This window comes from Globicephala melas, chromosome 4 (genome assembly GCF_963455315.2).
Source record: "Globicephala melas chromosome 4, mGloMel1.2, whole genome shotgun sequence".
Taxonomy (NCBI): Eukaryota; Metazoa; Chordata; class Mammalia; order Artiodactyla; family Delphinidae; genus Globicephala; species Globicephala melas.
In genome coordinates, this window is record NC_083317.1 from 67,508,950 (window position 1) to 67,581,038 (window position 72,089).

The 72,089-nt window shown below is 42.3% G+C and overlaps 1 protein-coding gene and 1 non-coding gene across 3 annotated transcripts; one reads left to right on the forward strand and one right to left on the reverse strand.

Annotated features, from left to right (window-relative positions):
• The first annotated feature begins 19,377 nt into the window (after nucleotides 1–19,377).
• CASR (calcium sensing receptor) lies at nucleotides 19,378–47,988 on the forward strand. Of its 2 annotated transcripts, none has more exons than XM_030858123.2 (6): nucleotides 19,378–19,665; nucleotides 21,998–22,304; nucleotides 26,321–27,205; nucleotides 40,379–40,609; nucleotides 45,010–45,163; nucleotides 46,475–47,988. In XM_030858123.2, exons 1-6 carry the CDS (start codon nucleotides 19,481–19,483, stop codon nucleotides 47,986–47,988), a joined length of 3,276 nt encoding a protein of 1,091 aa, XP_030713983.1. In that variant the 5' UTR covers nucleotides 19,378–19,480. The 2 variants fall into 2 exon arrangements, with proteins under 2 accessions (XP_030713983.1, XP_030713993.1); XM_030858133.2 differs by having other exon boundaries at nucleotides 45,040–45,163.
• Nucleotides 47,989–55,170: 7,182 nt separating this feature from the next.
• TRNAR-UCU (transfer RNA arginine (anticodon UCU)) lies at nucleotides 55,171–55,242 on the reverse strand. Its single transcript has one exon. It is a non-coding gene; the product is annotated as a tRNA-Arg (tRNA).
• Nucleotides 55,243–72,089: the final 16,847 nt, after the last annotated feature.

Consider the following 72,089-nt stretch of genomic DNA (forward strand, 5'->3'; position numbering starts at 1 on the left):
TCAGTTACCAGTTATGTAATATTGGGCAAATAAATTGCTTAATCCCCGTGAACCTCAAGTAATTTTGCTTTTGCTGTTGTTTGTTTTCAGCATCATGGGACCAACACTAGTAATCTCTTCCCTATTTAGCTCACAGGGATGTTAATACTCCTCCATCTTTTCTTCCTTTGTCTATTCGTATTTTCAGAACAAATTAGTTTGACTGTACATTCTGTTCTGTACATTTGTTTTTTAAATTTATTTAACAGCATATCATAAGTATTGTCCCATGTCTTTAGGTAGTTTTACCGTGTGTTTTTTAGGACTGCACAGTCTTCTGTTGTGAGACTGTACCATCTTTGCATGCCAGTCCTCACTTGTTGGGCATGGAATTCCATTATTTGCTGTTATGAATAGTGTTGCCAGATGCAGAGAAAAGGAAGGAATCTGAGCTCCTCAGACTGAGGTCACACCTCTTGTGCTCTACTTACATAGACCCCTCTGTCTCTGGCTGGAATCAAGACCCTGAAAACCCGAGGGACTGAAGGGCTGGTAACTTTGAAGAGGGGAAGGGTCTGAGTAGAACAGAGCCAGAGCTGTGTCTGTTTATTGGGGACTAACACTTTTACGTGTGCTAAAACAGCAACACTGTGAGGTAAAGGTTATCCCCTAAGAACAGAACCACCACTGTGCCACCCCCTCCTGTGCTTCCTGTCCCCACCTTCCATCCCCCAACACCCCACTCCTTTCAAATACATCCCTCAGATACTCGCTGATTTATCTTTTCTGCGATTCTTAACCACATATTTAGCATTTTATTATGAATGACTTAACCCTCAGATTCTTAGGGTTACCACAGTTGGTTTACACAGCCCTGCCTGCGTGCAATCACGTCCCTACAAGATAGACAAACTCCTTGAGCTTAAATTTTCGTGATCCCACAACACTATAAAGATACTCTATACTAAGTGTATATTTTATGGTAAACAGTCTTAAATTTTAAATGTACATAAGTCTGCTAAACACTTCTTACCAGCCTCCATACTTTTCCCTCCCACTCCACCCTACCCTCAAAATCAGGACACACACTAGAAGCAAACTTTTTTCCTTTCTTACTGGATTGTGTGTATGGATTTTATTTGCATTTCTATTAAGATGAGTTTCCTTATTTAAAAACAGCTGGAGCAGTGGCAGGGTCTGTGGGAGTCTCTGCTCTTCTCTGCCACTAAGCAGTCCGTGACTGAAGTGAGTGAATGAGCCAGAAGACCTCTAATATCCTTTCCAAATTTAAAATTCCATATCATTTGGACACAATATGTAAATGTTCCAGTGGGATGGATCTTTCTGTCGACAAAAACAAATTAGCCAACAGTCAATCTAAGAAAGAAATAGAAAATTTTATTCAAGCCAAACTGAGGATTATAACCTGGGAGTCAGTCTCTCAGAGGGCTCTGAGAACTGTTCTGAAGAAGTAAGGGTGGGGGGTCAGAATATATGTGCTTTTGATGAGGAGGGTATGTGCAACCAAGCATACGTCTTGGTAGAAGGTTGCTGCTGGTCATGAGGAACAGACATCTTAGTTAACGGTTTTAGTGCTTTTCTAAGTATGGGAAGATGCAAGAATCCAGGCTCATAAAAAATTTCTTCTGAAAATATCTATCTGAGAGCCAGTTCTGTAAGTTTTCCCAGGGCACAGTCCCTCATCCTGATCTTTTGCTCTGAGTTCCTTTCAGGATGTATTGTAGGTCAGCGACTGCAGTGGCGAATGACTTGATTCGTATAGAACAAGAGGTCAGGCAACATTACTTTATAATCCCTTCCCTTTCAGACTTAATTTCGACCAAGATTTGGGAGGCATCTCGCGACCAATTTGTTCCAGGGCACTAGGAATGCTCATTCCCAGGTCAGGTGAGGATTTTGTTGTTAGGCCACTCAATGTGCTGTTATTGGACTAGGCCCCGTTAACAGTAGCCAGAAGCCTCTGGATTGCCCGTCTTATTAGTCTCTCATGGTCCAGGAAATGCTTCCCTCTTATTGCTTCTTCCCGTATCTGGAGTTACACTGTTAAAATCATTGATCTTATAGGACTATATATTTGGTCAATTGTTTGTTGTTAATTTTATTGGAGGCTCAGTCACACACTTGGTAATGCAAGAAACAGTAATCTTATAAAATAGGCAGAATACAAGTAATATAACTAGTAACATTAATAAGGTCATAAATAGTATTTAAGCTAAGAACTTCCATTAGGTGCGGCCCAGTATCTTCCCAGGTCAGCTGACCAGTCTGCACCAACTGATATCTTTAAGGAGATAATACGTTGGCATTTGTGCATAACGTTCACCAAAGATGTCTGCACATGCAAGTCATTGTGACGTTACATTGTGACCTGTAAGGTCAGCCTTACGGGATCGAGAAAGGAATGTTATCTTCTGGGGAGCTACAGGGCTGGCACCAGAAGAAGAAAACTTAACTTTTATAGCTGAGCAGGTATTTCTGCCATTGGGGAGGTCTAGTTAAGACATAATGCACAATAGAGAGGAGGGGGGAGGCCAAAATGGGCAGAGAAAATTTTTATGTTTACATTTTTCTTGTCATGCCTTAAAATATGAATTATTTCATCATTTCCATTGTTTTATTTTCTTTTGTAAAAAGTTTGTACACTAAAAAAATTTTGAAAACCTTCCATTCCTTACCTAAGTAAGCTCTATGGAGTGAGAGACATTCACATCCTACTCCTAGCACTGCTAGAGGCTGGCCATGTGACCTTGGAAAGCTGCCTGCCCTCTCTGAGCCTCAGTTTACCCTTTTGTAAATGGGAGATTTAAGCTAAAAGTATTCCGAGATGACTTCTGGCCCAGGCATTACTGGATTCTAATTACGTATTCATCCTGCTTAGAGTATGTCGCTGATCTTAAGTTATCAATAACCCCTGGAGGAGCTAGGACCCTGGGCCGGGATGCTCCGAGCCCAGTAGAGGCGCGCAGGGGCGGCCCTTTGGAGGAATGGCCCGCCTGGACCAGGAAGGCTCAAAGGCAGCATCCCCGCGCCGTGGAGCCGGCGCCCAAGGCCAGAGGGCCCCTCCTCTAGCCCCATGCATCACAAGTCAAAACAATCTCTCTTCCCTGCTGACGCCACGGCCGGGTTGGGGCTGAAAATCGATCTTCAATCTTTCTGCTCCAGCACAGCCAGCCCCGCGGCGGATGTGGGCATGGACGCACAGGCGGAAAGGCCGGCTGGCTGCTGACGGCGGAGAAAGCAGCCCGCGTCCGGGGAGAGCCCGTCTCTCCCCGCACGGCGCCCCTAGCCGCAGGACGGTGGCTGAGCCCCCAGGAGATGGACGGTGGGTAGGAAGGAGGAGAGAGACCCTCTCACCCACGAGCCGAGGGTAGGGGACAGGAAGAGTGGCCACTTCTAAGCCCAGCAGTCACTGAGGCTCTGCCTGCATAGAAAGGTTCTCGCAGGACCCACGAAACCCGCGCTGCTCAACCCCGGCCCACTTACAGATGAAAAGACCAACGCCCAGAAAAGGGCAGCAGCTGGTCCCAAGGGGCAGTGGCAAAGCCGAGCCTAGAACCACGGTCTCCTCCACCAGGTTTCTTCAGCCCGAGGGCTTTCTCTTGGTTTCATCACTAGCAGGCTTCCAAGTTGTTGCATTGACCTGTCAGATTGTTGGGTTTGCACATTGGGAACCTGAAACCCATCCCTCCCTGTGGAATCTACAGCAGTCTTTCCTTGCTTGTTCTGCTTGCCATCAGTTCAGACTTTTTGCAGCTTTCTGAATGTCACCATCTGGCCTGTGTCACCTTAGAGATGTCAGCAAATGTTTTGATCATGATCCCATGTAAGAGTGTGTCACACAGCTAATCTCATCCACCCTGTGGACAGCATGCTAACTGCATCTGGGAGGGTTCCATTTCTCTAATCTAGCTGTCGGGTGACGTGCCTGGCTTTCTGAAGCAGTCCTGTCTCATCGTCATACACTTGCTGTTTGAAGGCAGCCATGCTGCAGGTGAACTAAACCAGGTGTGTTCTAGGACCAGAGGGAGATGGCACACTGACAGTTCTGCTCAATTCAAGTGGGGCATCACTGTCCTCATCATATGAAGAACTAAATTTCTTGAGCATTTACTATGTGCTAGGCTCTCTGCCAAGTTCTTACAAGTATTTTAATATAAGCAAACCTGCTATTGTTATTCCTGTATTGTTATACAGATGAGGAAACAAAGTCACAAAAATTAAACAACCTGCCCCAAGTCACCAGCTAGTGGTTGTCGAAGCAGAGATTTGAACCCCAGGTTCATCCAGAGCCCGTACCTTCAAAGGTTATGCCCTGTTGCCGCTCGTGATGGAATAAACATTTTGTTGTAAGGGAAAGGATACTACATGAGGAATGAGGAAACAAGCCTTCTAGTCTAGCTCTACCGCTGTGGGCAAGTCACATAACCTTTTTTTCAGGTACATGAAACCCCTGAGACATTTAGAATCATGTGCAGATGTGCATTTTTCTGGGACGAGCCGCCATAGTTCTCATCAGCTGAATCTCAGCTAGATTCATATACCCTCTCTGCCTCCCCCCTGCCCCAGAATACTATATATGTATAAGAACTCTCTGAACTATCTTAGCTTTTATACACTTTTTCATGTCAGTCTTCTCTATATTCTCTTCTAACATTTTAGATAATGATGCAATAGCAGCTTCAGACTCCAGGACCTTTCTCTGGTTTAGGGGTGTGAAGGGCTCCTGGCTGCACTCTGTTCTTTCAAGCACACCCGCATGTCCAGATAGCGATCGCAGGAAAGACGACGTTGGAATAAGCTCATCAAATTAATCCTCCACCTCCTTGCAACACCTCAGCATTTTTACTTTAGCCCGTTGTATTCTTTACTTGCAATCAGACTGTACGTTTATATAGAGGCCCCAAGATTTCAGAATCCTTTTTTTACTCTACTATAAAAAAAATTCTAGTGGTAGAGCCTCCAGCAGGCTTGGGGCAAAGCATCCATTCATTAGTGAGCATCTGCTGTGTCCTGAGCATACATCAGTGAACAAGATAGACCAGACCCCCGACTGCATGGAGACTCAGAGGGAAGTGTTAGAAAGATGCACAGAGCACAGGAGAGTGGGGCCTGGGGAATCAGGAGGGGGCCTGCTTAAGAACTGGTGTTTGAGCCAGTCCCTAAGGATGAGGAGGAGTGGATTGAGCAAGAGGTGGAGCTCATAGGGGTGGAACAGCGTTCCAAGCAGAGGGAACAGCTTGTGGGAAGGGCCTAAAACAGTAAAGAACCTGACCTGTTGGAGGAACTGAAGGGATGGGCAGGCTGGAGCACAGAAAGAGGGAGAGCAAGGTAGGCTCTCCCTGCACCTGTGGATGAGGCTGCTGAGGAGGTACAGCCAGTGTATGCAGGGCTTTCAGAGTCGGCTGTGACATGCCACCTGTGATGCTTACTGGCTGTGTGATATTGGCAAGGCAGGTAACATCTCTGAGCTTTCATCTCTTAAACTTAAACATGAGAGCTTTGAAATAGGTGGGGTTTTTTTTGTTTTGTTTTGTTTTGTTTTTTGCAGTACACGGGCCTCTCACTGTTGTGGCCTCTCCCGTTGCGGAGCACAGGCTCCAGACGCGCAGGCTCAGCGGCCATGGCTCACGGGCCCAGCCGCTCCGCGGCATGTGGGATCTTCCCGGACCGGGGCACGAACCCGTGTCCCCTGCATCGGCAGGCGGACTCTCAACCACTGCACCACCAGGGAAGCCCTGAACTAGGTGGTTTTTAAAGTCCTCTCTGTTTCCACTATCCTGTGATTTTGTGACTTTGAAAAAAGTGAAGTGGTTAGTGAAAAAGAGAAAAATGGCCCCTGATAGCCAGGAGCAGGGTTGTACTGTCAGTGAGGCCCTGGCGTTCTCCTGTTGAACATAAGCAATTTCATAGAACATCACTATCAAACACGGCCACTCTGACCATGATAAATAAAGACGAAAATAAGGCCACTCCACAATCACATCCGCACATGGACAAAAGCACATTAACATTGTCACCACTCCACAGTCACACCTGAACACACACACACACAAAATTAACACTGTCCAAACCTCAAAAATGACCAAACATCCCCTCATCCTAGCTCAGATGACTGCTGGTTCTTTACCGATTACAGCTTCTGCATCACGCTAGTCTTCCTTCCTTCTAGACAAGATTTACTAAGATACCCAATCATAGAATGACCCCTGCTTCCTGACAGCATGCAAAGCTCTGCTTCCTTAAACCCTCCCCAGAATCACTGTGCACAAGCCCCAACCCCGTAAGTCCTTTCTAACAGTCTACTTCTCTGCAGTGAGTAATGAACCCTCTTGTCCAACCACAGGGGTGTTCCTCAAGCAGGGTGGGACTAGGGCCACTACAGCAAGCAGCGCCTTTTGCATTTTGCACCCTCGCTGTCTGTCTCTCCTTCCTCACCCTAGTTCCAGCCCCGTCCTAGTGTTCCTTGGCCAAAGGGCATCCGCTGCTGATGCTCACCCAGCTCTGGGCCTCAGGGTGTTAGGGAGTGGAGCCTTGAAGTTGTGGGGCAGGGGAGTGAGGAAGGGAAATGCAAGATGACGACTTCACACAGGAATTTGCTCCCATCCAGCAATGAGGGAGTGGAATTAAGACTACCTCCAGAGTGAACGTTTCTTCCCTCACTGGAAGCCCTGGGCTTTTTCCTTTGGGCCTACACCCCACCCAGATTATGCCTGGGCTACTTGGGAGGTAGCCGTACTTCTGTTGTACTTCTGTACAGCCACACCACATCAATCATACCCTCCCTCAGAGTCGTCTTCACAGGAAGGTCACTGGCTCCCAGAGAACTGACTCATTTGCCAGTGTTGAAGGGGCAGAAAGCGCTGCTGCTGGTGATTCAGCTTGGACTTCCCATTCTTAGCTAAAGTTTTTTCACTGGCAGGAGAGTCTCACCGCACAACCCACTCTATTCTGTTCATGTGAACGAATGGTAAACAGACACCACGCCTGGTGCCTTCTGAATCAGATGGCAACCAAGGGGAAGAAGTTACCTGTTTGGCCACAAAACAGACTGTTGGACTCACTCCTCTGAGAAAGCTAGTGGAGTCAGCTCCTTCTTACCTGCAGAAACCAGTGCTCTCACCGGCACATAACTATTTCCAAAGCTGTCATTATACAGTCATGGCAAAAGTAGAGTTTTCTCTGTGTTCAGTTTAATGCAGGAGTCAACAGACTTTCTCTGTAAAGGACCAAACAGTTAACATTTTAGGCTTTGTGGGCCAAACAGTCTCTGTCATCACTACTCAAATCTGCCCTTCTAGCCCCAAAGCAACCATAGATAATATGCAAATGAATAGGCATGCCTATATTTCAGTAAAACTATCTACAGAAACAGGTGGACCAGATTCGGCCCACTGGCTTGGTTTGCTGACCCCTGGTCGAATGTAATCCACACATGGGCACAGCTGAATAAGAAAGGAATAGTGTATCCTTACATGTAACTTTTAAAAGAGCCTTATTTTTCATCAGAAAGATTGGAAGAAGACTTTTTTTTTAAAGTTTAGAAACTTCCAGAAGACAAAGGAAAGAAAAGAGGGAGAGAAGAGAGAAGAAAGCAAAAATAAGAGAATAGGATTTTATTTCAAAAAATGAATGGGGACCTGAGATGGGGAAAGCTCTTTTAAGGCGTCTGGTGGCTGCTTCTTACCCCGGCCAGCTCTGCAGGAGCCCCTTACTGGCTCAGGGGCAGGCAGAGAGGCACTGAGAATGCACTGGATGGCCAGGGATTGCAGAGTATTCAGGACTGTTCCAGCTCCTGAGGAAGAGGCCTTTCTGAGCCCTTGGAAGGACTCCCAAAGAGCAGAAGAGACTGATGGTGCTGAACAGAGGGGATTCGTGAAGGTGACTTCTAATGGCCCCATGTAAACAGGGTCCCAGACCTTCCCAGGCTTCTGGGGCTAATGCACTGGCTGTGAGGAATATTCCCTCAAATTTTGCAAATCTGAAAATGGTTAATAATGAAAGATTTAAGTTTAAAAGTAGAGGTCCCAAGATTCTAACAGGGAAAGGTAGAAGAGAATGGTAACCAGATAGGTAAATCCCCTCCATTTCTCTGGGAGAAAAGGCAAGAAGTGGCTGGTCTATGGTAAATGGGCATTTTCTGTAGTTCACAGAACATGCATACTGATTATAGGTTCAGAAAGTTACCCTAGCAGTGCAGCAATGATTTCTGAATTGTGTTTCCTGGAAAACTAGTGTCATAAAATGTTAGCAATTATTGCATGAGAAAAATTTCAAGGAATCTGAAGAATGAATTGACATTGACAGGAAACTGTTGTGTTGCTGTGCATTTCTGTTTTGCTAGGTTATGCTCAAGGGTGTGGGGGAGGGAGAGTCATAGTATTAGGGAAAAAAAAAAAACACGTTCATTTTGAAGATTATTTTTAGGAAACAGATTTTTCAGGGCCAAGACCAGACTACTAACCCGAGCTAGTGCAGTGTTTCTCAAAATTGAGTGTACATTAGATTTATCCAGAGGGCTTGTTAAAACACAGGTTGCTTAGTCCCACCCCCAGAATTTCTAATTCAGTAGGTTGGGGTAGGACCAAGAACTCGCATTTCTAACAAGTTCCCAGGTACTGCTGCTGATCCAGGGACCTCACTTTGCCCTGTACCCAGCCTGACAGATATGAGGCTCTTTATACCGTCACATTTCTATCTGAGGGGTACCACATTACAGAAAATCAATTGGTTGGGTTTCCACCATGTGTGAGGGTGTGTTGGATAATCCAGCTTCAAAGTCAGGCTTATAGAAACATCCATGGGATTTATTTGGGGAAAAGGCTTATTACTTTGAGACAGGCTTCCTCCAGAACAGCTGCAGATATCATTAGCAATGGAGCATCTTCTCACAGGGACAATGGAAGGGGGCATATTGCAGGATTTATTTTTTAAATGATGGCTCACGATTCTCCTGTGCTAAGCTGGAGAGGCCAGTTGATAAATCCTTAAATTTTTCACTGACATTTTCTGACAGGGAGACATGGTCCTTCAAAAATGGGAACAAAATCCAAAATGAATTTAACAGGGGGCTATAGTTCTTCGGTAATAAAATGCAAATTCAACAATTGCACTGTGATATATTTGGGGATTTAAAAAATACAAATATAAGTTCGGATAGGACTGTTCAAGCAAATGTATATTAGAAAAATGAAGAGGACCTAAATGACCAGAATGTGGATGTGAGTCAGCCAAATTATGGAGTTACGGGCAAAAGGCAACAAAACACAGTCATGGAAGGGCTGGGACATGATGCCTCCCAACCTTAGGTCAGTCTCAAACATGGTACCAATTTTTGTTAGCATACTCTAAAAAATGACATAAAGGAGTTAGAGAAAGTCCATGGGATATTAGCATATATCTCTAGAAAATATGAAATAGCCCTAAGCAGAAACATTTGAAAGAAATTTGGGTTGTTAAGCCTGGAAAAAAATGAAGACCACTCTATTCTATCTTTAAATGAATGAGAGTTTTCTGACTCTGGTCTTTCATTGCAGTGGTAAAGTAAGCAAGAGGAAATGGCCCTAATTTTTAAATATTGGGTTGGCCAAAAAGTTCATTCAGGTTTTTCTGTAAGATGTTATGGAAAAACCTGAAAGAACTTTTTGGCCAACCCAATATATGTGATTTTCACTAACTTTGAGGAAAACAATATTCTTTAAAACAGCATGATTAAAACACTGGGGCATGTCATTTTGACCTTGCAAATGTGCAAGAAGCTAATAGCAGTTATCCATATTTTTTTTTTTTGCGGTATGCGGGCCTCTCACTGTTATGGCCTCTCCCGTTGCGGAGCACAGGCTCTGGACACGTAGGCTCAGTGGCCATGGCTCACGGGCCCAGCTGCTCCGCGGTATGTGGGATCTTCCCGGACCGGGGCACAAACCCGTGTCCCCTGCATCGGCACAGCAGTGAGAGGCCCGCGTACCACAAAAAAAAAATAATAATAACTTAGAAATAGAGAAATAAAAGTGGGTGAAGTTGGTCAAAAGGTACAATCTTCTAGTTATAAAATAAATAAGTCATGGGGATGTAAGGTACATCATGGTGACTATAGTTAATAATACTGTATTGTATATTTGAAAGTTGCTAAGAAAGTAGATCTTAAAAGTTTCATCACAAGAAAAAAAAGCTTGTGACTATGTACGGTGTTAACTAAACTTATTGTGTGATCATTTCACAATATATACAAATGTCGAATCATTATGTTGTAAACCTGAAACTAATATAATATTATATGTCAATTATATCTCAATTAAAAAAGAAATAATATTCCTAGAAAATACTAGAGAATCAATGAACAATAAAGCTAATTTAAATGATAAAAGAACTCAGTAAGGTATCAGGATATATAATTAACATACAAAACTCAATAGCTTTCATAGACACAAACAATGACCAGCTAGAGGAGATAATGGTAAGAAAGCCCCATTTATAATAATAACGAAGGTGATTAAATACTTAGGAATAAATTTGACAAAAATGTGCAAAACCTAAAAGATGAAACACTCTCGAAAGACACAAAGTTAGACTTGAACAAAAGGAAAGGAATTTCTGTTCTTAGGAAGATTCCTCATCATAAAGATGTAACACAATTCCAATAAAAATATCTAGGGACCTAGACAAGTTCATGCTCAAGTTCATAAGGAGAAAGAAACCTGCAGGAATAGCCAGGAACACACTAAGAAATAAAAGCTACAAAGGTGGACTAGTCCACCAGGTATTAAACCATACTGTAAGTTCCCATAATGAAAACAGGGTGCTACTGCCACAAGAATAGATGTACAGACCAGTAGAATAGAATAGAAAGACCTGAACTAGATCTGGGTAAATATGGAAATAATAAACATGGCATCTTAAATCATGGAAGCAAAGATGGGCTTTTTAATAAACGTTGCTGGCACAACGAGGCAGCCACTTGGAAAAAAGATAAAATTAGATCCATACCTCACCCCATACACAAAAGTAAACTCCGCACTGATTAGGAAACTAAATGTAAAAAAAAAAAGATAGAAAATAATTTAATAAGCTAGAAAGTATGGTGAGTTCCTCTATAAACTCTGTAAGGAAAAGCTTTCTAACACTGACTCAAAATCCAGTGGCAATAAAAGAAATAATTCATAAATTTGACTACATAATAATGTTTTTAAAAATTGCATAGTAAGGTAAAGTCAAAGAAGAGCTGCTAAATTAGAAGAAAACGTTTACAGCATGTATCACAGATAAAGGGCTGATCCATAATATATAAAGAAGTCTTAAAATTTGAGGGGAAAAGGACCAAAACTCTGATGAAAAAATGGGAAAGATATAAGAACAGAAAAAATTTAAATAATAATAATAAAGAAATAAAAAAGGACCAGGCATGGGCCAATGATAAAGATATGTCACCAACCAAGGATTATGATTAATCCAATTTTGTGCACCTGAGTTTCATTAAAACTACGAGAATTCCCAAAATAGATTTTAGGCTATAATTGAAAGTAAGTTTAATCTTCTGAAGACCTAAAATAATACTAAAACACACTAGGGTGCTCTGACAAATCAGAAAAAAAAAGAAAAAAGAAAGTGACTTCCTTTTCATCACCAAACCTCACACAGTTTTTTCAATGAGTTCTGAGTTCCAATTCCTACTATGATAAAATTGGCCACCACAGTCCAAACATCAGTGTGTCAGAAGCCTTCAGTGTGAACCAGATAAACTTCCCAGGTCCCTTTTACCTCTAAAATTCTGTATTTTAAACTAATGACCTGGTGTCCCAAATGGTCTGTTTAAATCCACCCACTCAGTTAATGAGGCAAAAGTGACTTTCCCAGGCCCCTTCCTCCTAATTACACAGGGAGTTTCACCTGGGGACACAATTGCCTACAGCAAAACTCTAGATTTATGCATTTGTTTGTTTCTTTGTGTGTTTATATCCCTATCACTGTTTATAAAAATGAAAGATTTAACATGGTGAGGAAATTGGAGTGAAATAAGAGCAGTAAGAAATAAAAAGTAATACTATAAGTAATATTAGAACACAAAAATGCACACTTTTGGTTTCTATCTTAGCTACAGCTGGGCCACAAATTTGGCTTGCAGTTTCCTAACAGTTGGAGCAGAGATGGAAACAGGAGGAGATAAAAGATTCACAATGCCTATAAAGTAATTTGGGCAGTTTTTCCAAAGACCAGGATTCCACTTACTTAGAGATGTGTCCCAGTGGTGTGCTGCAATAGGTTCTACCAGTTCACAAGAGGCAGTGGTTAAATATCAAGGATTTTTGCAAGTTGGCTGTTAAACCATTGGTAGCTTGAAATTAGCCATGGTGGGAGTATTCAGCAAACACTACAAATCAGGGCATTTAGGGGTTTGTTTTTTCTTTTTGCCTTCAGAGAGCTGGTTTGCCAGCACTCCACTGCATGTTCCAATGGTCCTTGTAGGGGGACACAATGCAAGGCCAGAAGAGCTACAAGTAGGAGAGAGAAGGGCTCGGTGTGCAAACTTATTGAGTATAGCAGAAACTCCCTCAGGAGAAGAGAGAGGGCATATATGCCTGAGACCAGAGAATGATGGCAGAATACATCCTCATTCACCTAACCCACCTCAGTCCTTCCTTCTTTCTGGTACTACCCTTTGGAATTTCATAGCTGGGGTTACAAAAAATGTTAGGTCCAGTGAGAGGCAGACATACCTCTCCATTCAAAAATGCATCCAGAGAGACTGGGAGAGGCTCAGGTGAAGGGTTTTATGCTTTCCACTAGGTGAGCACTTCCCAAGCCTGTATTTCACAGCATTGTAACAAGTGTCCTGCAGGGAGAAAAGTGTCCCAGGCCGAAATAAATTTGGGAATGAGTGGGTTAAAGTTAAGCAGTTTTCTTTACTGCAGGTCTTACAAGAGCCTTTGGGAGGTGAATGTGCCCTTTGGCACAGAGTACACATCAATTCCCAAACTTATCTTACACGAGAATACCTTGCGGTGGCACGTCTTGGGACACCAGGCTGAAAAACGCCAGCCTGGGTAGTCAGGGTTCCTTGCGATTTTGAAAGGCAATACTGAGGATGTTATCCCACAGAAACATTACTTTCACGTAGGACTTGAAGCTCTGGCATTTTTCTTTATAAAAACATGACTTGCATGTCTTTGCTTTTCACCTGAACCGTTTCATTAAGTCTGTGGGTATCCACATATCCGTCAGCAGAGCTTACTTAAGGGAAATGTTTCAGGCCAAGGAATTTCGTAACTCGTGTCCCATGTCCCAAGGAACTCACTCAGTCCTGGACCACCCTGCATTAGTAATGTTAATGCCCAAAGCCAGTGTCCACTTACTTTCAACTCACCAGATTCTGGACCAGAGAAATGAGCATTTCTTGTCATTTTTTAACCTTGATTGTTCACCCCCCTCAACACCCATTCTATTTCTTTTTTCTTCTTCTGTCACTTTCTTTCTTCTTGCGATAGTTTCATAAACTTCTAAGACAGTGTATCATGCCGTGGGCACTCCACACATATTCAGTCCTTTACGGAGCCCCTCCAGGTCCCCAGGCCACGAAAGGGACAGACCAGGCCCTGCGTCAAGGAGCTCATAGTACAACATTAATGAATGTTCGTTTCCTCTCCTATTTGTCTTCTTTATTTGCTTTGTCTCCGCTCTTTGCCCCACTTTGCTCGGCGCCCCCCTGTGCTGCTCCTCCCCATTCTCGTCCATCTTTTCACCTCCCTCCCCTGATAGCTTTTTCCAATGACTAACGGGGACCCAACTCAGCTGGTTTTTATCACGCTCCTGTCCTTGCATTTTTCCGACTCAGTTAAGCCATTACCAGAGCTAAATGAGGCATGGACTCTCCAAAAGTCACACCTGTCGTCGGGGAGATGGAGGGTAAGACCCTGTGCAGCTGGCGGGCGGGCAGCAAGCAGGGCTGGAGGGAGGCAGCCGAGTGTGACCTGGTAGTTTGTGTTCCCCCAGTGCTGAAAGAGGGCCCTCGTTGTGAAACAAGATGCCCCTTGCTTTAATATAGAAAGCATGGAGTCTGACACAGAACTGAGGACGGTCACGTTTGTGATGACAGATGAGATGTCCCTAATTCTTTGGCAAATGTGTACCAGGTGCATAGAATAACCCACGTTGTGGATGTGTCCTCAGCAAGAGGTAAAGAAAGCTGTAACCAGAGCCAGCTACGCGGGGTTTCGTGATTATTGGTTGAACTTCCTCAGGTTTTTCCCTGTTCACCCTCATTAAAACACACACGTTTCACCTTTCTGCAATGGTGGCTTCACGCCCTACTGTTAGTATTCTTTACGATCAGAGTGACGAAAGAGGGCAAAGATCACAGTACAGTAAACCGGAGACAAATCAGTGTACTCACCCTACGAAGATAAATGATAAACGATCTCTACTGGAAATCAATTTTGGTTTCCACCTTATTTCTAGGCAACCTAGAATGTTTATTTCTGCAGCCTAGGAGTTGAGAAATTGTAGCTTCTGAGCTTGTTGTGCTTCTAATTTACAAGAGTTGTTTTATGTTCAGAAGATCTATGCCTCTCTTTTCTCTAGTTGAAATGTGGGCAAAATCATTCTGCTCTAGAGTTACACAATTTCCAGAAATGTTAAAGCCAAGAGGCAAGAGCCAGGGTTTTTACTTTGATGAGTGTTGCTGTGTTGACCCTAACCTTGCCTTGCTATCCTGTGTTAATTTGTCCTTAACTCTGGAACTTGGATGAGCCATCCAGCTTTTTGGACAAATGCAAGGTCAACAGATTTTTTTGAGCATTCATTCAGTACCAGGTTCCTTGTTCCATGCTGGGGATGCAACTGTGATCATGATGAGGCCCCTGCCCTTGGGAACCTTCAGTCTTGTGGGGTGACCCCTTCCCTGTTCTGTCCTAGAATTGCCCAACCAGCCCCTGGTTTTTACTGGTTATGCTTTATTCATTCATTCAGCAAATATCTGTGGAGAATCTACTAAGCTCTAGGCACTGTGCTTGGTACCAGGCTACAATGAGAAAAAGAGACGGGCCCTACCCTCATGAAGCTTCCAGTCCCCACCTTGAGTTAATTCACTGTCCTGGCAGTCACCAGAAAGAGTGTCACTCCTCCCTTTGTACTTTCTCAGTGCTTAGTTCATGCCTCTTCCTAGGTTTTGTATCACTGTAATTATAATACATCTTCCTGTCTCCTTTTAAACCATGAGCACATTGAAGGCAACTGTCTCAACTTTCTTTCCTCAGTACCTTGTACTCCCTAGTGTCTAGCAAATGGAGGAGCTCAATCAATGTTTCTTGAGTGAATAAATAGTTGCATGAATTTAGAAGTTCATGAACCTGTGGAACCATAGACCAGTCTGCTCTGACCTCCCATTCCAAGTCTCTTGGACGAGGAGCTCAATGATCAATCAATCACCTGTCAGTACTGAAACACTCCTCGTGATTTCAAGGACATTCTAAATGTAAAACCAGCTGTTCCACGGGTCATTTCTTCTTCCAAACATATCTGCCATTGAGATAAAGAGCAAATACTAGCTTCAGCTTGTATTTGCGATACTTTTTGCAGGAGGGTAAACATGATTATATATGGTTTAAATGAAATGAACTTACAATAAAGAGAACGAATGGGTTTATTTGAGACTCTTGGATAGATACTGTTAATATATCTGCAGTGAGAAAAATATAACAGTGGCTTAAACAAGCTAGAAGCTTTTTTCCTCTGTCATGCCAAAGTCCAGGAACAGTCTGATATAGAGCTTCTGCTCCATGAAATCCTCAGCTCATGGCACCATCATTCCCTGGGATAGGCTTATGGTTCAATATGGGCTCCAGCTGTCACACCCACCTCCATGCAGCAGAATGGAAGAAGGCAGATGAAAGAACAAACGCCAACTGTCTCTTAAGCAAAGTTTCCTAGAAGCTGCCTCAGGGCCCTTCAGCTTACATCCTACTGGCCAAAACATAGTCATATAACCACATATAATTATAAAAGAAGTTGGAGAAAGTAGTCTTTATTCTGGACAACCTTGTCCAGCTAAAAACTATTTTACTGAGCCATAAAAGGAGTATGGTACAAGGGCTACAATTTAAAATCTCTACCATAGATCCTAAAACTGAAATGTTAGTGATTATTCAAGAACTTTTGTATTCTAATTGTTGCAAACTGAAGTCACAATGATGAACCCAATAATTAATCCATTGTGCTAGGGTCATGCTTGGTACTGCTGTGATTGTCGATATCTAGTGGGTAGGAGGAGTGAGGTAGAAAGAAAAGAAAGCTTTTGCAATAAGGATGTTGGTGGGGGGCGATGGGAGTCTGGCAAAGGCAGTGGCAACAAGAATGGAAAAGGGAAGGCAGAGTGGAGAGAGATGGTAGAATTAACAAGACAACGTAATCGGAGATGGGAGGAAAGGGGCAGGGAGGATCTAGAATGATTCTCATCTTTGAAAGCAAATTAGACCCTGGTAATTGGACTAAAAAGGGTGGTTTGGAGACTACATTAGACTCGAGGAGTTAATTGCTACAAATTGACCTGAAATCTCTCCTTCATCTATTACTTCTTGCCATGAATTTTCTCTTGAATGGACTAATGAAGTTAATAAACTTCTCCAAGTAGTTAATCTTTCACAGGAAAAATCTAACAGGTCTCAGTGACTTCCCCTAGCCAGTTATAATGTTCCCTTTCCTAATTCAGTACACCACACAGGACTCCTTAATATTCTGAGTTCTTGAGGCCTTCTTAATTCAAGTGCCAGAATTTCTCACTTGAGTAATCCAGTCCCCCGTCTCAAAAGTGGAGTTTGTATGGCCCTCTTTACCACTGTGAAATTTAAAATACATTGGATGTTTAAAGGACCTGACACTCTGCTTGGTTCAATAAATGCTAGTTTCTGTCTCCTCCCAAAGTATTTTCTTTTCTTGTGCATGCATTCAACCAGCATTTATTCAACAGTTACTATTTCAGACATTGTGCTAAGTACTGGGGAGCAAAGTTGAATTTAGTCATTGGAAACAAAGTTACTATATATATTTTTTTCACTTCTGAATGTTGAGGTAAATTCTGCCCACTGGCTGGGGAGCTCCTGAGGGCAGGGAACATGATGTGTGTGGTACCTTTATATTTCCAGTCCTTAGCACGTGTACTTATTAAATGTATGAATGAATATATGACCAAGGTTAAGAAATGAAGCCAAAAATCTAAGAGCAGGACTGGAGTCAGAGAACTAGGATGGTCATGGATGTTCAGATGTTATTTCAGACAGTTCTGTGACTGTTGAGTGTCTGCTGGGGTGCTCCTTCCATTTGGGGCTCAGCACCCTCTACTTGTAACTCTGTAGGAGAAAGAGCCCCCTTCCTAAGGGGCAGGAGCAGCATATGACAATGGTTAAGAGCTTGGGGTCTGGAATCAGACATTTATGCATCTAATTATAACAAAGTATGATCAATCTTCCAAGAGAGGAACTCCAAAATCCAAGATATAAAAGACTATAACAGGTGGACCTACCTAATCTGAGAGTCCAGGGCAGGCCTCCTTAAGGAGTCCTCAAAGTTGCTCACTGCACAACTGAGGGGTTAGTGTGGGTAGAAATCCAACCTGTGCTCCACTCCCCAAGCTGGACATCTTGGTACAAGATTGTATCTGGCCCATAGGAGTCCTTTTCTCCATTCACACAACGACCCCACAGTTGACCAAGCCATGCTCCAATAGTTATGGACGTCTGAAAGCTAAAAGACAAGTAGATGTTTTCCAGAGGGACCAAGGAGGTGGAACAGCATGTGTGAGGTCTGAGAATTTTTTAAAAGGCCTAACGTGAGGATCTAAAGGAAATTCAGTGTGCATGCAGTATGGAGTTCAAAGGGAAGACTAGCAAGGGTGAGGCTGGAAAGGTATTCATTACAGCTGGCATTTCCTGTGAGTTTACTAGTTACACTGTGCTAATGGCTCTCCATGCATTATTTTATTGAGATCAGAGGTTAAGTGACTTTCCCAAAGTCATATGTTAGGAAATAGTGGAACTGTGATTCAAAGCCAGGTTTAACTCCAGAGCCTGTGCTTCAAACCACTTGTTCCATGGCATCCAAAGACTTGCAGAGGTGGGTTGCAAAGGGACAAGACTGAAGGCAGGAAGACCAGTTAGGAAATAGTTACATAAACCCAAATAAGAAATGCCAGGGTACTTAAGATGGCCTTGGAAATGGGAAGGTGTGGATGCATTCCAAAGAGATTTAGGAAGTAGAGTCTACAGGACGTGGTGGTTGTTTGAATATGAAGGATGATGATGAGAAGAGGGAGGGGGTAAGGAGGATTCCTTATTTTGTGTCTTTGTGGATGGCATGTCGTTTGCTGAGGAAGAAGGCAGTGAAGGAGGAACAAGGTTGGGAGGAAGGTGAGTTTAGAGTCTGTCAAGTTGGAAGCACCTGTGGGACATCCAGGTGGCGATGTCCAGTCAACAGTTCAGTGCTTGGGCCTGAACCTCAGGAGAGGCTGTATAGTTAGTCAACTTTTGCATGTAACTGGTAATTAGTAATTGACCCACAGAGTGGGTGAGATAGTGTGTGGAGCGAGAAGAGCAGAGAGTTCCTACTAGGATAATGATGCTGAAGCAGAAGGACCATTCCCTAGATCCAGCTGTAGAGTTTGGTAGAACATAATCCAACCCTTGATTTACCTGCATCCTTTCCAAGAACTATTCTTCAAAGGTTTATGGAGTATCATATTATAAATGGAACCAGAAATCTGGGATGAGGAGGCCCCGAAAGTGGGGTGGGGGGAGTACAATAATAAATAAAAATAAGTGGCCTTCTCTGACATTTTTGTTTGATTTGGAGTCAGATTTAAACTTAACTATGACTCATTCTGTATTTTCCATACAAACATATATGGTGAATAAAATAGCATTACTAGTAGTATAATACAAGGAACTGCTACCACTAGGCCAACTCTGTGCATTATTCACACGGAAGAATGAAGGGATTAAAATCCAGTGGCAACATCAGTGAAGGCCTCAGCTTATCAATGGCCTCTTTAAAATGAACATGGTCCTTCTCTGATATGGGCAATTGAAATGTTCTGTATCTTATGTGAAGTGCTATAAAAATGAGGCTCAAAGCCATGCCCTCCCCACCTGCTACCCCTCAGCCTCTCTAAGTGGAAATTCTGAGCCACTTCTGTTTCAGTCATCATAACAACATGGGATTTAGGCTTAGTTGAATTCATTTTGTTTCTCTTTTGTTTTTAGAAAGTACTACCCGCGGTCTCTGCATGATGTGGCTTCTGAAGACTCAAGAACCACCCGCCTCACTAGCCTGCGATGGAGAGGGCAGAAGTGGAAATTCAAACACCACGGTTCCATTCTGTTACTAATTCTGTAGACATGTGCCTCCACCGCAGGGAGTAAGTCACACCAAGGGGGAAAGTTCTCAGGGGCCCCCAGACCACCAGCACCCTTGTCCCTCCCCCTGGAGAGAAAGCAGAACTATGGCATTTTATAGCTGCTGTTGGATCTTCTTGGCTTTTACCTGGTGTACTTCTGCCTATGGGCCTGACCAGCGAGCCCAGAAGAAAGGGGACATTATCCTCGGGGGGCTCTTTCCTATTCATTTTGGAGTAGCAGCCAAAGATCAAGATCTAAAGTCGAGGCCGGAGTCTGTGGAATGTATCAGGTAAGGTCAGGAGCCACCCTGGAGAGTCTTTTCTCCTGGTGGTTGGAGAAAAGCTGTACCAAACCTGAAATAATTTTTTCAAAGTTGGTTCTCTCTTTTCAAAAATGGTGACTGGTAACCATGCTGAAGCTTATTATTCCCCCCCCCCCTCATTTTTTTAAAAGAAATTTTTCCAAAAATAAAATGTCAAAGATACTGAATAGAAAAATCCATGGCCTGTTGGAGCCGTGCTTGGTCACTTGGTAACTCAGTCATCATTGTTCACCTGGAGGCTGTGTTACTTAATGGAAGACCAAGTACCTAGAAAGAAATTTATTGTAGGTTTTGCAAACCTGAGTAGTAAAATCTCCCAATGACCTTAAGTGCCCCAGTGGTCATAATACCTGAGTGTTGGCTGCCTCACTCTTATTTTTTTTAAGGATTTTAAAGCTGAAAGAAACTTCAGTGGCTGGCATGACCTGGGCGTCTTCAAAATGCAGCCCGTAGCATTTGGAATCACTCCCATTAGAATTCTTATAGGAAGCTGAAATCCCCCTGCTAACACAGAATCCATCTACATAGATAGAGAAACACAGAATCCATCTTAACTCTCTCACTGGACTCTGTCTTCAGCCATTTGAAGACAGCTAACATGCCCCCTTGAATCATTTCTTTTCCAGACCAAATAGTTTTCTAAATAGTTGTTTCATGACATGATTTTCAGACCCTCACCATTCTGGATGCCCTCTCTCTGATGTTCCCTAATTTATCATGACTCTTAGAATATGGCGTCTAACACTAGGTACAATTACTTCAAATAGTATCTGACTTCTGCAGAGTACAGAGGGCTGTATATCACCTGCCTTAATCTGGACATCAGAGACCATTACTGCACCTCAAGTCTTGACCCATCTTGTGAGAGAGAAGAGCACTTTCTCTTGAGATTTGCAACTTCCAGAAGGGATCCAGCACTTTCCCTTGGTCTTCCTGATACCTAGAAAATGAAAATGAAAACTAGAATCGTTCCAACAAAACTGGATTTCTGCTCGTGTTCTAATGAGGGCTCACAAATTAGATAACATTTTCACATTTTTTTATGACTGCAGAAAAACTAAGTGTAGAATTTCACTGATGCTGTTTATATCCTTCACGTAACCCATGTGGACAAATATCCTTTTTGTTGTTCCCTTGCTGGACAGAGTTGTGCAGGTGCCACATACATACCTGAGATCAAGCAAGAGCTTGTTCTGAAATAATATATAAATATATATATATATATATTAATTGTATTAAAGAAAGATAGGAAAATCAGTTTAGCAGTATAGATGTTTTAGGTAATGAAAAATTCAGTAATAGATCTTCATAACTTTGCAGGTTTAAAAAAATAAATAAATGAAGGAAACATGAAGAAAATGACTAAGAGAAAATGTCACATTAAAAGTTAGACCAGGACATTTAGGAACCTAACTGATACAGTGAAGTATAACAGCTTGTATTTCTTTCCCCCTGCCTTTGAGTTCAAGTCAGGAAACCCACGATACAAAGAGAGAAACTGCAGACTTGTTAGCTTTTCTTCTCTGGGTGCTGATACACTGATTCAGAACATTTATCAAGCTCTCACTATGTGCTGTGTCCTGGAAGAGTGAAAACTATGTCACTGACCCTGTTTCGCTTTGTTAATTTGCTTGATTTTTATTTAAAATAATGTTCTTTGAAAAGCAATGCATGCTTATTTTTTAAAATAGAAAGTATAAAGACAAAATCACACAATTTTAAAACTCATCATTCTACCACCCAGAAGTGACCACTGTTTGTGAATAGCCTTCCGATGCATAATATTTGTTTGCTTGTTTGTTTATGAAGATATCACTCATTTCCCTTTCCTCTTCTACCTCCAGGAATGTCAGTTTAAATTTGTGACTCTGCAAATCTGAAGTTATTTTTAGCTTCTTATGTATTCAAATCCTAATCTATTTATATTTTCCCTGGTCCTTTTTTTTTTTATATCTCTGTATTACTTTTACTAAAGTACCTCATATCAGTTATTTCAGATTCTTTGTTGGATAAGGCAGATACAAATGATTCATTCTATTACTAACCACAATCCTTGTTGTTATTAGTCCCTAACTCTGTGTGAGGCACCATGCTGAGAATTGTGCATAATTATCTCATGCTCACAGCCACCCTCTGAAGTAGGTGTTATCCCCATTTTACAGAGAGGACTTTGAGTCTCAAAAAACACAACGTCATGAAACCAGAGTAATGGAACGAGGTTCAAACCAGCTTTGCCCAGTCTGTACTCTAAAGAAGTTGACCAGAAAGCCTCTTGCTTTCTTCCATTTCTTTCTTCCAGGTATAATTTCCGAGGATTTCGCTGGCTACAAGCTATGATATTTGCCATAGAGGAAATAAACAGCAGCCCAGCCCTTCTTCCCAACATGACCCTGGGATACAGGATATTCGACACTTGCAACACTGTTTCTAAAGCCCTGGAAGCCACCCTGAGTTTTGTGGCCCAGAACAAAATCGATTCTTTGAACCTTGATGAGTTCTGCAACTGCTCAGAGCACATCCCCTCTACTATCGCCGTGGTGGGAGCAACTGGCTCAGGCATCTCCACAGCGGTGGCAAACCTGCTGGGGCTCTTCTACATCCCCCAGGTACGCGTGCCATCTCAGATGGGGCAATGTGGGCAGGGGCCAGGAAAGCAGGCTGGGAGGATGCCACACCCAGTGTCCATACAGTTTGCTATTTTCCCTTCTCTGGCTTTACTTTGGCACAAAAGATCTTTTAATTATCTGTATCGTGACCACTGGGGATTTTTGAGACCCCAGAGTCAACAATGTCAACTGAGCCTTCACAATTCTTCCAAAATTTTTTTAAACATACCTTGTATAAAACTTTGTCTTTTATTCCAAAGGGTTCAGTTATTTATTTTCCACTCCATTCCATCAGTAAATGGCTGTTCTTCTGCCTTTACTAAAAGGAATGAGACCAAATGATGTAAATCCCACCTTTCAAACCCAAAATATCTGCCCCAAATCCTAGTCCCTTAAAAGTCTCTGCCTCTCTCTCCTCTGGTTGAAAGTTTAGCTCGGAGGAAAGCAGAGCATATTTTCTCACAAAATCGGAACTTAATCATTATCTTGCACATTCTAGAAATGGAAAATATTCTATTTCATTCAACAAATACTTGTAGAGTGTATATGAATAAGCAGTTTCCACCCTGCAGGAACTCAGCCTAGACAGGGAAATAGACGTCTACATTTTCAGATACTAACAATTCACTGAAATAAGTGCTTTAATAAACATTTGTTCAAAGTTGCATATGTTTTTCACCAAAAAAAAGACAGCAAACTCTAAATGCCATCTTATAACCTGATTTTTTTCCCATTAACACTATAGAGCAAACCTTTTTTTCATATTAATATTTATAGGGCTGTGACATCATTTTATAATAGTGAAAAACTGGAAAAAACCTAAATGTCCATGGGTGGGAGAATCAGCTCAATTGTGTTGCATCTCATATATCAATTTTTTAATTTAATTATATATCACACTTTAAATTATTTTCTTCAGTGTCTAGTATTTAAAATTTTTAAGACTACCTTTGATAAATTCACATTTCTATGCTGGGAGGTCTCTGTTTCCTTGGTGATAGCCATTATCCCTTTCTATACATGTGGCAACTGAGAAAGTCTTGTCATCATTTCCCGAATCCTTACTTCAGGGAATTAAAGGTGTTTCCCATGGGGAAACCCTGGCTCTATAATCTTTGTGCCAAAATGATCTGACAAAGCCCACAAGAGTAAATGTGTTGGGCAAGATGCAAATATGCATCTTTATATTTGGCATATTGCGTAGTAGTATTTTAGATACACAGTTAAGGCAGGTTGTCATAGCCAACAGACATAAGATGTAATTGCCACCAAGTAAATAAAGAACACGAAGGGGAGGGTTTTAATTCATTGTGGTTTGGATGAAATATAAGGTTAAGTTGAGCTTGAATTATAAAAGTGCTGAGAAGGCTATAATGATTATCAGTCAAACCAATGTAAGTGTATCCGCAGCAGTGGTTCTCTGTCATGGCTGCCTGTTGGAATCACTTCAAGAGCTTTAAAAATACTGATGCCTGGGACTCACCCCCCAGAGATCCTGGTTTAACTGATATGAGATGCAGCCTGGGCGTCAGGAGTTCTGAAAGCTCCCTAGATGAGTCTAATGTGCAGCAGAGCTGGGAACCACGCCCTGTTGGGTGAAGGCAGAGGCCCCAGTTGAACTTCTTATGCCACTCACGCCACCTAGTGGATGGAACAAGCAGACCAGCTAGAACAAGTTGTGGTTAGAAGTTTTCTGAATCATTCATGAAACTCTCCCCTCTTACAATAAAAAAATTTTGTGTGTTTTTAAGGGGTTTTTTTTGGGGGGAGTGGGTAATGAATTGGTATTTATCCCCACTTTTATAGTTTTCCTTTTAAAAAGTGGACAAATATTATAAATGCATTCTTTAAGAGAAACATATCCATGGAGGATATGTTTATTTGTAATTTTTATATCTTTAAAACCCTTTTTGGCCCATTTTTCAAAAAAGTATCAAGAAGTAAGCAATACTGAATGAATTTACAAAAGGCCTGAGTAGACTTTTCATTTGCAAAAACCTGATCAAGAAGCCTGTTGTTTGGGTCTGCAAATAGAGCTCTCTAAAAACAATAACATCTCAACAATTACTTAATCTAACTACCTGCCTCATGAGGTGTCACAGTAGAGCAAGAAGGAGCTTATTTTAATAAAAGGAAAAAAATCACTTTCATATTATAACTCTCAAAATCAAAGCTCTTGTCAGAAAAATAATGCCTGCTCATTAGCAAAGTTGGACCAGGTCTTTCATGTATCAATGTCTTTTATGTTTTTGATGTAGAAACTATTCATTAATAAGAAGAAATATATAGAAAGAATTCATTTTAAAGCACTGAACATTGAAAACTAATTGTTTCAATCAGTGAAAAATATTAAAAAGGCATTCCCCCAAATTTCTTCAACATGGTATTCTTAAGAAGTTTTAAATCTCTCTAGAAAACTGGAGAACAAGAGATATTAAACGTTCTTTCATTACCAAGAAGAAATTCCATTCAGTGTAAAAAGGTTTTGTCCTTCATAGGGAACAAATGTATGGACACCAAGGGGGGAAAGTGGCGGGGGGTGGTAGTGGTGTGATGAATTGGGAGATTGGGATTGACATATATACACTAATATGTATAAAATGGATAACTAATAAGAACCTGCTGTATAAAAAAATGAATAAAATTCAAAAAAAAAGAGTTGAAAGACAAGACTGCTAATGGCAAAAATGCTGAAAGAATGCAGGGATGACATATGAATAAACCTCAAGTTAAATTAAAATAAAAATACTTTGTCCTTCAGAAGAAATGGTTCAATAACTTGGAACTTCCTAACTGGTGAGCCAAGACACACAGGAGTGCTGCAGATAGGCTGAGATACTGACCCTCTCCAGGTCTGGGATGGTGGGTGGGGTCTAGGGTGGTCAGAACACACCCATCAGGGCTGGTCAGCCTCCTCCATTCACCCCACCTTCTATGTTTGCCACAACTTGAAAAGAAATTGGGAAGCTCTGCACTAACGAATGCTTTACATGATATTTGGATACTTCTTCAGGCAAGAATCTTTTACCACAAAAGGTAAGGCTTTCTACCCTTGGTGACCCACATCCATGCTCAAATATAGTACTGGCTATGTCCTAGAAAGTGGAAACACATCAAGGCAGCTTCTCCAGGGTTCCTTTTCAGCCTCTTTAGGTTTTGGAGACCCACAACAAAAGCCTGTCAAGAGGCCTCGACCACCACTTGAAATTGCACAGAGGAAAGGGCTGCCGGTGGTGGTTGAACTCACTGAGAAGCCAGGACAGAAAAGGATGTTTTTCTGACTATATTTAATGATGTACATCATCATGATTGTGATGAAGGGGAATTGAGCCTAATGAACCTAAATGGCTAATTGAGCCTAAATAATAAACAGTTCTTAGAAATGACTGCAATTGAGGGTACTTTTATCTAAAGTACTTCTGGCATGGAGGAGGTGGGGAGATAGGGGAGGGGAGAGAGGGAATAGCTGGAGACTGGAAGAGAGAAACTAGGCAGGATAAGAAAGGGGAACCCCAGAGGCTTCTCTAAAGAGCCTTAGGTTCATAACCCAAAGGGAACCTGATTCCTTCCAGAAGTCATGGACAAAGTGTTCATTATAGTAAAGGGGAAGCTAAAATGTTCAAATGAGAACCTGGACCCCACAGGCAGAAGATATGTACGTGGATATATTGTAGCCAATGAGGCAGCACGGAGGAAGTTAGGAGAAACTATGGAACAGTGCATAAAGGTTAAGTAGATCCTACTGTTGTTGGGTTGACTTTATGATCAGACCCATTTTTAAAGGTAGCATTGTGAAGGATCACCTGCTGGGAATTAGAATGCTCCTTGATAGACTGACAGATGCTTGAGTGCTCACACTGGAGAGGAATAGATTCTGGTTGTCTTCACGCCTTCATCCTGTCTGCAGTGACCAGCATTTGATATATTAGATCAGTGAATGTTCAAAAAGCCTCCTCCACACAGTCTGGAGGCTCACCTGGCACCTCAATCACTCACTCATTCTGTGTTCTTTCCAGGTCAGCTATGCCTCTTCCAGCAGACTCCTCAGCAACAAAAATCAGTTCAAGTCCTTCCTCCGTACCATCCCCAATGATGAACACCAGGCCACCGCCATGGCTGACATCATCGAGTACTTCCGCTGGAACTGGGTGGGCACAATTGCAGCTGATGATGACTATGGTCGGCCAGGGATCGAGAAGTTCCGAGAGGAAGCTGAGGAGAGGGACATCTGCATCGACTTCAGTGAACTCATCTCCCAGTACTCTGATGAGGAAGAGATCCAGCAAGTGGTGGAAGTGATACAGAATTCCACAGCCAAAGTCATCGTCGTCTTCTCCAGTGGCCCAGACCTGGAACCCCTCATCAAGGAAATCGTCCGGCGAAATATCACGGGTAGGATCTGGCTGGCCAGCGAGGCCTGGGCCAGCTCTTCCTTGATCGCCATGCCTGAATACTTCCATGTGGTCGGAGGCACCATTGGATTCGCTTTGAAGGCTGGGCAGATCCCAGGTTTCCGGGAATTCCTGCAGAAAGTCCATCCCAGGAAGTCTGTCCACAACGGTTTTGCTAAGGAGTTTTGGGAAGAAACATTTAACTGCCACCTCCAAGAAGGTGCTAAAGGACCATTACCCATGGACACCTTCCTGAGAGGTCACGAAGAAGGTGGTGGTAGGATAAGCAACAGCTCCACCGCCTTCCGACCTCTCTGTACAGGGGATGAGAACATCAGTAGTGTCGAGACCCCTTACATGGATTATACACATTTACGGATATCCTACAATGTCTACTTAGCCGTCTACTCCATTGCTCATGCCCTGCAAGATATATACACCTGCATACCTGGGAGAGGGCTCTTCACCAACGGCTCCTGTGCAGATATCAAGAAGGTTGAAGCTTGGCAGGTACATCTTTCACTTAGATAGCAGTTCACTGTGTAATAAAGCAGAGTTAGACTGATCCAAGCAAGACAGATTAAAGTGGTTACCTCAAAAAGCCAATATCTAAATGAGGTCACTAGATGTAGCCTGGGATTCAACTTGCCTTTTCAAACATCTGAGCAACTGACTTCTGCAAAATTGATAGTAATTTAATTTGATTATCTGTTTGAACCCTTGAGCTCAACTATTCTTTAGTCTAGTGGTTCAAAATATCAGGAGTATGGTCCCTAAATGTTTTTAAATATCCTGGGACAGATTTAGTACTGAGTGGAGTGTTTTTATAGTGCTTAAATTAAATATATTGTTCCCTTGTACTTAACAAGTATTTCTTGAGTACCTATTATATTCCATATACCAAGGGGCATAAAACCATAAAACTAGTGTCACTATGTTTAGCCACCACTTTTGCCATTATATTATTCAAAATATAATGTGCTGGACCCCCCCCATAAGTCAACTAAGCTTAGGACACAAGCAAATCAAGGGCACAGAAAAAACTCTTCTTAAAAGGATATTGGATATTTCAAAAAGAAGCACTGAAGTAGTTGTCATAGAAAATAATCAAAACTTAAGTGGATTGGGCTTCCCTGGTGGCGCAGTGGTTGAGAGTCTGCCTGCCGATGCAGGGGACATGGGTTCGTGCCCCGGTCCAGGAAGATCCCACGTGCCGCGGAGCAGCTGGGCCCGTGAGCCATGGCCACTGAGCCTGCGCGTCCGGAGCCTGTGCTCTGCAACGGGAGAGGCCACAACAGTGAGAGGCCCGTGTACCGCAAAAAAAAAAAAAAAAAAAAAATTAAGTGGAATCCCTACACTTTAGTTTAGACTTGTTTTGTATTCTTCAGTTATATGCAGGAGAGACATCATAATCTTTTTTATTTCATAGAGCTTCTGAAGATAAAAGTCTGGCCCAACTTATATCCCATGGAGCTGTTCATGTCTTGCATATGTACCTTGATTTTTCAATAAGACCGTGTTTTACGCTCCTTTTGTATTTTCCTCAGTCCCAGACTGAGCTATCAGAGAGTGCATGATGGGGGGTGGGGCGTGAGGGGAGGGTGTGAATCCCTGAATATGGGTTGAATGACTCAGCCTCCAGCTTCAGCTATGGCTCCCCCACTTACTGGCTACATCATCTCAGGAAAGACACTGCTCTGCTCAAGTCAGTCTCCTCATCGTTAAAATCACCCTAATACCCAGCCTACTTTCCAACCAAGTTTCTTTTGAAGAGGAAATAAGATGATATATGTAAAAGCAATTTGTAAATTTTCAAACTCTTAAACAGGTGGTGATTATTTTAAGTAGGATTTCAATATGCCTCAAATTAATCAATCAACTGAGTAAAACATGATAATGAAACCAGCTTTGCATACAGAACTCAACCACCACAAACCCTTGGGAAAAGATGCCAAGAAACAAAGAACGTACATCCTATGTCAGTCACTCTAGAGATTCTCATGGGATGAGGAGTGACTGTCTAGGCTGGTAGAATGAGCCAAAAGGACCTACAAGTTCTTAGCCCTTCTCGTGCGTGGGACGTGTCACTCAGGCATCATCGTTGGCTAAAGTTTCTAATCTTTATGAGGGACTGAAAGTTTCCTTCCTCACATTGCACCCCACACACTGCCTGGCAGAAAAAGGGAGCTCTAATGAAGGTCAAAGACCAAAAAGACTTCAGGAGCCATGATGCCATGGAGTGGAGTTTTAAGAAAGAGGAATAAAGGGACAGTCTTTTAGTAAATACTAGTGTCTTTCTCTCTTCCCTTCCATGTCTCCCTCCCCTTCTTCCTCTCCCTCTTGAAAAGCCTATGGGGGAAAAAAAACCTAAAGAAAAATCCCAGGGTGGGATTGAAGGGAAAAGAGGCTTCCAGTAGGTAGTTTGACAGTTCTGCTCTCCAGGGACTCCTCTCCCAGACAAGGAAGTAAAATCCAGATGGCCAAGGTCAAAGCATGGGCACATGAGAAAAAAAGCCAAGAATTAGGCTATAGTCAAGGGTGCGACTCTCCGCTGCATGCAATAGAAAATTCAAACCAAAGTGGCTTAAACAAAAGAAGGAACATTATTAGCTCACAATACTGAAAAATCTCAGAAATACCGCAGGTACAACTAGATGCTCTCATCTTCATCTCTTTGTTCCTTTTCCTTGGGCTTAGCAGTTTTCAGCCTCTGTAGCAGCGTCAGGCTCATAAAATCCTTACTGCTAGGCTCTGCTTACTTCCCAGGATTTCTTGGAAAAGTCCCAGAAACGATTAGACAGCCTAAGATCACAAGTCCATCCCTGAAGCTAGGAGTGGCATTCTCCCAAACTACTTAGACTGAGAGTAAGAGGGGGGTTGGATCCCCAAAGGGCAATCAGAATGCTCTTACCGAAAGGAGGAGGAAAGAGTAGCAAAGTGGCCAAAATAAAAAGTAGCCACTACACAGACACCTCAGCTGACCCTCGGACAGGTAAATTCGTGTCCTCCTGGCTCACATGCGGTCTGGCACAATTCATCCAGGAGAGGAGACAGATAGGAAAATAGGGTCAGAGCTCTGGGGAGGAGCAACATGTGGGCATTGCCCAAAGTGTCCTGTGTGCTTGCTGTAAGTCTCCTTTAAGCCTTAGGAACCCAGGCGGTTGGGTGGGCATTCTGGAATTTAAACACTTGGCCATGTCTCTGTCTATCAGGAGATGGACCAACAATTCTTCACTCTCATTACTAACACCTCCATGGAAACCTATCACTCATACAATCTAATCCAAGTATCTCAGCCTGGAATTCCAGCCCCACCTTCTTTCAGTTCTCTTATAAGCCAATCTGCCTGGTACCTCCCCACAAGCACTTATTAGTTTTTGGCACAGTACTTTTACCTGAAGAGCTATCAAGTTTTGTCTCCTCTATCATTGTCCACCACGAACTTTTAACTCTTTTTCAAAATTCACTTTCTCCTGGAAGTCTTTTCAAATCATACTACCCACACACACTTGCTGACCATGCTTTCTTCCTCGCTTTTGCCGTTTATGTATACCCAAGTTAATCTTCCACAGCTCTTCAGTTAACCAAAATAGATTCTTATCAACTAAACTTCTGATTAAATAAGGTCAATCACAATCTTCTTCTTTTGTTGATCTTTTCTCCCCCTAAAATTTATCAATCAAGTCATATGCCTTTAAAGTAACACCAACCAACAGGTAACTTAAGAGCACACAACACCCAATTCCCTCCTGACCTCCACAGAGACCCCAAGCCCTCCTCACAGGGTTCCTCAGCTCTCTCTTCCCTCTGATTCCTCTGCAATACTCTGAGCTTCAAACGAGCAGGAACTATGTCTGTATTGTTCAGCGCTGTGTCCAGGACACCTGACACCTGAATATGCGTAGAATAAGTGAATGAATGAATGAATGAGTAGCAATCTAGTTGATTTGACCTGACAACATGACATAGAGTCCTTTGCAGAGAATTATTCTACCCAATAACCCAGGCTTGAATCAAACGACTCCGGCCAGGGTATTCTAGACTCTGATTAGATGAGCCTGGGTCACATGCCTAATGATCAAATTTGAATGGAACATCATGTAAATAAGTAGGTAAGGAACCACCGGCTTCCTTCTCTCAGGACAATTGTGCACAAGGCATGCTTCCTACTTTCCCCCACCTTACACCAACCACTCACTAGTCAAAAAATAGGCATGCATGGGAATTCCCTGGTGGTCCACTGGTTAGGACTTGGTGCTTTCACTGCTGGGGCCCAGGTTCAATTCCTGGTTGGGGAACTATGATCCCACAAGCTGTGCAGCGTGACCCCCCCCCCCAAAAAAAGGCATGCATGGTGAAAGAACCATGGTGATAACAGAAGTCAAATGGAATTGATCTGACCAGGAAGCTTGGGGGAAGGGGACGAATTGAGGTGAGAGCCAGAGGAGATGGAGGGGAGATAAGAAAATACGACTGAGGTTAGAGAAAGCAATTGGTCCTGGACTTCCCTACACATAGCACAGGAAGTGGCCAAGAAGCAATAGGCTCCTTATCTCTGTGAACTGTCCCTCATTATCCATGTGAATGGGGTGCTTCGTGCATTCCATCCCATTTTCCCTCTGTACTAAAAAGTGATACCCTATGTAAGCTCTGGAAATTCTAGTTTCTAGTCTTCGGCTTAATTCAATCGAACTTTAGAGTACATACCAAGAGGTGATTCCCATTTATGCTTATAATGAGCAATAATTTGACTTTAAAACCCTTTAGAGGAAATACCCTAAAAGGCCACAAGATGGAAATATTACCACATAATAGATAATACATGACCATCTAAGTGACGCGTGTTACGCGCATCTGTCCCTCTTTTAGTAGTCTTTCTCGGTGTTTGGTTTTCTTTTTGAGCCTGTCAGTCTCTGTCTGTATATTATATTCTATGTTTAAGTCTTTCTTTTAGCTTTTTTCTTTTCTCTTCCCCTTCATTTATTTTTTCTTTCTCCTCATATTTGTCCCCAAATAAAATAACTTAGAAGTGTATTATACAGAATTATAATCTCAAGTATCGACAAAATTGTGTATTTTCTTTTTTAATGGAACTATTAGTTCCTTCTTTGAAAATTCTCAAAAAAAAAGCGAAAAAAAAAAAGGGAGTTCCTTGACGGTCCAGTGGTTAGGACTCTGCACTTTCACTGCTGAGGGCCCAGGTTCAGTCCCTGGTTGGCGAACTAAGATCCCACAAGCCTCACAGTGCAGCCCAAAATAAAAAAATAAAAATAAACAAAATTCTAAAAGAAGAGTGTTTTCTCTGGAGGAAATATCTAAATTATTTTTTAGCTTATGTTGCTTTTTTGTGGTTCAGTGGTTATCAATTTAAAGATTCCCTATCATTGCTTTTAAGGGTGAAATTGTTCCCATCTCCACCTTCCCTGTTATGCAAGGTATGATGCAGAAAATGAGGTGCTCGAGTGCAAAACATGCAAGTCAACATGCCAAAAGAAATATTAAAGATGCCTAAAGAGATGACTTAAAGACATGACTTAGTAAACAGATAAGTGATTATTAATGGACAAGGTGCAAATTTTGACTAGAAAAATGCAACACTCATGTGATCTTGCTTGCATACCTGCTGTGAGGATGAAACACTACAGTACTATGCAGGTTAGGATTTGAAGTAAGGAAGAAAGTAAAAGATATCATCTGAATAGGCCTTTAAGGATGAATCAGATGTGTGAAAGGGATCTATTCCTTGAAGGAAATATCAAATGCAAAGGCAATTACACACAACAACACAGGCAAATCACAGAAACATCATGCTAAGTGAAAAAATCTGGACTGAAAAAAAAAGTACAGACGGTATTGTGCAATTTATATGATATTCTATCTCTAATGGTAGAAAGAAAACAAGCAGTGGCCTAGGGCTGCAAATGGGGTGAGGATTGACTTGAAAGGGACATTAGGGAACCTTTTGGGGTGACAGTAGTGGTGGTTACACAGGCAAATACATTTGCCAAGACTCAGAGCTACACTCTTAAAATGGGTGCATTTTATCCTATGTAAACTGTACCTCAATAAAACTGATTAAAAATGGAAAACAGTGGAAAGCCCCCAGGGAAGGGGGCTTGCACGGGGATCTGAATGCCATTCAATTTGGACCACTTTTCCTATTACTGCCTCTTGGGTTGCCCCAAGCATTATATATGTCTCTACCATCCCATTTTTAAAATATGTCTATCTTCTCAACCTAAATTTTATACTGTTCAACCTGTTGTAACTAGAGATAGGCAGCCTAGTAGATGGGCTATATAATCTAAGTATATAGTGTCATGGTTGAGAGTTTGGACTCTAGAGCCAGACCAACTGGATCCAAATCCCAGTTACTACCTAACGTAACAGCTTTATGGCCTTGAGCAGTCACTTAGTGTGCCTGGGCCTCACTTTCCTCACCTGAAGAATAGATATCTCTATCTGAAACTTATGAGGTTTTTATGAGGATGACATTAGTTAATATGCATACGGTGCTTAGGATACTGCCTATACATAATAAACTATTTTTTAAGTAATATTTTGGCCTTTTTTATAAAAAGAAAAGAAAGGAAGCCTCATCCCTCATGCAATTAGTCTGAATTACTTTATCATAGCTAATTGAATAATTCTGGTTCTCTCTATATTAAGAGACTTCCAGTCCCACATTTTAGGTGTTGGTTGCTCTCTTCATCCTTCATCTGGCATCCTCCCGTCACATTCTTATATGGAACAGTTGTGTTTGGGACTTACCCTTCTCCTCAAGCAACTCCCAGCTGTTACTCCAACACTATTACACTATGGTGATTCCAACTCTCTTTTCCCTCAAGAAAGTGGTGGAGGTTTTATAATTAGTTTATTCTATGTTTTGAATGGTTACTGAGAATTAAATTATGCCTATAACCGAAAACATGACATGCAAAATATAATATTTAGCTCGAGCCTTCTAAAAAGACCACAAAGGAAATATTTCCTCAGAAAAACCCAAGATGCCTCTTTTTCCTTCATGAAGAGAAAGTTATTTTATCCTATGAAAACTGTAATTTACTTAAGTGTGATAGGATGTACCTATCCTATCACACTTAAGTAAAATCTTCTAGCACATTTTAAAGCAAATTCTAGTATTTCCCTGTTTGCTTGTTTGTTTGAATCTAGAAGTTTGATTTTTCTTTTTAAATCAGAAACCAAGAACTTAGGTTACATTTATACCTCAAAAGGAGAAACTGTGTTGGCCCTTAATCCCATAGTATAATTGTAAGTATTCTGCTTTTTAATATATAGGTTTAAATTGCAACCAATTATATAAAAACCTTAATTTTTATGGTCCTTCTTCCTATTTACTCTTTAACGAATACAGATCTCACGTTGACCTTGTTTTTCTCATCTATCCTCAGACTGGTGAAAACCTCATTCTGGGCACCATTTGACAAACCTAACAGTGTTGATTTAATGTTTACTCTATTAACCAAAACCTTTAACACACATAGTTTGAGTAGCCATTAAAATTCAGGCCCTCTACAAATCATTAGGAATACAAAAAGGAATAAGAAAACATCTGCTTTAGAGGAGCTTGGTCTAATCAACTGTAGGTATAAATTTTCTAGCCACAAAGATTCCAGGGTGCTTTCTTTTCTGGATAAGATGTTTGCACTACTAACTCTTACCTTCTGCCTGTCCTTATCTCCTGTCCCATTTGTGGCTAGAGTTACCAGGTCTCATTAGTAAACTCTCAGCACCAAGTATCCTAGAGGTCACCTCGGTATCAAGGTCTCTACCTGCAGCTGAACGTCAGCTCCACCAATGAAGTCATATTTGTATACTTTAAATCCCTTTCTATACTTTCTTTTTTGGAACAGCTTTACTGAGATATAATTCATATACTATATACAGTTCACTCATTAAAGTGCACGATTCAATGGTTTTTAGTATATTCAGAGTTGTGCAGCCACAACCACAATCAATTTTAGGACATTTCGCCATATCAAAGCTGTCACTCCTTACCACCTCATTCCCCCAATTCTTTTTTTAATTTATTTTATTTTTTTAATTGAAGCATAGTTGCTGTACAATATTATTTAAGTTACATGTGTACAACACAGTGATTCACAATTTTTAAAGGTTATATTCCCATTTATAGTTATTATAAAATATTAACTATATTCCCTGTGCTGTACAATATGTCTTTGTAGCTTATTTTATAGCTAATAGTTGGTACCTCTAACTCCCCTACCCCTATACTGCCACTACCCCCTTCCCTCTCCCCACTGGTAACCACTAGTTCTCTATATCTGTGAATCTGTTTCTTTTTGTTATATTCACTAGTTTGTTGTATATTTTAGATTCCACATATAAGTGATATCATAAGTGTTTGTCTTTCTCTGTCTGACATATTTCACTTAGCATAATGCCTTCCAAGTCCATCCACGTTGCTGCAAATGGCAACATTTTGTTCTTTTATGGCTGTGTAGTATTCCATTGTGTGTGTATACTATATCTTCTTTATCCATTCATCTGTTTTTTTATTAATTTTTGCTGGAGTATAGTTGCTTTACAATGTTGTCTTAGTTTCTACTATACAGCAAAGTGAACCAGCTATACGTATACATATATCCCCTCTTTTTTTTGATTTCCTTCCCATTTAGGTCACCACAGAACACCAAGTAGAGTTCCCTGTACTATACAGTAGGTTCTCATTAGTTACCTATTTTATACATAGTAGTGTATATATGTCAATCCCAATCTCCCAGTTCATCCCATCCCCCCTTTCCCCCTTGGTATCCATATGTTTGTTCTCTACGTCTGTGTCTCTATTTCTGCTTTGCAAATAAGATCATCTATACCATTTGTCTAGATTTCACATATAATGTGTTAATATACGATGTTTGTTTTTCTCTTTCTGACTTACTTCACTCTGTATGACAGTCTCTAGGTCCATCCACATCTCTACAAATGACCCAATTTCATTCCTTTTTATGGCTGAGTAATATTCCATTGTATATATGTACCACATCTTCTTTATCCATTCATCTGTCGATGGGCATTTAGGTTGCTTCCATATCCTGGCTATTGTAAATAGTGCTGCAATGAACATTGGGGTGCATGTGTCTTTTTGAATTATGGTTTTTTCTGGGTATATGCCCAATAGTGGGATTGCTGGGTCATATGGTAGTTCTATTTTTAGTTTTTTAAGGAACCTCCATACTGTTCTCCATAGTGGCTGTATTGATTTACATTCCCACCAACAGTGCAGGAGTGTACCCTTTTCTCCACACCCTCTCCAGCATTTATTGTTTGTAGATTGTTTGAAGATGGCCATTCTGACTGGTATGACCCAATTCTTAAATAACTACAAATCTACTTTCAGTATCTATATATTTGGACATTTCTGGACATTTCATATAAATGGAATCATAAAGTATGTGGTCTTTTGTGACTGGCTTCTGTCATTTAGCATGTTTTCAAGGCTCATCCGTGTTGCAGAATGTATCAGTACTTCATTTCTTTTTATGGCTGAATAGTGTCCCATTATATGACACATTTTGTTTATCCATTCATCCAATTGATGGGCTTTTAAGTTGTTTCCACTTTTTGGGTATTATGAATGATGCTGCTATGAACATTCATGTACAGTTGTTGTGTGGACTTATGTTTTCATTTTTCTTGGGTATATACATAAGAGTGGAATTGTTGGGTTGAGTGGAAACTCTATGTTTAACTTTTTGAGGAAGTGCCAGACTGTTTTCAGAAATGACTGCACCATTTTACATCTCCACCAGCAGTGTATGTCAGACTCCAGTTTCTCTACATTCTTATCAACACTTGCTATTACCTGATCCTATGCCTTTTGACATGAAATCTAGCCTCTTTGCCTTGACTGCTCTTTGCCTCTCAACTTTATTTTCCCTTGTTCTCTAGCACTTACATAAATTTTGAGAAGTTGGTCTCTTCACTGCCTCCATAATATTGATACTTGTTTTCCCATGTTGTGCCCACTGTCTTTAATACCTTTCTTCCCCTTGTCCTTTGCCACTACAAATTCCTACCATACCTCAAGCCTGTGTTGACCATTTCAGCCCTTTTTAATGTCCATCTCCCCTGAGTTTCTCTGTACTTAGAGTTGATACCCCATAAGTTAGGCATTAACTGTATTTTATCTTGCACTGTTGGCTCTATCATCCAAAGTCTTATATCTTATCACCCTAATCCATAGGTAAACTCCATGAGAACTTTATTACTATTACATCCTGTACTACTGCAGCCCAGTTCAGAACACACAGTGGATAACCTATAAATATTTGTTTGTTGATTGATTCTAACAGTATACAAATCTAACCTTGTATTTACAATGAGTTTTTTAATAGAAAAATTTTTAATGATTTTGATTGGTTCCATTTTCTTTCAAGGTAGGTTATGGTAGAAATCGCTAGCCTGTGCCAATAGCAATACAGAAGAATTATAGCCAGCGATGATCTTTGAGTCACTTTTCTGTCCAATCTAATGTGGAAGATGACCATTTAATTATGAAATGATCTTATGCCAGTTCCCCTTCCAATTCACCCACTGTTGTCTGGAGAGTTTCACTGCAGAGAAGCTGTAGACTGAGAAAAGGAGAGAGGGAGTTTGTTGCCTGGAGAATAAGAACCTAGGAATTGAAACCTGGATAGGAGGAAGAAAATTTACGCTAACTACTCTAGCTTTACTGCTGCATATGCTTTTTAAAGTATTCTTCAAACAAGAATGATGCTTTTTAAAAATATATTTAATGAGGAACTATTACTAACAAATACCTGCCATCAACACTCTCAACAATTTATACTGGAGGCAGGAGGGTGAAGAAAAAGCACATGTTTAAATCACAGCTGGAGAACTTTCTAGCTTATGACTTTCGCAAGTTTCATGCTTCAGTTTCCTCATCTATAAAATGAAGATACTAATAGTTCCTATCCATAGATTTGCTATGAGGATTAGATGAAATAGTGTGTGCAAAGCATTAGTACAATGTCTGGCACATAGGAAGTGTAAATAAGAGGTAGTCCCCTACCTCTCCACTCTTCTCATCTTTTACACACATCAGGGCAAAGGCAGAGTTAGCATGACATGTGGAAAGGATATGGTGAGGATAAAACATCTGCACTAACAAGTAGTGGTAGTTACATGGGACCAAAGTATGGAAGGCTTGGGAAGCTACCTAGAGAAGGTTGAAGCATATTTCATCTGAACCATGGTAGGTCCCCAGGAGGAAGTAGGAGGGGCATGGGTATGGAATGGAGAAGGGTGGATTGTTCATGTCAGAAAAGTTCCAGAGTAGGTGGGAAGAATGAGGTTCTGAGTACTACAAGAGAGGTCAGCCTTATAGAGAAGGAACGTGTGTTCCTCTAAGAGAAGGAGATGTATCAGGACAGGGATGTGTTAGGGTAGAGACAAAAGGATGTATCCCACTGCATAGGAGGAGATCATCCCAAGAGCAAGGGGACAAAGGGAGGAGAGTTGGAGGTATAAGAAAGGAGTATGTCAGTGGCACCACCTCTCTGAGGAATGTTTTAAGGACTCAGTAAAAATGAAGGGAAAAAAGTAAGATTGATGACCACTGAGGAAGGCTTGGGAGAACATGGGTGGCATGAATCCTTGGTAGGATTCATTCTCCATCTTTTTTGAGGATGACTCAGCAGCTCTGGTTGCAGAACAGAAGAACCAGGCAGCAGGGAGTAAGGGGTCCCCTTTCCCCCACAGGCCTGGGACAAAAATCAGGGCAGCCAGCATCTGCCAGGGCAGCAGTGAGAGCACTAAAGGAGTAACCACACACAGCAGTACTCACACAGGCGCCCTGGGTGCTGTGCCCGTGCACACATGTGGCCGGCCACAGACTCTATCCCCAAGCTCATCCCAGGGCTGTTTATGAGCAAATTCAGGTGGCTCCTTTTCTTCATTTGATTTTCCTTACAATAAATGCTTACTTTAAAATAAAGTCAATACGGATATAAATTGTTTAAAAGCTGTGTCATCTCTGGAGTGGAGTGGAACATGAAAGGTGCCTCCCTTTGTCACACATGTGGATAATAGGTGCTGGGCCCAAAGGTTTCCCAGTGTCAGATCAGATGCTGTTTTCTTAGGCACCTTAAAAGTTATGCTAGGGGGACTTCCCTGGTGGCACAGTAGTTGAGAGTCCGCCTGCCGATGCAGGGGACACCGGTTCGTGCCCCGGTCCGGGAAGATCCCACATGCCGCGGAGTGGCTGGGCCCGTGAGCCATGGCCGCTGAGCCTGCGCATCCGGAGCCTGTGCTCCGCAACGGGAGAGGCCACAACAGTGAGAGGCCCGCGTACCGCAAAAAAAAAAAAAAAAAAAAAAAGTTATGCTAGGGAATTCCCTGGAGGTCCAGTGGTTAGGACTCTGCACTTCCACTGCAGGGGGCACAGGTTCGATCCGTGGTTGGGGAAGTAAGATCCCGCGTAGCGCGGCCAAAAAAAAAAAAAAAGCTATGCTAAAAGGGAGAGGGACCTCTAAATGTACTCCTGGGGTACGCCAAACCATAGAACAGAAAGAAGTTCATACTAGAACCTGGAGATTCCTGCAGCCTCTCTGGCCCAGCCCTCTCATCCTGCAGGTGAGGAAACGCACTCAGAGCCAGAGTGAGAAAGCCCCATGAGTCGTGAGGTACAGTGGAAGTGAGCACTCCTACTCTCACAGTCTGGACTGTGTGTGCTTCACTCTCTCTTGGTGCCTCGATGGCCCCCTGGCCCTGGGCAGGTCCTGCATGAAAGATAAGCTGCAAAGTGCCCACTGCTCCCTCTTGACCAAAGTCAGGGGCACACAGGAAGCAGAGGCAGGAGCCTAGTGATGCTGCAGTGGAGCAGAGCCACTACAAACGCAGGCTTGGCACCACTTGCTAGCTGTGTGACCCTGGACTAGATACTTCTATTTTCTGTGCCTCGGTCTCTCCATCAATAAAGTGGGGGTAATTGTGAAGATTAGATAACGAATATAAAGTATTTAGCATTGTGCCTCAAAGGTAATAAAACGACTAGTAGGGTTTAGTAATTATTATCATTACTTTTTTTGTACAAGGGCTTTGTGACCCATAAAACCCTGTAAAAAGTAAAGGATTGGCCATGATTATTACAAGAGTGATGGCCAAGACTCCACTCACACCCTTGTTTCCTTCTTCCTTCCACTCTCTCTCTGTGATCTTTGGCAACAAGACACTTCTACAGAAGCAGTAGCATAGGGAAAGATGGTGCAGAGCGTAAGAGTACTTACTCTTTCCAAAGCCCATCTCAGAAGACACCAGGGATGGCTCTGGCTTACAAACCCTGCCCCCCTCCTGGACACCGCCAGGTGATGGTGCACCTGCAAAAGTCTTGATTTGGCCAGTGGCCATGGTGAGATATATTCCTTTTCCTTTCCTGACTTCAAGAAAGTGTTTCCTACCCCAGTTACAATTTGAGTATCAAATAAAGTTGAGTATCAAAGTTCATGGGTTACCAGGGCTGCCATTAACACATATAAGTACCTTAGTGTGAATTGCAAAAAGGCCTCTCTTCTTCAAGTCATGTTCCTTCCACTTTGTTTGAACAAGATAGTTTACTGTCCTGTGTAGCGCTCAACCTACATAACCATACATGGCAGCCTGTGGCTTCTATTCAGAATATTCATCTCTATTCTTTAGGTCCTGAAGCACCTACGGCACCTAAACTTTACCAACAATATGGGGGAGCAGGTAACTTTCGATGAATGTGGAGACCTGGCAGGGAACTATTCCATCATCAATTGGCACCTCTCCCCAGAGGATGGCTCCATAGTGTTTAAGGAAGTTGGATATTACAATGTCTATGCCAAGAAAGGAGAAAGGCTCTTCATCAATGAGGAGAAAATCCTGTGGAGTGGATTCTCAAGGGAGGTACGTGTTGTCCATCAGGATACCAGATGCCTCCACCACAGGCAGAAACTGTGCTGGGCTTTGGGAGGGCCTTGGACTTCACCACTGGACTTCCAGAATCATGAGTCCACTTCCCTCAACTCACTAACTGCATTGCCAGGGCTCCCTGTGAAATCCATGAGTGTTTAATGCACAGAAGAGAATCTTCAGAACCTGAGCTCCATACTTATTATATTGAAACAGTTTTATTCTTTACAAATCTGACTCCTTGGCTAATAATAGTTTACTTGACTAAAACTTTCCCCAACCAGAGCAAAACATCACTCAAGGCAGGGCATGGACAATTCACACAGAGGTAGTTCCCTGTCATCCAGATAGCTCAGGACTGACGTATAAGTCAAAAGCACAATTTATTCTCCTGCTATGGGAGACCTGTAACAAATAGGAGGATGCTTGTGACCATGATCAGGACCCCCTTCCATGAGTATCACTGCATCTAGAAGCTTGATTAATAACCAGAAGCACATTACCCAATGAATATGCCCTTAAGGAAAAGATGCATAATATGCTGAAATAATAACTATTCCATGATGGTTGCGTCCTAGAATATAGTAGGCTGCTGAGGACCCAGATCCTCTGTAGAAACAGACCCTGGACCGGGCATCCTCTTTAACTCTCCCAAGAAACCTGGATGAGACCCACTACATTTCTCTTTGCATTTGCCTTTCTATTATTACCTTTGAGTGTCTTGAACCACTTTTTATAACATGACCAAAAATTCAACTTCATCTTTTTACCAAATGCTTCTTAGGTTGATGGGTTTCTGATGAAATACTACAATTTCACTGTTTCCCAATATATAGGATAAGTTACCCACGAGAAGGTCTCCTATAGATAGCTAATATCATCCACAGTGTGCAAGTCTTTTTTAGCTTCTACCTCAGAGGGTGGATTCTCAATTATAAACATGTCATAACCTTTTCCAGACAGAACTTTTGGGGTTCCAGAGGTTATATCCCTCTGTCCACTATTTATACTCTTGTCTAAATTATCACAAGTTTCAACTGACTGAAGTCTAAATTGATCAGCTATATTATCAAGTCTTCCCTGCTGTTGACTCATCCAGGTTATATTTTACCTCCATTCATGCACATAATTGATTGTCTCTAATTGGTGTAGATTGAACCATTTTTATTTTGTTTTTTTGAGGTTTTTGTCACTCACAGCCTAACAGAAGCCAAGAGGGAAAGCTACTAAACTCATTTTATGAGACTGATATAATCTTAACACCAGAAACAGACAATAACAGTACAAGAAAAGACAATTATAGGCCAATTTATAAACATAGATGTGCTCACATCCTAAATAAAATATCAACAAACTTGGACCACCAATGTATAAAATATATGATATATCGTGATCCAGTAGAGTTCGCAGTGAATCTACAGGAACATAATGATAGCCAAACATTCCAACATTGTAGTGTTTGTAGATGTAGTTTATCCTTTCCTTCCCTTTCCTTTCCTTCGAACCAGGGTCCTGAGAATCTTAGCAATCATCAGGTCTGATACTGCCATTTCTATTCCTCTTTCATTAGAAAATAGTGTCAATCATCTTCTGTTCAAGTGTTTTGAAATTCCTCGTTAAGCCAGTTATTTCTTTTTTGCTGGAAGCAATGATAATTATTTTATTGCTTTCCATGTGTTTAACTTTGTAAGACGTCTCCAGTTCAAGCAGTCGTGGGGACGGGGAAGGTCTTATTAAAGAGATATTTTGGAAATAGTATGAGCCCTACCACGTATCAAGCATTATTCAAGGCTTTGTAACTGGGGCTACAAAAATGAGGAAGTCTTGCTCCCTACCTTCAAGATGCTTTTGCAAAGTATACTTCATTCTTATGATACATCTATTATCTCTGATACACATAGACTGTTAGGCAGTAAATACCTAATAAATTTCTAGAGTAAGTACTCAGTTACCTGGCATGATCAGAGAACGAGATAGAAGCAGGACTTCTGAAATGGTGAAGCTATGGTAAATTGGGCAAAACTGTCAAAAACAACCCTTTAAGAACCTAGAAATCAACCAATAGCATACATCAAAAGGTGAAGGATTTTTTTTTTAAGAAAAACTAATGAAACTCAGGTAAGAATAGTGGCAGTCTGGGCATTTTAGCCTGGGGCTGCTCTCCAGTTGTTTCTAATGTGGACAATCATATCATCTGCAGTTTTATTTAAAATAACAGATTTATTTAGCCTTTTCCAATATGTTTGCCCTTATTTTTCTTGTTTTATTCCACCAGCCAAGAACTCCAGTGCAATATATAATAATAGTGGTGATACTGAGCACCGTTGTTTTAAAGTAAATGCTTTTAATATTGTGTATTAGAATAGAATGATTTTTAAGAATTTTGGGGGCTTCCCTGGTGGCGCAGTGGTTGAGAGTCTGCCTGCCGATGCAGGGGACACGCGTTCGTGCCCCGGTCCGGGAGGATCCCACATGCCGCGGAGCAGCTGGGCCCGTGAGCCATGGCCGCTGAGCCTGTGTGTCCGGAGCCTAAGAATTTTGGGGGGTTTTTTCAAGGTAAAGGTATTTCTTCCTACTCTCTTTCATTGTTTTTATCACTAGTTTGTGTTACATTTCATCAAATACTTTTCATCCATTGATGATCATATTTTTCTGTGTTAATTTATTATTGCAGTGAATGACACAGATTTTCTAATATTAAACTTGTTTGCATTCCTGGCATAAACTCAGCATGATCATGGTGTATTTTCTTTTTCATATCCTTTGAGTTTTAGTATTTTTCATCTATTTTCAAGTAGTAGAAAGTAATTGTACTCTTCCCAGATCCTTTCAGACTCCTTACACTTTGCATGTATCTCCAGGACTTCTGTACATTTTTACTTCCAATAACCAGAACTTGATGCTGTTTTTCAGAAGACTGCCTGCAGGCTAATGAACCCATTTTGCTCACAGGCTCAGAGAGGCAAAGGAGAACCTCAGAAGAGCCTAGGAATTTACATTTCCCTTAACCTATGAGTGGTGTGGAAGTGTGAAAGCCCTCGCCCTTTTCTTCAGATCAGGACAGCTCTGGGGTATAACCTACAGTCCAGAGCTCCCGTGGGGGATCAGGCAGAAGTCTGAGGGACGTTGCTCGGGATCACACCCTTGCTTGTTCTCCTCCCTTCTATGTCCTACTTCCTCTAGTCTCTTCCTGGTTCCCTTGGGAGAACTTTCCTTATAAATCACTTGGACACAAATCCTCAACTCAGCTCTGCTTCTGAAGACAACTTAATAAGTGAGATGGGCCTGTAATATTTTTTTTTTTCTTTTTCATGCTGTCCTTGTCTTGTTTTGGAATCAGGGTTATTATACTGGCCTTACACGACTGAGTTGGAGGGTACTCCTTTTTAAAAAAAAAATTATTTTCCTGATCTCTGATAGAGTTTGTACAAAATTAGGTTGCTCTGTTCCTTGAGAGTTTAGTACAACTTGCCTGTGGTGAACACAGGATGACGGTCATCTCAGGTATGACTATGTGCTGAGGAGGAAGTAAGTGGAAAGGGGAGTGTATAGTTAGATGTAGGTTGCTGTCCCAGTCCTAGTTTTTGTCTTGGATGGTAGTCATTAAAAATGACTAACCAAAGTGGTTCAAACATGGACAAGTCATGATGGAAAGAAACAAGGATTATGATTAATCAAATTCTGTGCACATGAAGTCCACTACGGAAATAAATAAATTAAATTAAATCCATGTTATCTGAAGTTAATGTAGCTACTGAAGCTTTCTTTTGGTTAGTAATTACCTGATATATTTTTCTGATCCATTTACTTCCGACTCCTCCATGCCTGTCCTGCCTGCCTCACTGAGCTGTTGCAAGGATCTCAGAAATCACCCTATAAAGCCTAAAAGAAAATTGCAGGAATTGCAATTCGCTACAAAGTTCAAAGTCTCATTTTCAAATAAATTTCCCTTCGTCTCAGCATCTCCCCTTGTGACTCTCCCTCTCTGTGTAGGTCCATGTTCCTGTGTCTTTTAGTTTGTTTCAAACTTTTACTTCTATGGAAAGTAAACAGATGTCTCATTATGGGACTTGGAGACGATGGAAGGGAAGACTGTTTAAGGAGGATTTTGTCACGGTGTAGACTCCCAACAATTAATCTTTCTAGAATCCCACTGAGGTGTGTGTGTGTGCACACACGCGCGTGTGTGTGTGTGTGTGTGTGTGCGCTCAAGTGCACGCGCGCGCGCCTGTACTTGCCCATAGGCATCCCTCCCTTTCATAGATAACAGGAACAAAGACCTCTGGACTTTCCTATGCCTGGATTGGGCCTGAGTCTGCCTCACTGGTCCTGGTGCCCAGCCCCTCCGTTTTACACATGTCAGTGGAGCTGCAAGGCTGATCCTGCGGCTGCAGCCCCTCACTATTGTGATCTCTGTCCTCCAGGTGCCTTTCTCCAACTGCAGCCGAGACTGCCTAGCAGGGACCAGGAAAGGAATCATTGAGGGGGAACCCACCTGCTGCTTTGAGTGCGTGGAGTGTCCCGACGGGGAGTATAGTGATGAGACAGGTAAAGGAGCAGCCCCTCGTGGACACCATGCAGAGCTCAGTTCACTTTGGGGCCCTGGGATCAGCAAAGTACCTGGAAGGGCTGGGCTGCGATGGTGCTTAGCATGGTTTCTCATTTAACAAGGTGTGTCTGAGCGTCACGCTGGGCTGGGCACTGAGGGGGTAAGAAGAGGAATGTTAGTCTCTGTAATACCATAAAAGCTTACAAACACACCTGTTACACATCTTTCTCTTACTTCAATACTGCTCTCCAATATTGTTTTCTTTTTCTTATAGCTCAATGATCCTGAATAGACAAAGTTCTGTCTGTTCCCGTCTCCAGAGTTAATAGGCCATGATAGATGGCCTGCTGAGTGATTGGCACCGTACTTACACTGTCTTACTTATGTTTTTCCTGTGCCTCAGTTTCTTCATCTATAAAGTAGGAATAATAATAAACCTATCTTATAGAGTTTGGGGGATTCATTGAGTTAGTATTGGTAAAGCACATGGTAAATTATAGATAAATATTTGTTAAATAAAAACCTTGATTAGCATATTGGAAGCACTCTATAAATATGAACTATTATTATTTTATCATTGTTTTTGATTCATTTCGTCCTCACCACAATAATGGGGTTATTATTGCTTACATTTCACAGATGATGAAACTGAGGCTCAGAATGTTTAAGTAGCCTGATGAAAGTCACACAGCTAATAAATGGCAGGGCCAGGATTCCCATCCAGATCTCTGACTGCAAAGCCCATGCTCCTTTCACTCCCCAAAACTGCACACTGCATGAGACATAGCAGAGACTTAATAAACATTTGTTGGTCAAATGAGTCTGTAGACTCCCTCACTAGAAAGCCGTGGATGAGGAAGGTACAGGTCACATGCATGGGAAGCTTTGCCTTGATCTACGAAGAAGTCTGCTCTGGCATGTCTACAAAGCCCATCCTTATGTCCAAAATGAGTCAGGCTGAGCGTGAAGCACTGTGAAATTTGGTGGCCAGTGGCAGACCCTTAGCATGCAGGGCAGCCACCTACCCAGCAAGACTAATCATTCTCTGCTACAAACCATCAGCAAGGAGTGTTAAAGGAAACAAGCAGCCCCCTTATATACAAAGGAAAAATATAATGGAACCATCAAGGACACATGAAATTAAGTATATTATTAAGCATAAGTCAGGGTTCAATACATTATTTGATAACGTAAAAATCACAATTATTTCATCAATAAAGAAAATTTAAAGTGCCCTCACCACCACATTCACACTCACAAAGTTCAGTCTTTGCCACACAGTACTAATCCTTTACTGGGACATTTTACAGACGCGAGTGCCTGTGACAAGTGCCCTGATGACTTCTGGTCCAATGAGAACCACACTTCCTGCATTGCCAAGGAGATTGAGTTTCTGTCCTGGACTGAGCCCTTTGGGATCGCACTCACCCTCTTTGCTGTGCTGGGCATTTTCCTCACTGCCTTCGTGCTGGGCGTCTTCATCAAGTTCCGCAACACGCCCATTGTCAAGGCCACCAACCGAGAGCTCTCCTACCTCCTCCTCTTCTCCCTGCTCTGCTGTTTCTCCAGCTCCCTGTTCTTCATTGGGGAGCCCCAGGACTGGACCTGTCGCCTGCGCCAGCCGGCCTTTGGTATCAGCTTCGTGCTCTGCATCTCGTGCATCCTGGTGAAAACCAACCGCGTCCTCCTGGTGTTTGAGGCCAAGATTCCCACCAGCTTCCACCGCAAGTGGTGGGGGCTCAACCTGCAGTTCCTGCTGGTCTTCCTCTGCACCTTCATGCAGATCGTCATCTGTGCCATCTGGCTCAACACCGCGCCCCCCTCGAGCTACCGCAACCACGAGCTGGAGGATGAGATCATCTTCATCACCTGCCACGAGGGCTCGCTCATGGCACTGGGCTTCTTGATCGGCTACACCTGCCTGCTGGCTGCCATCTGCTTCTTCTTCGCCTTCAAGTCCCGGAAGCTGCCGGAGAACTTCAACGAAGCCAAGTTCATCACCTTCAGCATGCTCATCTTCTTCATCGTCTGGATCTCGTTCATTCCCGCCTACGCCAGCACCTACGGCAAGTTTGTCTCTGCCGTGGAGGTGATCGCTATCCTGGCAGCCAGCTTTGGTTTGCTGGCCTGCATCTTCTTCAACAAGGTCTACATCATCCTCTTCAAGCCATCCCGTAACACCATCGAGGAGGTGCGCTGCAGCACCGCGGCTCACGCCTTCAAGGTGGCGGCCCGCGCCACGCTGCGCCGCAGCAATGTCTCCCGCCAGCGGTCCAGCAGCCTTGGGGGCTCCACGGGATCTACCCCCTCCTCCTCCATCAGCAGCAAGAGCAACAGCGAGGACCCCTTCCCGCAGCCCGAGAGGCAGAAGCAGCAGCAGCCGCTGGCCCTGACCCAGTGCGCGCAGCAGCCGCAGCCGCGGCCGCCCTCGACCCTGCAGCTGCAGCAGCAATCGCAGCAGCAACCCAGATGCAAGCAGAAGGTCATTTTCGGCAGTGGCACAGTCACCTTCTCGCTGAGCTTTGACGAGCCTCAGAAGAGCGCCATGGCTCACAGGAATTCCACGCACCAGAACTCCCTGGAGGCCCAGAAAAACAACGACGCCCTGACCAGACACCAGGCGTTACTCCCGCTGCAGTGCGGGGAGACAGACTCGGAACTGACCGTCCAGGAGACAGGCCTGCAGGGGCCTGTGGGTGGGGACCACCAGCCAGAGATGGAGGACCCGGAAGAGATGTCCCCAGCACTTGTAGTGTCTAATTCACGGAGCTTTGTCATCAGCGGTGGAGGCAGCACTGTCACAGAAAACATGCTGCGTTCCTAAAACGGAAGGAGAAGGCCAGTCCAGGGGGAATTCCAGAGAGGTTTCCTGGGATCACGGTCTCCGACAGGGATGAGGAATCGCCCCAGACTCCTTTCCTCCAGGAAGGAGGAATAAGACACCCCAAATGCGTGGAACTTAGTTGCACTGCCACAAACGACAGTGAATTGACTAATGTTCCCTTTAAAATTAAAAAGAGGAGAGCTGTGTGCTTCTGTGGTTGGATTTGTCAGAGCGCTGAGATCCCCGTAGTCAGGTTCGCTGTTCATGTCCCTGCCTCTGTTCTCCTCCTCTGTTCTATCCCACTCAACAGCCTGGAGATGAAACCAAGGCTTTAAACTACCCACCTACTCCCCCTGTTTTATGGGTTCTGGTTTTTGGTTTTAATACTGAAATGTTTGCCCTGAACTTTGCAGACAGCCTGGTCCAGAGACAAAAGTGTGCAGAGTGACAGAACATCAGATTTGACCACCACTAGAGTTGAGTCTGAAAGACAGAATGTCACCAGCACTGCCCAACACCGTGATGATGGAAAGAACTTGAAATGTCCAAAACTGTAAGGTGAATGTGTCCCCTCCTATTTATGAAAACCGTAAAATATTTAGACTCTTACTTGCTGCTGCTATCATGTGACACTGAGAAGGTTAGCATCCCTCCTGTACCAGGACATCTGGTTTGGTCCAGAATGTGTTAGTGATGTCATGTTTAGATTCCATGATCACAAGAATCACCTCAGATTGTTGGGAAGGGACTGCATGAATCCAATGATCTGTATCTGTAATTAATATTGCCATATGTAGCTTTATCCTTAAGAAAATACTTCTGTCGTAATAGTCCGTGGACAATATAAACTGGGAAAAAGTGCCCCAGTCTGGTTTATATAAGGCAGTATTATTGAGCTCCATTTTCCTTGCCCATCCCACCACCTGCACCCCCATGAGCTAAGGCCTATGTGAGTCCTTTCAGGGCCCCAGGGGTCCAGAAACTCCCCGCTTCCCTGCCGCAAAGTCTTCCTGAAGCCAAATCCATGCCTTCCCCTGTGAAGAATAAGCTCCCAGTCACTGGCCTCCTACCAGTTGCTGGGGTAAGAAAATGTGATTCTGAGAGAGCTCTCATGGGGAATTATCCTGGCACTCTACCCCCCAAATGCTGTACCTACGTTCCCTCCAGCAGTGGGAGTCTGCCCACAGGTAGTTACAGGATTGAACGTTGAACGGCATGCTGCTGAACGGTCAGGCTCTGGAGCTAGAGAGACCTGGGTTCAAGCACTGGGTTGGTCACTGACAAGTTGCGTGACCGTAGGCAGGGAACCTTGACCTCACTCAGCCCCGGCTTCTTTGTGTCTAAAATGGGGGTAATAATCATTCTTTTCCCTCAGAGCTCTTATGTGGATTAAATGAGATAAATGCATGTAAAGTACTTTAGCATGGTGCCTAGCCCATAGTAAGCAGTCAATAAATATTAGTTAATATTATTCCTGATATTGTAAATTTTTTCACGTGTTTAAAATACAAAACAACACATTTATTTACCATTCAGATTTTAACAACAAGCTCACTGAGCACAATAACTTTCTCCATAATAAGCCCAAGAACTCTAGGGCCCAGTTCAAGGGGTCCTGAGCGACACCGCTCATGGTGAAGCCAGAAGGTCACTCCCCCAAGCGCCCCATGCTACCTCCACCTCTGGTGCCAGAACCCAGATCTCTAGCACCAAGGGGAGACCATTCCACTCTGGCATTAATTTCCCAGATCACTCTAAATGCTGCCCTTAGGCCAAGGTCAGGTAGAGCAATCAAATCTGTGGGGTCCTCATGACTTCTTCCTCTGACCATTTTTCTCCAAAGGGCCACCTTTCCACGATTTTTAAAGTGACTTGTGGAAATGATGGTTGTCCATCTGGATGAAAAGGCATCAGAGGGCACCATGTGGGAGCACCGCTGTGAGACACGGAGAAGGTGTCACACGGGAAGACCTGGTGAGGCACCTGCTCCCTGAAGCCAGGCCCAGCCTGCCGCCCCCACCCCGGTTACGCCTCTGAGCAAGGCCCAGAGCTGAGTGAAGATTTATATTTAACATTTTACTTGGACTTTTTAAGAAATGGCTGAAAATTTGATGGCTGGGTTTTTGTTTTATTGGTCAAAACAGCTGTGTGCAAACAGCTACTTTGCTATGCAGAGTGCCACACACTCAAGCTCACACGTCCCAGGTCCGACAAACAGCTCCCCCTCGTGGCAGAGCTGCAGGAAGAGGCTCGTCGGGGAAAACACACACCATTTGCAATGAGCCTCACTTCACCAAGTGCTTGCAGATGAAGTCATCTCTCCCCACGTCCTTGTCAGAAAGGGAGACGGCATCACTGTTCTCAGTCATACGTAGCAGGCACAACTCTCAGCACACAACCAGGGGTGTCAGATATGAACCCTCATTATTTTTCTGTAACAGCCTAGTTTCTTTCTCAAATTCCCATTCAGCCTAATGACAGAAACTTCATCTTAGTCAAGCTGGGTTTTTTCTCAGTAACTTCAGAGCTTTCTGAACCAATTTAGATTTCTGGGGATCTGTTCAGAGGTTTCTTCCTTCCCGCTTACAGGAAGGTTTTTGTAGCGTAAGGAGGTGGTGTTCCCCAAACATCTGCAGCTCCTGTTGACATCTCTGAGAACATTCTTATCTGACCCTCAGTAATTGTTATGCCTCCACACTGGCATCCTCTGAGGCATCTCATCCCTGTGTATCCCGAGTCATGGGATCCACAGTGATTTTCACTGCTGCATCACTTTGTCCCAACTACGAGGCCCCTGCCGGGCCTGCCAGATCTCTAATGAGACAGCCCTGGGGCCTGGGAATGACCAGGCAGCTCTCAGGCCCCTCCCTCCTGGCCCCTCCACTGCCATGTCTGCTTGACGGGGGCCCCCCCATGACGGTATGGAGAAGTCACAGAGGCTAACAAGCTTCCAAAGCGCCAGAGGAGGAACAGGGCACTTATCGCCAAACCTATACAAGCCTTTGTGGAAGGGTGAACAATGGCCCCCCCAAAGATGCCCACGCCCTAATCCCTAGAACCTATCTATGGTTGTGTTAAGTTACATGGCGAGGTGAATTAAGGTTGCAGATTGAATTAAGGTTGCTAATCAGCTGGCCTTGAGATAGGGAGATTATTTTGAATTATCCAGGCAGGCCCAATGTAACTACATCTCCATAAAAGGGGGAAGCAGAAGCAGCGGCGTCCGAGTGATACCATGTAAGAAAGACTCCACTGACTATTGCTGCCTTTGAATATGGAAGGGAGCCATAAGCCAAGGAATGCAGGTGGCTTCTAGAAGCTGGAAAAGGCCAGAAAACCGGCTCTCCCCCACAGCTTCCAGAAGGAACCAGCCCTGCTGGTTTTAGCCCGGTGAGACCTCTTTTGGACTTCTGATCTCCAGAACTGTAATAAACCTAGATACATAAATAAATAAAACCTAAGAAATAGATGTTGTTTTGAGCCACTAAGTTTGTGGTGATTTTTTACAGGAGCAACAGGAAACTAATATATATAGCATTTTTACTGTCATCTCCTTTCCTGAGGCCACAGCCTTTCTCAGAGAGCAACACCTGCTCCCGCTGTAGTTCTCTCCCCCCCCCCAGCTAGCTCCCTCTCTCTCCTCCACAGTTCCCTTCCTCCTATCTGCTTGGGGAAGTATAAACCTTGTGTTCCGAGTCTTTCTGGGCTTTGGTTTTAGACAACGAATGGCTATGTTCTCCCAATCTATTTTCTGTTAGTAGCAGAAACCTGAAAAATAATAGCTTCAAAAAAGCAGTTTGTTTTTCTCTTATATAAAAGAAGTCAGAAGTTTTTGGAGGGACTTCCCTGGTGGTCCAGTGGTTAGGAATCTGCCTTCCGATGCAGGGGATGAGGGTTCAATCCCTCTTCGGGGAACTAAGAGCCCACATGCCACAGGGCAACTAAGCCCGCGTGCCACATCTACTAAGCTCGTGCGCCTCAACTAGAGAGCCTGCTTGCCACAAACTACAGAGCGTACACAACAACTAGAGAAGAGGAAAAAGACCCGCACGCCACAACTAGAGAGAAGTCCACACTGCAACAAAAGATCCCACATGCCGCAAGGAAGATCCCACATGCCGCAATGAAGACTCAACACAGCCAAATAAATAAATTAAATAAATATTTTTTTAAAAGTTTTTGGAAAGATTCTTTAGAGTCCCTTGGCAATGGGAGACAATCTTTCTTTTGAAAATAAAAATGAATTATATAGTTATGAAGGATTTTCACTCAAATGAGTTTCTTAGCAGATTCTAAGAATTTACATTGGAACTTAGGGGTAATGATCACCATATAACATTCTACCCTGAAAGTCCCTATGATCATCAAAACGGTGTTGAATTGCGTTAGTTTCAATTTGGGGGAAATTAGGCCTGCCCTACCTCTGTCTCAAAAAGTTGCATTTCAGGACAATATTATTTCTCCTCTTGGCCTGGCTAAAGCCATATAATCTGTGGGCTGGCTCTGCATGGAGCCAGAACTTCCCTCTGCTCATCTTCTGCATTTGAACTCATTAGCGCTGGAAGAGCAAGGGAACATCAGTAAGGGGTGCTGGTTAATCACTGGAGGAGGTGGCCTGCATTGCTCCGAGCCTGGCTAGTCATTTCAGGAGTCCGCTGGAGACAAAGGCATCTCCCAAAGTTGGGCGGAATTTGGGTAAGTGGAAAGGAGTTGTTATAGTGAGATCACTCGTCTCTAGGAGACCCTGTATTTCCTGTCACTAATCATGGAAAAATACTAGGGATTGGTCAAGAACTTATATCTATATATCTATATATATATCTTTATTGGACTATAATTGCTTTACAATATTGTGTTAGTTTCTGCTGTACAGCAAAGTGAATCAGCTATATGTGTATATATATCCCCATATCCCCTCCCTTTTGAGCCTCCCTCCCACCCTCCTTATCCCACCCCTCTAGGTCATCACAAAGCATCGGAGCTGATCTTCCTGTGCTATGCAGCAGCTTCCACTAGCCTTCCATTTTACATTTGGTAGTGTATATATGTCCGTGCTACTCTCACTTCATCCCAGCTTCCCCTTCCCCCCACACCCATGTCCTCAAGTGCGTTCTCTACGTCTGTGTCTTTATTCCTGCCCTGCAGCTAGGTTCATCAGTACTGCTTTTTTAGATTCCATATATATGCGTTAGCATAAGGTCTTTGTTTTTCTCTGACTTTTACTTCACTCTGTATGACAGACTCTAGGTCCATCCACTTCATTACACATAACTCAATTTTGTTCCTTTTTATGGCTGAGTAATATTGCATTGTATATATGTGTCACATCTTCTTTATACATTCATCTGTCGATGGACATTTAGGTGTCCGTGGATGAGAACTTTGAATGAATTTTGCTGTTATGCAAGAAGTGAGGTAGCAGCTTCCCTGGTGGTGCAGTGGTAAAGAACCTGCCTGTCAATGCAGGGGACATGGGTTCGAGCCCTGGGCCGGGAAGATCCCACATACCACGGAGCAACTAAGCCCGTAAGCCACAACTACTGAGCCTGTGCTCTGGAGCCCACGAACCACAACTACTGAGCTCGCGAGGCACAACTACTGAAGCCCATGCACCTAGAGCCCATGCTCCACAATAAGAGAAGCCACCGCAATGAGAAGCCTGCGCACCGCAACTAAGTGTAGGCCCCGCTTACCGCAACTAGAGAGAGCCCGCGCACAGCAACGAAGACCTAACACAGCCAAAATAAAGAAAGAAAGGAAGGAAGGAAGGAAGAAAGGAAGAAAGAAAGAGAGGTAGGGATCAGAGATATACATACAGGGTAAGACCAGCCATGGAAATAAAGGTACATTCCGAGGATACGGAGAATTTTAGCCTTGATGGGAACTGCTCAACCGGTGGTATGAGAAGTGAACTACTCAAAGAAGGCCAAGTAGGGGCAGGAAACTGGGAAGAACCATCATGAAAGTGCATCTAGGAACTGGAGGGACAACTGTGACCCAAGCATCAAGTGGGGCTAAGAGCACCTTCTTTTCTGTTGGAATGACCACCACATCCCTCCCTCCCCCAAGTCCCACACTGGAGTGGAGGGAGTTTGGAGTGGAGGTAGGGGTACCTGTTTATATAGTAAGAGCTGGATTGGAGGAAGGGAATAGAAATAGAAGTATATCACAAGCTGCCTCCCTCTGAAATCTGGATACTGGCTGTCTGAGTAACTAGCTAGGGTAGGAGGCTAGAACTAATATACGCAATTAACTCTAGGACTGAGTTCCCAGGGCATGGAGGGCAAATGCCTGAGAGTATAGTGAAAATAGGTAAGAGATCAAAGCCAGAGAATAATTCTCAGGGTTGGTACAGGATTTGATTCCTGACAAAAGCATCAGGAAATGTTTTTTGAAGAATGTGGCTGTTCTCCTTGACATCAGCCCAAAGATGTGGTTATTGCTCAAAACTTCCCGATTTTCTTTAAATGTTTTGTTTCTATCTCTGAAAATATTCAAATTATAAGCAGAGATTTCATGGAAAAAGGTATTCCATGCAAGTGGAAATTGAAAGAAAGCTGGAGTAACAATACTTATACCATGTAATGAAGTTTCAAACAGATGAGCATACCATATTAAATAAGAATCACCCTACTAGGTCAGTGGCCACGCCTATAAAGTTTTGCTAGAGCTCTAATTGGTCCCAGGACTTCTACAGAAATATTTTTTGTTTTATTTACTCATGTTTTATTTATTCCACTATATGGAATAGTGTAAAACCAGGAGTGGGATTCTAAGCAGCATAGCAGATAGACTGTATGTCCTTGGATGAGCTGCTTAATCTTTCTTTCTCTCCGTTTCTTATATAAAGTGGATATAATATTACCTGTCATAATTACCAATTATTGTTACTTTCCAAATAAAATAATTGATGTAAAGTCACTTTCAGGAACATGGGAAAGCTATGGAAAATCATTAACACTACAAGTGACTGAAGTTAAGAGGGTTTGCTTTTGAATACTCAAAAAAAAAAAAAAAGAAGTACCATGGAATTCAATGGTTTCATCTATCAAGTTTCTTAGTTAGAGACAATGGAATCCACTCTAGCTACTTTAAGCAGAAGGGGATTTGTTATAGGGTATAAGAAAACTTATAAACTTTTTTTTTTTTTTTGCCTGTGCCATGTGGCTTGCAGGATCTTAGTTCCCCAACCAGGGATCGAACCCGGGCCCCTGCAGTAGAAGCACAGAGTCCTAACCACTGGACTGCTAGGGAATTCCCAGGAAGCTTATAAACTTCTAATGATCCAAGTCTGGATGCTACACAATCAGGAACAATACAACCAGAAGAAATGCTTAATTCCTCCATGGGGTCATTTCGGCAAAAACCTTACTACCTCCCATGCCTTGCACTCAGCACCTGTGACCCACAGAACCAGACACTAGAACCTTCATTGCAGCTGGAGGAACCAAAGTCCTCTGCCATTGTGCTTGGCCCCATTAATATCAACTTTCCAAGACTCCCATCAGTCACGTGCAGAACTCTATGTACAGGAGAGTCTGGAAAAGTGGCCTTTGCTGTCCAGCCTGTGGAGTACAGGAAAATGTGCTGGAAGAAGGTGGATGATGAATGAGCCAGTCTGCAGTATCCACTGCCCACAAACAAAGCATGTTTAAGATCAAACACAGGGACTTCCCTGGTGGCACAGTGGATAAGAACCTGCCTGCCAATGCAGGGGACACAGGTTCCATCCCTGGTCCGGGAAGACCCCACATGCCGCGGAGCAGCTAAGCCCATGTGCCACAACTACTGAAGCCCTCACGCCTAGAGCCCATGCTCCACAACAAGAGAAGCCAGCACAATGAGAAGCCCACGCACCGCAACAGAGTAGTCCCCGCCCACCTCAGCTAGAGAAAGCCTGCGTGCAGCAACAAAGACCCAACACAGCCAAAAATAAATAAAATTAAATCTTTAAAAAAAATAAATAAAGGTTAAACACAAAATGAAAAACACACTCTGCTGAGAAAAAATAAGCAAAATTTGATTCCCTTTCATCTTAACAGCTGTGGTAGATAGAACAGAAAGGTACTGTGCTGAAGACAGAACTGCAGCCGGCATTTTGCCATGAAAGAGAGGCTGCTGGAAGGTAAGAGAGAGCAAGCAGGGGCAAGCACTGCAGGGGGTGGGACTGGAGGGGTGGGAGGATGGGAATTTGATTATAAGGTCATTAGCACTATTGGACTTTTTAAATGATATGCAGAAGTTTGTGTGTCTGTCTGTGTTTGTTGAATAGCCTGGAGAAAGATACATAATCATTTAATAGTGATTATGTCTGGGTTAGAATTATGAGTGATTCTTATTTCCTTTTTAATATTTTTTCTGGGTTTTTTCCAGGAGTGTGACTTATAGTAAAACAAGAAAAATCTGTTTCTTGGATTATCAAATGTGATGATACTATGGTCATATTTTTTGTTTGCTCTTTTTTTTTTTTTTTACTTTTTATTTAGAAATCATTTCAAACTTACTTCTACCTAGACTTACTTATTATTAACATTTTACCACATTTGCTTTGTTGCCAACACTATGATCATTTAACAAAATATGATGCACACTGAAGTATTTATGGTTGCGATCATACGATGCCTGGAATTTGTATTAAATACCACAATGGGGGAGGAAATAAGGATGTAGGGAGAAAGATAAGAAAGAACAGCAGAAAGTTAGTTAATGGTTGTTGAAACTGGGTGATAGGTACATAAGGCTTCATTTTTCTACTCCTATTTTTTAAATTTTTTTCAAATTTGCGTAAAAAAATTAATGTTAAAAACCAGCCAAAGGATAAAATGGATTCACCAGTCAAAAAATCACACAAAAGATTTCAGTGATTTGAATGGCCCTATTCATCACAAGAGAAGTTAGTCCATCAAACACACAAACAAAAAGAACCTGAAAGTCTGCCAAGCAGCTAAAATTTTAGTTGAAAAGCAAAAAAATGTTAATGTAAGACCTTTACAACAAGGTTCAAAAAGCAATTCTCTGGAGTATATCAGAAAGGCCTTGTTGGAGCTTGATGAAAGACAAGTCTTCCTGGATCTTCACATGATCTATTATGATCCTATCCTTAAATGAACCAGCTGTGGACTGGTTCAAGTATTCTGGATTGTCCTCGGGCAATAGGTTTAACAGATCCCTCTTAGCTTTAGTGCCAGTAATTTTTCTTTTATGAATATACTCCCAGGGAAATAAGCCAACAGGCAGCAAAATTAATTAGTACCTATGTGTTACAACTACATGAGCCCCCACTGGGGCCACATGCGGGGAGGCCTGAACCCAGGGGAGCACAGACACACTGCTGAGATCCCGAGATTCAGATAAGAAAGAGTCCAGACACCCAACACCCAGGAGATGGCTGAGGAAATTATGCTATGATCCCATTGCTGGAGAGCCCAGCCACAAACATCAGATGTGACAGGCATGTGCACTAAGTCAAAGTAGGTAATCAAGCTTAGAAATAATAATAAGGGGGAGGGCAGGACACAGAATAGTTATGTCCACACAGAATAACATGAATAAAGTTTCATTGAAAAGAAGAGGAGGGAATACAGGGGAGGAAAATAGTTTATTGTTTGCTTCTTTCTTTTGTAAAGTTACATAACTTCATTGAAATGAGGGAGGCAGGAAGAGAAGAGGAACAAACACAGCCTTACCTGAGGTACTTTAGCTATGATTTAAGGACTAATAAAGCCAAGATACAATGGACAGTAGATTAGAAGAAATCACTTGCAGGCTCAATCCACCAGAATTCTTGATTGGATAGGCTATGGAGAGCATTAACCCATTTCCCAACACCCTGGCCAATATTAAGTGACCTTAGATAAGGTAGAAAATAAAACATTCAAAGAAAAATTTTAAAAATCACTTCGTTATACAGATGCGGTAAGTAAACTTTAAACCAAATATGAAACAAAGGAAAAGTTATTGGCATTCCTCAGCGTCTCCTCTTTTTTCAGTCTCTTGACCCTCCTCCCCTCCCCCACGCTAATGAAGGCACGAGACATCTCTGTCCTGGACTTTCGCAACTGTAACCATCATATTGAACAAGCAAGGCTCCAGAACCTCAACTCTTAGTAAAGTGTTACGCTGTGACACTATACGAGTCTGGGTGTCGACAGCATGACCCACCTCAGATCTGACTTCAACAGATAACCCAGGAGGGGGTGCGTGTGACCCACCCCCCCCCCACCAAACTTACGGTTCTGGACTCTTACTGTAGCTTGAAGTGATAGAAGAAGATAACTAGAATTTAAGATGTTGAGTTGAAACAAATTATAGGACTTACGCCACTTGGATTCTCTTATAGTCAAAGAAAACAACTTCCTTATCAAAATCAAAGAAAACTAGCAAGTGAAACTATCTCACTTCAGATAAATCAGATACACAAACCAGCACTATCCTCCAGAACCAAATTATGGCTCCGCCTGGCTATGAGAATGTAATTTTGTGATAAAAACCTTCTAATGCCTCTTATATTAAATTCTCTTGCATAGGGTTCAACATAGGATCACCTTTTACTAAATTCCAATGCAAAACAAACAAACATATAAGGTTGCAGTGGGACTCCTGTGAGTAAGTAATGAATCTTTATCAAGCCACTTCCTGTCATAGGCAGAATAATGGCCCCCAATGATGTCTGTGACCTAATCCACAGAACCTGTGAATATGTTATGTTACATGGCAAGGGAGAATTAAGTTGTATATGCAATTAAAATTGCTAATCAGCTGATCTTGATATAGGGAGAGTATTCTGGATTATTCAGGTGGGCCCAATGTAATCACAAGTCCTTATAAATGGAAGAGAGAAGCAGGAAAGTCAGGGTCAGAGTCAGAGATTTGAAGATACTACTATGTCTAACATAGATAAGCTACAAGGACATATTGTACAGCACAGGGAATAAAGACATTATTTTATAATAACTTTAAATGGAGTATAATCTGTAAAGGTATTGAATCACTATGTTGTATACCTAAAACTAATATAATATTGTAAATCAACTATATGCTTCAATTTTTTAAAACTATATATATATGTTTTTAAAGAGAGATTTGAAGATGTTATGCTGCTGGCTATGAAGATATAGGAAGAGACCATAAGCCAAGGAATGTAGGTGGCCTCTAGTAAGCTGGGAAAAGCAAGAAAGAGTTTCCCCTAGGGTCTCCAGAAAGGAATGCAACACCTTGATTTTAGCCCTTTTTGGACTTCTGACCCCCAGAATTGGAAGATAACAAATTTGTGTTGTTTGAAGCCACTATACTTGGAGTAACTTGTTACACCAGCAATAGGAATCTATTACACTTACCTTTTCTACCGCGTCAGTGGCGGGTGGGCTTTCTGGCTTCAACATTCTATGGCTGCAAACCTTCAGGAGCCATGAAAGAATGAGTCAGACCAAAAGATTTTGTGGCTTCAAACCACTGCAGCTTCTGAAAACTTTCACATGGTAATAGGAATTGGTTGTCATAAAATTAATTTGACAATCTACTCTTAGAGTTAAATGACACTGCGAGGAAAAGTCAGACAAATGTCCTGGTCTCTTCGAAAAGTCAGTATCATTTTTAAAGGCCTTTGTAGATTATAAAATTCTAAATAACAACCAAAAGTAATGTGTGAAATTTGAATTTGAGTGAAATTTGGGAAATGAGAATATGGGCTGGTTATTAGATGAAATTAAGGAAGTATTGTTAATTTTTTTAGGGGTGATGATATAGTTATGTAGGAGAATGTCCTTATTTTTAGGGGATGCTGGCTGAACTGTTTAAGGGTAAATGATCACAGTAGTTGCAACTTACTTTTAAATGTTTCATGAAAAATATGGATACAGGGCTTCCCTGGTGGCGCAGTGGTTGAGAGTCTGCCTGCCAATGCAGGGGACATGGGTTTGTGCCCCTGTCCGCGAAGATCCCACATGCCGCGGAGCGGCTGGGCCCATGAGCCATGGCCCCTGAGCCTGCGCGTCTGGAGCCTGTGCTCCGCAACGGGAGAGGCCACAACAGTGAGAGGCCCGTGTACCGCAAAAAAAATATATATATATAGATAGATAGATAGATACATACATACATATTGAAATATATGGCAAAATATTAATAATTGCTTAATCTGAGTGGTGCTGTGGGGTGTTTATTGCACTATTTTTCTGAATGTGTAGAAATTTTATAATAAAAGTTAGGAATTTACTTTTTAAAACTTTATAAATGTCAAGCTACTGCTCAGAAACTTTACACTTTAGCTTAAAGTGCCCTCTATGCATAGAACTTTCTTTCTAAAATTATTTGTAGCAATTCAGATTTGTGGTTAGAATGTGGCAAGATAAGTACCATCATATGTAAAATAGTTTAAATGAGTTTCCAGTTAGAAAGCTGATGGGAAAAAAGTAATGTCATCCTATGAATCAGTGGAAAGTTACTGCTCTCTAATTGAAGAAAGTAACCTGGTGGAATGGGGATTTTGGTCTCAGCAGGTCAGAGATTTTCATTTCTTGATTTTGTCAATAGAAGGAATAAAAGTGAAACCCTGAAAATAAGAAGTGGAAACTATGGACAAGTAAAAGAAAGCAGGCACAAAAATTATTCCCTGAGCCTCCACAGCCTGGAATCAGAAGCAGAAGGAAATTGCAAGAAATATGTGTTACCCAGTTTCCTATGGACATATTACTACAAGAGAACATCAGAAGGAATTAAAGAACAGGATTCTTGTCAGTCCATAGATAAGAATAGAATTAGTTAGGCTTCCAAAACTTATGCTGCCAGTGTCCTTGTCCCCACGGTGAGCCACAGCCACCCCTCCCGCCTCTGCAGGAGACCCTCCAACACTAGCAGTTTCAGGCTCTAGACCAGCTTCTCCAGTGAAAGAAGGCATTGCTTCAGACTGATCTGGCACCCCGTCTGTAACCAGAAAGGAAAAAGTTTTGCTTCTTCCAAAATGTCATTTAAATAGAATCATACACGGCTTCCCTGGTGGCACAGTGGTTAAGAATCCGCCTGCCAATGCAGGGGACACGAGTTCGAGCCCTGATCTGGGGAGATCCCACATGCCGTGGAGCAACTAAGCCCGTGCGCCACAGCTACCGAGCCCGTGTGCCACAACTACTGAAGCCCATGTGCCTACAGCCCGTGCTTCACAACAAGAGAAGCCACCGCAATGAGACACCCGCACACCACAACGAAGAGTAGCCCCCGCTCATCGCAACTAGAGAAAGCCTGTGCACAGCAACGAAGACCCAACGCAGCCAAAAATAAATAAAATTTAAAATAATAAAAAATAAAGGGCTTCCCTGGTGGTGCAGTGATTGAGAATCTGCCTGCTAATGCAGGGGACACGGGTTTGAGCCCTGGTCTAGGAGGATCCCACATGCCGCGGAGCAACTAGCCCCATGAGCCACAACTACTGAGCCTGCGCGTCTGGAGCCTGTGCTCCACAACAAGAGAGGCCACGATAGTGAGAGGCCCACTCACTGCGATGAAGAGTGGCCCCCGCTTGCCACAACTAGAGAAAGCCCTCGCACAGAAACAAAGACCCAACACAGCAAAAATTAATTAATTAATTAATAAACTCCTACCCCAACATGTTCTTTAAAAGAATAAAAAAATTAAAATTTCTGGGGCAAATAAATATATGATGGGAGGACAACAAGATAACCATTCCAAAAAAGATCAAATTGGATTATACCTCAAACCATACACAAGACTAACTTCCAAATGCATCAGAAGTTCTAAATGTAAAAAATAAAATTATAAAAATACTAGAAGAAATATATGGTGAATTCTTTTTTTAACCTGAATGTGGGGAAAGGCTTTCTATCTATGACTTGAAATCTAGATTCAGTAAAATACTGATAAATTTGACTACATAAAAATAAAAAATTGTCACATCACAAAAAAAAATACCAAAAGTAAAGTCATATTGGTAAATCACTAATTGAGGGGAAAATATTTGCAACATATATCACAGATAATGGGCAGTATCTCTAATATATAAATTATTTTTAGAAATCATAGAAAACAAAGACCAAAAACCCAATATAAAAACAGGCAAAAGATATGAACACACAATTCACCCTAATGTGAGAGAAGGAAAAGGCTATAAAGATGAGCAGGCTCCTCTCCTGATGGTTTATAAGCAGAGTTAGAGGCCACCAACTTCTCTTTTAATAAAACAATAAATACCAGCTAGCTGCAATGGCTTTCAAAGAATATCAGGTGTTTCAAACACTTCTGAGTGGTACTTAACTGAAAACAACCTAATGAGTTAGAAAGCTGTGGTACAGTCTAACAACAAGGTCAGTTTTATCAATGATTAATGACAAAATAGCACCAAATTGTATGTGTGATTTTGCATTTCTTTACATCTGGCTTTAAAAGTGAGTAAGGAAGGACTAAGGACTATGCTTTTCTAAAACACAAAACAAAACAGAAAAAAAAAACCCTCTATTTTTATTTGTAACACTTGACTAGACAGCATTATGAACCCTTTAATCAATGTTCACTATTAAGAGGCTGGAATTTAAGATTGGTTCCAACGATGAAACCCTGTGATACTATGATAATTCTCTGATAGCTCAGCTGGGCAAGCATAACCAAGGTGCCACTGGCCACTTGGTGGCAATAGATCCTAATTGTCTTAAAGTCCTTAATGGGTGGATTTGGAAACTAATTTATAACGACATTTCATGCAGGTCACAAGGTGCTTTAGTTGGAAAGGTTAGCACAATCCCAAATATTCTTTAAAAGGGCATTAGAAGGAAAGAAAACATATCCTGTCTTTGTTAAAAACAGTTATGGATACATTCTAGAACATTCCATTAGGAAAGATCTTTGGAGCTAGAAAAGGTTCAAAGGGAGGAGAGAACTGCTGACATAGTAATGATAACTAAAAAGATATAGGCTGAAAAGAGACGTCATGAATAATATTAAGAGACCACTTACTGTTTAGCCATCTGAGCTAGCCAGTTACCCTATCAGGGTCTCATTTTCTTCACCTGAACCCTGAGCTAGATCAGCGGTCAGCAAATTTCCTGTAAAGTGTCAGTTAATAAATGTTTTAGGCTTTGTGGGCCACACATTGTCACAACCGCTCAACCACGTCATGGTCGCACAAAAGCAGCAATAGACATTACATTTAAAAATAAGCAGGGCTGTGTCCCTGTAAAACTTTAGTTACGGACAGTGGGAAATCTGAATTTTACATAGTTTCCACATGTCATGAAATATTATTCTTCTTTTGATTTTTTCTTTTTTTACAACTGTAGTTTGCTGACCTTGGGCTGGATGGTCTCTGAGCTCCCTTCCAGCCCCATGTCTCTGTTGATTGAACTGCTGTAGATTCCCTACTTAACTAGCACAGGGGTTACACTTCCTTTACACCTTCTTTTTTTTTTTTTTTTTTTTGTGTGTGTGTGTGTGGTACGCGGGCCTCTCACTGCTGTGGCTCCTCCCGCCACGGAGCGCAGGCTCCAGACGCGCAGGCCCAGCGGCCATGGCCCACGGGCCCAGCCGCTCCGCGGCACGCGGGATCCTCCCGGACCGGGGCACGAACCCGCGTCCCCTGCATCGGCAGGTGGACTCCCAACCACTGCGCCACCAGGGAAGCCCTTTTTACACCTTCTTTTACAACTTAAAGCAGTTTCTCAAGCTTTATTTACTCACATCCCATTAGAGAAGATTTAGAAAAATGTCACATCATATGTAGCTCACAATTTTTTTTTGGCTGCGCGGCATGTGGGATCTTAGCTCCGGGATCGGGGATCAAACCAGCGCCCCCTGCATTGGAAGCGCGGAGTCTTAACTACTGGACAATCAGGGAAGTCCCTGTAGTTCACGATATTTTAAAGGCAGCTAACTTTGGTCTCCCAAACATGTACAAATATGGGTTTTCAACTTTACATGTCCTTCCTCTCAACTCACCACAAGGAGAATCCAAGGCTTGTGCTCATGCATTTGAAAATCAATGCCTTACAGTTGCTTAGACTTGAAAACTCCCAGCGGGAAAGCCCCCCCAAAAGCCTCACTTCTGCTTTCTGCTGGAAAAGAACACCAGTTTTCCACAAAATCCTATGTAAGGGAGGATGGCTAACTTAAGCTTACTCCGTGGACCAGAGAGGGTTCCAGGTAAGACTGGACTTCACTTCCTCTCAGTCCTTCCTTTCTTCCACGTCAGAATGCACAGTATGAGAGCGAGTTAGGGTTCCTGCACTTGCCCTTCTCCCCTGTTTGCCTAAGACCATGAGACAAGATCTGATCAGCTTGATGACCACGTAACTGGTTACAATTGCTACAAGAATAAAACGTAGGAAGTTTACAGTTACGGTCCATGTGTATAAAATGTCTTTAAACTGTAGAGGAGAGAAAGAAGTTAGTTGCTTTTAAACCCCTACCTGGTGACAAGCAGCCTTAAAACTTCTCCTGGAAGGATGGGACATTATAAAATGGTCCATCTTCGTAAATAAGTCTTTCCCTGTTAAGGAGCCTCATCAGAAAGATGCCCTGGGGGCGTGAATACTGAGTGCCCAAGGTGAGCCAGCAGAGCAGCACTGGGTCACATCATCTCTTGTGTGAGCCTGTTTATTGTGTGAAGTCCATGCAGACCATTAGCATCCTGGGGCACATGAGGCCTTGAGGTTTAACCCACTTACCCCAGCTCACCTGTACCAAGGAGGAGCTAGGACTCAATTCAGACCTGCCTAGAAAAGCAGTTATCCATTCATTCTAGTTATCTGTTTCTCTATCATATCCATCTGTCCAGTCTAGCTATCTATGTACCTATCTCATCTCAACATCTCCTCCCTGGAAAGCATTAGGTCACTTATGTTTGAATAATTAAAGTCCCCTAGGAGTTATTTGGCCAATCAAACCAGGTTAAAAGACTCCAAAGAGTAGTTGTCCACTGGGAATTTACCAGATAATCTTACCTGCAATGTTCTCTATCCAATCCTTATCACAAACCTGGTTATGAGAAATGTTATTTTTGCAGGATAGCCAGAGAGAGTGGAGCTCAGGCTCTTAATACTCCAAGTTTGACTATTAGATCAAATCAGAACATTAGAGACCCTGATAAGCCACTCTTTGACTTTACTAAATTATAAAACGTGACATCATTAACATGACTGAAAGTTAATAAAAACTGAAGTATACTTTAAAGTTCTAAAGCTTCTTATTTTTTAATATTTATTTATTTGGCTGCACCAGGTCTTAGTTGCGGCACGTGGGATCTTCGTTGCAGCATGCGGGATCTATTTCCCAGACCAGGGATCGAACCCGGGCCCCCTGCACTGGGAGCAGAGTCGTAACCACTGGACCAAAAGGGAAGTCCCTAAAGTTTCTGACTATTACAAATTAATTCTTAAAATATCCAAATCACTGCTTCATTCCTTTGAAATAGTGTGAAGGAATGTCAGATATTGTTTAAATAACTCCATGATATTATCAGATGTTGTATGGATTATATCTTACCATTCTGCCCCATAAAGCTTTATGCCCCATAAAAATATGTGCCTGGATTTGAAGCAATGTAGCTGAGAATGACCCTATTTCTCATTAGTACTTTTGTTAGGATTTTGGAAAATTTTATTAATTTCTACAGAAAGTAGAAAAACAAATGAGTGGATATAAATTTCAAACCATCGTCTAAATATCAAAGAAATATAACTTGATTTTCTGTATTTCTATTCCTATTTTGAGCTCTCATCTCACAGAGAAACAGCTTTAACTCTTTGGGGGTTTCCCTTACTTCCTCTGGGTTGTGCTGTTGTTCCAGAACCTTACATGATGCCGAAGATGGGGGAATACGGGTCACAGTCTGGTTCCAAGTCTCAGCAGAGATGTCCACCATTCCAATCAGCCTTCCCCTCTGCTCCCACCCCTCACTTGGGCACAGGGATTTTTGCAAGGCTGTCTAGCATCCCCATATGCCTGGATGCACCTTGAAGCTGCTTCCTTTTTAGGGTTTTGCTACCACCCTCCTTTGCTCCAGGCCCCCACGATCTCTATTCATTTATCACTTCCCTTCCCCTTAGCCAGGACAATATTTTCAAGTCTCACTTTGGTTTCAAACACCTTTTCTACCTCTCCCTATTCTAGAACGTAACCTCTTAGAAACAGAAGCCAGAAAGTCTAGCAGACTTCTGCTTTCTGACATGCAACATCCCTTCCTTAAGACAATGAGGACAGCGTGACCACTAGCTTGAATGGGCAGGGGAGATGTATAAGAAGAGCAAAAATATAGATAAATATCTGAAATACTATCTGGCCATTCTTTTATTTTTCAGTATTTACATAGGCTCTTAGATGACTTGCTTGCACAATTTTGTATCTGTCATCAACCCACTTACTGAACTAAGTTGGCAAATTTAATTTCTACTTTTAACCCCATTTTTCTCAGTTGAATATTCTCTCTACTTTGTCCCTGTATTTCTGTAATACCAAGGATCCTGGGACTTGAAAATATAAACTAAACCTAACCCCAAAAATCAGGGCATCTGATCATCTTCACTAAAGAAATTGATATACTAACATCCTATAATCAATGAACATATGTGGGCAGGAGATTATATTGAACAATGTTTGTGCAGCATTATTTATATTGGCAAAAAATTGAAACAACCTAAATGCTCAATAATGAAGAATTGTTTAAATAGAGTAAGATCACATGATAAAATTCTATGCAGCAGTTAAATGTCAAGTTGTAGAAGAATATGTGATAATATAGGGACCTAGTCACAATAAAAATAATAAAGGCAATATGAACCGTACAGTCACAATTTTATGAAGGACATACTTCAATAGAGTCTATAGCAAAAGGCTGTAAAGTTAAAAGGGATCTCTGGGCTTCCCTGGTGGCGCAGTGGTTGAGAGTCCGCCTGCCGATGCAGGGGACACGGGTTCGTGCCCTGGTCCAGGAAGATCCCACATGCCGCGGAGCGGCTAGGCCCGTGAGCTGTGGCCGCTGAGCCTGTGCGTCCGGAGCCTGTGCTCCACAATGGGAGAGGCCACAACAGTGAGAGGCCCGCATTCGGCAAAAAAAAAAAAAAAAAAAAAAGGATCTCTGTGTGATGGGATTATTAATGATAATTATTTCCTTTCCATATTTTTAAATATTTCTACAATGCACATATGTTGTTTTCATAATCAGAGAAATAATGTTATTTGAAAAACTAAGCATTTATTGAGCTTATGATTTGTGTACCACATATATGCTATACCTCAATAAAAAGATTTTTAAAAATAAAAAAGAGCAGAGATCTTTAACAAGGAGAATAAGAAAGAAAAGAAACATCTCCTGAGATGATCTCAGCCCTGACTGGGCTTCCTTGCTCACCAAAGAAATCTTTTGTACTAATTAAATTTCTTGGCTAGCCCATGGAAAATGTGCTCATTTTTTTAAATTCTCATATACTACTGTGCCTAAGAAAAGTATTTTGCAAACCATATGTACACTAATTACTGATCCAAAGAGGAGATTGTACGGCAGTCTCCCCACAGCTGACTGCAGAACCAGGAAGTAATCAGAATATGTCATACAGGTTATGAATGTCCTGGATCACAGGTTAAATGAGTCATCGAGAACCTGGTGGGTAAATCTGGTCTGACTACTTGTCCTGGACTTCCTAGCTCCTGACTCCATCCTCAGAGCTCTGCTCTGGCTGTTTGACATCCCCACCCTCTTGCACAGGCTTGCAGAGCAGATGAGGCCAAACAATGATATTCAGAAGGAGGAACGGCGCTTGGCTGAGGCATGTCTAGTGCAGAATGATGGATATGAAGGGCAAGAACCCGCTTGCCATTGCTGAATCTGGGCCTGACTTCACCTATAAGCACTTTATTTTTTTTTCTTCTATCTGAATCAGTTAGCTCCATTTGGAGATATCAGGTGGTTTGTTTCAATCAACAATGTCATCCTCTAGTGTCTTCTGCTTGGTTTCAAGGTTATTGTGTAACCAGAATGGTAGAAGAGGGTTGATTTCTATGACTTGTGCTGGTTAATGTTCTTTTAACTGATCTCTGACACTGAATATTCAGAGAAAGCCTCAAAATTACATCCTGAGCCTCTAGGTCTAGGTGACTTTTAATTAACATTAGTTTAACTTGTAGGACTTTAACCATCCTCAATTCATTCATTCGTTCAACTATTTATTGAATGCCTGGAATGTGTAAGACACTATGCTAGGCACTGGGGATGAGGTAGGGAACAAAAGAGACATGGTCCCTGCCTGTGAAGCTATGGTTTAGACAGAAGTGCAGACCAAAAAACAAAAGCAAAATAAACAATTCAAAAAAAAAAAAAGCAAAATAAACAATCTAAAAAAAGCAAAACAGGCAATTCCAATACACTGTGGTAAAAGCTCTGATAGAGAAATTACCATCACAAAGTGCCATAGGAGTACCTAGCAGAGGCATAGGCAGTGAGGGAGGGGGAGTTGAGGGAGGGGGAGTTGAGGGAGGGGGAGTTGGGGGAGATCATGTCCCCAGGGCTTAGGTCTTGTGTTAGTTTGCTAGGGCTACCATACAAAGTGCTACAGACCAGATGGCTTAAACAATAGAAATTTGTTTTCTCTCCTTGGCATCTAGATGTCCATCTTCTCCCTTTTCTTCACACGGTTTTCCCTCTATTTATTTGTGTCCTAATTTCCTCTTCTTATAAGGACACCAGCCATATTGGATTAAGGTCCACCCTAATGACCTCATTTTTAACTTAATTACCTCTTTAAAGACCCTGTCTCCAAATACAGTTGCATTCTGAGGTACTGGGGGCTAGGACTTCACCACATGAATTTAGGGGGGACACACTTCAGCCCATAACAGGCCTGAAGGATGAAGAAGTATCAGCCAGCCACATGGAAACACTGGGAGAGGTTTCCAGCATGAGTAGAGGCAGCAAAAAAGGCACTCTAGGAGAATTTAGCAGGAACCAAATCAGAAAGTGCTTGTGAGCCACGTTAAAGAGGGAGAACTGTATCCTAAGGACAATGGAACGCTATTGAAGGGTTTTAATTAAGGAAACAATATGATCAGATTTGCTGTTTCATATTTGGCTGTTGTGTGAAGAATGGATTAAAGAGGAGCATGGTTGGGACTTCCCTGGAGGTCCAGTGGTTAAGACTCCGTGTTTCCAGTGTAGGGGGCATGGGTTCAATCCCTGGTCAGGGAACTAAGATCCCCCATGCTGAGCATGGCATGGCCGAAAAAAAAAAAAAAAAAAAAAAAAGGAGCATGGTTGAAGGGGGAGACCGGGGGGAGCTATTGCTGTTATTTCAGGGGAGATCCAATGGATCTATTTTTCTAGATTCTTTAGATTTTATCTTTGGATTAAACTAACTCAAGGGATTTTTACACTGATTATTTTTTCTTTTTTTTTGGCCTCGCCGTGCAGCATGCAGGATTTTCCCTGACCAGGAATTGAACCCATGTCCTCTGCATTGGGAGCACATAGTCTTAACCACTGGACCACCAGGGAAGTCCAAAGTTGCTTTTTCTGCATTGCCCTTCCATCCGTATACAAGAAACAGAATTCGTAAGCCTTGTGGAGCTTGCAATTACCGTAAGGATGTGTTGAAGACAGCCCTCATTGCTTTACATAACTTCTCTTTCTAGGCCCATGGGAGAAAAGTCCATCAGGCCTTGCTATCAGGAAACAGATATGCTTATCATTAGAAACTCTTTTTTGTTGTTATTATTGGAGTATAACTGCTTTACAATGTTGTGTTAGTTTCTGCTGTACAATGAAGTGAATCAGCTATGTGTATACATATATCCCCTCCCTTTTGCACCTCCCTCCCCCCCGCCACCCCACCCATCTAGGTCACCACAGAGCACTGAGCTGAGCTCCCTGTGCTCTACAGCAGGTTCCCACTAGCCATCTATTTTACACATGGTAGTGTATTTACGTCAAACCTAATCTCCCAGTTCATCCCACCCTCCCCTTCCCCCACTGTGTCCACACAACTGTTCTCTACATCTGTGTTTCTATTCCTGCCCTGCAAATAGATTCATCTGTACCATTTTTCTAGATTCCAAATATATGCGTTAATATACATTTGTTTTTCTCTTTCTGACTTACTTCATTCTGTATGACAAACTCTAGGTCCATCCACATCTCTACAAATGACCCAATTTCATTTCTTTTTATGGCTGAGTAACATTCCATTATATATATGTACCACATCTCCTTTATCCATTCATCTGTCAATGGGCATTTAGATTGTTTCCATGTCCTGGCTATTGTAAATAATGCTGCAATGAACATTGGGGTACATGTGTCTTTTTGAGTTATGGTTTTCTCAGATTATTTTCTCATCTCCATGAATCGTGTAAGTAATCCTGTTTCCTTCTTCGCTTTGGCTCCAAGGACCTTAAAAGCCATATTTGTAGTTTGTCTCCAGCAACTAACCCTACCTTAGATATGCCAGCATTTAGTGTAATAACCTCACCTTGGCTTCATTTTTTTTTTCTTCTTACCCTTATTTTTCTTCCCTCCTCCATTCCCTATTTCTTTAATTACATATGGTACATGTTTATCTTGTTGATGTGTTTTAAGCACCTGGGCAGGCGGATTGGAATCCTTTTTAGAATATTGCAGGGTGGAATAGATCATCAGTTCAAGATGGAAAATTGAAGGCTGTTGTATGAATGTTGATGAATGTTGTTTAGACCCAGATGTGTAAGGAATGATAACCAGGGCCAAACAAGGGTTCCCTTTGCAGTTTTGAAACCTGCTTCAGTTGTTCCACAGGTTTATCAGTTTTGACCTGCTTCCTGGCTAGCCCTCAGTTGCTGCGCAAGACAGAGATCGCCAAGGCTCTGGCTACCCACAGTTTCCAGGGGTGTCCTGCTTTTCTTGCCATTAAGTTGTCAGTCTCTCTAGAGCCCAACCATTTTCTGTATGAAAATACAGATAATAATTTTCAGCTTATCTGTAAAATGTAAGCCCAGCTTCTCTGTATGAAGAGAAGAAAGAAAGCAAAACAAGAAAAGAAGAAGAATGTGACCCTTATATATGTGAAACTATGTTTTATCATGAGAGAGACACAAATAAGCAGACAGACACCTGAAGGTGTTACAGCCTGCCGGCAAAGTGATTGACTGGATTTCTCTCTCTTTGTGGTTTTTAAGATCATTTAAACTGGTAGTTAAGTCCAGTCCCAGTCCTATGATTAACAAGCACCGTGAACCCAAACTGATCTTCAGTTTCCTCAACTGAAAAATGGAGAACTTGACCAAAACATGTTCAGCAAATGACCTTCAAGGACTCCAGAGGTCTATGGTGGATGATTGACCCCTTCTCCCGAAATGAAAGTGGTGAGACTTACGAATTTTCTCACACATTTGCTGGGCAGATGGCTGTGTTTGATAACCTCGGAAATACAACGGGTAGCAGCCAAGACAACAGGGTCTGCCACGGAAGAGATTACAATCAGATTGTGGAGAAAATAAACAAAATAGAAGTGTAATACCTGCGAGAACAGGAATATATAGTGCAAACCAAAAGCTAAGGGGAAACAGAAAGCTCTGGGTGGTGTGGTTTTTGAAAGCAGTACTGAACATAAACTGATGGAGAAGAGGAAGGATAACATCCATGTGAAGGGGCATCGTATGAGCAAGAACGTGCAGGCAAAGATGAGAATGAGGAAGGGGCGTGAGAGACACTAGGACTCACCTGGAGGGGAGTTCCGAGGGAGGAGGCTGGCTCAAGAAGGATCTTGAGTACTTGAGTGTGATTCTTAAGAATTGAGGGTGGATTTGATCGATGACAGGAAATTCCCAGGTTATGTATGCAGAAAATTATAAGACACTGATGAAAGAAATTAAAGATGATACAAATAGATGGAGACATATACCATGTTCTTGGATTGAAGAATCAACATTGTGAAAATGACTCTACTACCCAAAGCAATCTATAGATTCAATGCAATCCCTATCAAACTACCACTGGCATTTTTCACAAAACTAGAACAAAAAATTTCGCAATTTGTATGGAAACACAAAAGACCCCGAATAGCCAAAGCAATCTTGAGAACAAAAAAAGGAACTGGAGGAATCAGGCTCCCTGACTTCAGCCTATACTACAAAGCTACAGT

Coding starts and splice junctions, on each gene's coding strand:
- CASR (XM_030858123.2), top strand. CDS start 19,481: ATGGCATTTTATAGCTGCTGTTGGATCTTCTTGGCTTTTACCTGGTGT. Junction 19,666..21,997: donor GAGTCTGTGGAATGTATCAG/GTAAGGTCAGGA, acceptor TCTTTCTTCCAG/GTATAATTTCCGAGGATTTC. Junction 27,206..40,378: donor AGAAGGTTGAAGCTTGGCAG/GTACATCTTTCA, acceptor TCTATTCTTTAG/GTCCTGAAGCACCTACGGCA.